Consider the following 60,948-nt stretch of genomic DNA (forward strand, 5'->3'; position numbering starts at 1 on the left):
GGTGGGAAGGGAAGGGGTGGCAACCAACAAACCAAGATAGAAAGCAAGGACATTGGTGGGCTTGTCCAGCTTTAATTAAAAGGCTCAGGGTGGTGGGAGGAGGGGATGGTGCATATTTTTGTAAACAAGGTAAGAAACCAACCAGATAAGGAAACAAAGACTAGACCCCAGACCACGAGAGGGTTAAAGTGGATGGTTCAAAAAGGATGGAAGGTGTTTCTGCTGCTCAGCCCTAGAGTTTTATTTGTTTGATTTGTCCACAGTTAAACCTCCTACTCATAAAACTGGAGGCCTCCGATGCTAAGGCAGGGTTTTAGGGCTCTTCCAGCCTAATGAGCTTTATAGAGCTCCTCCCCTCCTCCAGTTCCTGCTCTTACCCCCTTGCAACTGGAAAGGAAAGGGGAAGTGAGGGAAGTCTCTCATAGATGGTGATGGTGACTAAGAAATTTCAGGGTGTACCATGGGGTCTGTTCTTCACAGTGGGAGGTAGAAGTGATCAGTAAAGCTCTCTTTTATTAGAGACCTACAAAAAATGAGAGAATTTTACATACACACACACACACATATATATATATATGTATGTACAACTCTCTTTTCTTTTACAAAACAGCATCAGAGGAGAAAATGTGGCAAGTAGGTCAGGCACAGGGTCAGAGCCTCTGTGATAAAGCACAGATACCAGAGGACAAGGATCAAAATTTCACAGTCAAAACAGGGTAACCCCACTATTTAGTAGTCCTGCTGAAACAGGTCTCTTTCCAGTCTCCTCTGGACATGGCCACAATTGGGGCCTAGGTTAGGGTGGAGTAGGTGCTGTGGATGGGAGGAGGGGAGTAGGGATCAAGCATAGGAGGGCAAGGACACTCCAAGCCCTCATCCCCAGCCCTCTTTCCCACAGTTAGCAGCAGCACCACTTCCTTAAGGACCAGTCCTCTGCAGTTAGATAACTGGGAAATGTTCTTGGTTCCCAAGTTTGGAGATGAACCCTTCCCCAGAAAGACACAGAATGGGACAAGGGGGCTAGACAGGTAGGGACTGGAAAGGAATAGAGTTCTTCTAGGAGGGCCCCAGGGGAAAACAAAAGCAGGCCCAGCTCAGCAGCCAATTAGCTTCTTGAGGAAAGCCTCCAGCTGGTCTTCATCTTTGATGCCCACAAACTTGTCCACCACGTCCCCATTCTTGATGGCCAGCACAGTTGGCACAGCAGAAACCTGAAAGGGGTGGGAACAAGGGGGATAAAGGAGATGACATTATTTCAAGGCTAGAGAATGCGGGCTAATTTCTAGTCTGAGAGTTCTATAGGGTGGACAGTGCTGGGGCAATATTCAAGGTTATCACCAAAGTTGGAACAAAATGACGTCCCTTCCTTTGGGAAGTGCCACTTGGGCAAGAAAGTCCCAGAGCTCTGGGGTTTCCCCAATGGAAAAATACTTTCCATTCAAGCTCCCAGGATTTACCCTTCCCCCTGAAAAAACACATACTGACTCATCACCCAGTGGTTTGGCCGAAGGCATAGCACAGAGGAAAATAACTGCCACTACAAAGACCAGCTGCAGGATGGGGGAATGGGAAGAGAGAATGTAGACAGGGGCTGAGAGAACTTGGAGCAGTGCTTGACTGAACTTTCTTGCTGTCCCAGAGGCAGAGAGAAAAAGACAGTATGATGTGAGATCAAATGAACAGAAGGTATAGCTCATTACTGTGAACCAAAACAGAGACACTAGAATTCAAATCTGGTTGAGGAATCCATGGAAAAGTCTTCTGAAATCCTGGGTTCTAAAGAGAAGGGAGGAAAAGGAAGGCTCAGCTACGCACCTTGGCAATGGAGAGGAAAGGCGATATAGAAATGACTTAGAAAAAGAGGCCCAGATGACCCAGGCAAGGTTTTCATTAAGACAACAGACAGCTACCTTGGTGGCAGTGTGGTCCAGAGTAGTGCACATGGCGGAGGAAGCCTGACTGAGGTCACTTACTTCTACATGACCCTATGTCAGTCCCTGCACCAACCTGAGCTTCAGCTGACTCATCTGTAAAAATGGGGACAATATTGTCACATCTTACCTCACTAGGTTGTTACGATGTTCCAATGAAATAATGCTTCTAAAGCTCTTTGTCAGAGGTGACAGGCTATACATTCACAAGCTATTATTGTTAGATCCGCAAACTAGTGACAAGAGGCATGATGCCTGCCTCTCAGAGTCTGAATGCTGAAGAACAAAAGCCCCAACATGAACATCTATTCTTTCCCATAGATGTAGTGGGAACCAAGTAAGCACAAGAGTTAAATGCCTCAGGAGTCAGACGATCAGGTGAATGCTGCCCTTCAAAACCACCTGCCAGATCAGTGGTTTTTAATCTCTGAAGTGTCCTGGGCCCTTGGGCAGTCAGGCTGGGGAAAAGGCCCGTGGACTCCTGCTCAGAATCCTGGTTTTAGGGGCACAAAATAAAATATAGAGGCACACAAAGAAAACCAGTGATACTGAACTAGTTATGAAAATATTTTCAAAACAGGTTCATGGAGCCCTGGTAAAGAACTCATCTGTGAGCTGCTAGAGGGCAGGAACTATGTGGAATTTTTGTATACACCCAGTGTCTAGTACAATGCCGCCTTTCACATAGTGGACGTTTTAATGTTTGTTGAATGAATGAGAGTTTGCTGCGAGGAGGATCTGTGATCACTTCATTAGGTGTCATAGCTCAAGAGTGTGTGGACTCCTCCAAGGCAGCCGATGAACTGCATGCTATAATCAGCTGGATTCACTTTCCCCAACAAACCTGGCTGTGTGATATCTAGCAATCCCCCAAAAGGAAAAGACTGGAACCCAACTGAGGGGATTCCAAAGAATGCATTTCAGGCCCAGAAGCGTTCCTTACAGAGGAATCTCAGAGATGATCTTGGCCAACCTAGACGAGTGCCCAACCTGAAAAACGATAACCATGGTAGGATGAGGGAAAACACTCTCATTCTATGCCTAAATTCTGGCACATTTATTCAACATCACCTCAGTGTCACTGTGATTTTATCAAAACCCATAGTACAAGGTATATTTGGTCAGCAAGGTTTTCAGATTTTTCAGACTTCAGTGAACTAAAGCCCCATGATATGTTTGTGAGTTACCTGAATAACTGCCTGACTGTTGGGCAGAAAGACATTCCCAGCAATGATTGCTCAGGAGAGGCTGAGGCCTTGAGCCTACTCTTTGGCTGCATCAACTTTTGCCTAATCCTTTCAAACATGGCACATTAACTGGAAGCAATCATGAAATGCAGGAGGCAGCTGAGATTGTCCAAGTCTCCCAGGAGGGAGGAGCTGGGGGGCCACAAAGGCTCTGAAGGCCCAGGCTGGTGTTGGCGATTGTACCTTCAACCCCACCCCTTTGCAGTTTCCATTCTAGGCTTCATGGAGCTCTCCTGAGCATATGATTGGGTAGGTGGGCACTTAAAGTGCCAAGAAGCCTGCACGTGCCCCAGCCCTCTTCCCTGCACAACCAATGACCAAAAAAGGCTGTAGATGCTGATCCAGGGAGATTTGTGTGTCAGGCTTGGTTCTTAAGGGCCTGGCCTCCATGGGTTGCTCTTGGGCGCTCTCTTGTGGTAGTCTGAGGCAGCCAGTGACCTCTCCCCAGCTGCTCCTGGAGCAGGGATCATAAGGACTGAAGACCCTTGGGCATCCCCTCCAATGAGGAGATCCTGTGATTTAGTCACACAAGTGAGGATGCTGACCACCTGCAGGGTATCCAAAAGATGACCATACACTCTATGGATAAAGCAGGGGCCTTGGGGGCAGGGGCCAAGGTCCTGGGAATGGCCTGCACTTTAAGTCATGACATGATCTCAGTTTCCTCCATGTAAAATAGGGAGGCTTGGCTAACTGGAGCTATGATTCTACGTTCTAAGGCCCCAGGAACATGAGACTGGTCCCTGGAAGAGGCCACTTAGTATGACCTTACATTGTACAGTTAGTAACCAGCAGAAATAGGAACCAAATTGAGGCCCTCCTGCCTCCAAATCGAGGGCTCTTTCCATTTCTGATAATCTACATTCGAATCCAGGTCTTGCACTAATCATTTCCCTGCTCACTGGTGTCTCAAGGGAAAAATGATTAGATACAAATCCATCAATCTGTTCTTTCACTCAGGTGGGAAAGCTCTTGCCCTAAATGCCTGCTGGGGATGCCAGCAGAACCTTCCCTGGGCATTGAGATCACTTAAAACAGACCATGGCTTGACTAACTGCAGGAACAGAGGAGCCCATGGAGCCTGGAGGAAGATGGGAGTCCAAATGCCAGCTTCTCCCATCTGCTTACAGTGACCCTGGCCCAGTTAATTTGCCTGAGACTCAGTTTCCTCATCCAAGCAATCAAAACCACTCTCAGACTGCTTCCTTCACAGTTGACATGCATCATGGGATAGCATATTTGCTCTATAAACTACAAAGGGATGAGATTTCAGTCATTAGTACTCTATACTTAGCCCCTAACGAGGCTCCCTCACACTAGGTTCAGGACAGACAGCTCTACTGATGCCTTGCAGGGCTCATCCACCCATTTCAAGAGGCCTCTAATACAGACCCAAGCGGAGAGCCGAATTAGCACAAGAACACAGAGGTGCCATCTGACTGAAAGCAAGGTCTGAGATCAACATGGCATCCCTGCTGAGGAAGGAGTGGGAAGTGGAACACAAAGAAATATCATGTCTTTTCCAAATGAACAGCTCCATGCATTTATCAACACCCTTGGAACAGGAAGGTTCTTAGGATTTACTACAACTGAAACAAGGTCAGTTCCTGCAATGCCACCTCCATTCTCTCTCACAATTGAGACTCTCTGCTGGGAAGAGAGAAGCCAGCGATGGGGAGCACTTCTCCACTGCCTTTTACAAAGCAGTCACAGCCCCCTCATCCCTGGGTGGGCCCCATCCCTCTGTTCCGGGTGGTCCCAATGCTTCTTCTGCAGGCGTGGGCTCTGCTCTGGGTGAGGGGCAGACCAGGGAGATCCACCCAATCCCTGCACATCAGTTTCACGTTCCCTAAGCCCAGAGCAAGCAGAGAAACAGAGGCTTCATGGTGTAATGGAGAGAGGACTAAGAGAAACCTGGCATCAAGTTCTGGGGTGACCCTGGGTTAAGGCCTTTACCTCCCTGAAGCCTCAAGTTTCCAATCCCTGTGCTCTCTCCATTGCAAGATTGTGATGACAAATGTTCTTGTGACTCTTAAGGGGCTTGATGAGTATAAGCCAGGTAGATCTGTCTTCCACATGGAGGAGGAGCACAGGCTCTCTGAGGTCACAATACAAATTTCAGGAAAAGCTGCGATGAGCCAGCCTCGTGAGGAGAAGGTTGAGAAGTCCTGTCTTAGCACCCACTGGCTGCATGAGCCTGGGCAGTCCCTAACACTCCCAGTCAGTGCTGAGCTGCCAGCTGGCCTTGGTGAAGGTAGTCTACACCCCCAGTGCTCCCTACATGGACATCACGAGTCCTGAACACACACCAAAAAGGGGGGGGGGGGGGAGAGGAGAGATGGACGGAGAGAGTTCTCTTTTCCGATGATTTATGATGAGAAAACAAGTCTGGGCTCTGGATCAACCTTGAAAGCCAATCCTAAGTAGTTAATCTATGTTGGGTATGAGGAAGGGTTTGAACAGCTTGAAGGTGAGAAGATTTGGGAATGATCAGGAGCCTAATTCTGCCTGCAGCGTGGGCTCTCTTTGCTCCCATCTCCGCCTGGCCAGCAGCCACAACAAAGTCCTGCTGAGATGGGGGGAGAGGGCAAAGGGCAGGACAACAGGAATAATAAAGAGAAAAGAAGTTGTTGCTTTATTCAGGGAAAATCCGAGAAAGGAACTGGTTCTGGAAGTAAGAAACACTTGAGAGATGTGGGCTGAGTGTAAGTCAGGACATCCTGGAGCCTGGGGGGGCATGCTGAAACACAAGGCAAAGAATGTACACACATTCCAAAGCTCAGAGGGGGTCTCCCTCCCCCCTCTGGGGAATCTGCTGAGGATTGTGAAATCTCAAGTTGGGCAGCTGGCCAAGGCTACATCCACCGTGGGGGCAGGGGAGTGGGCTTGGGTCTCAGAGAACAGATGAATGTTTCTGAGGATATGGGGGGAGGGGAGGAATCTAGGAGGGTCTGAGGAAATGCACCTAAATTCCAGAAATGTAGGGAACCGTTTAACATGCTAATCATGCATCTCAGCCTGGCCTCAGAGGGCAGAACCAGGAGCAGTGGGCAGTTATGGGGAAGGCAAATGTAATTCAGCTGAACGCAAACCTTCCTAATGACCATGGGATCAGGAAGAAGCTGGGGTGACCAACTGTCAGAGATGCGGTCTCAGAGCTAGGCAGGCCTAGACTCTCCTTAGGCAAGTGGCTTCAGCTGTAATGTCTGCAACCCTCTAAGAGTATAAATCTCAGAGAAGGTGCAAGCCTACACTGGTAGAGGTCATTTCCTTATGGAAGGATTCTCTATCTCAGTGAAATCACAGATCTAGTCCCTATTTCTTCCAATGCCCAAATTCCATGATTTTCAGAAAACTTTAGTCTGTGAACTGAGATTCACCTTCTCATTTGACCAGAAAGAGGGGGTAGATAGAAGATACAAGCAGGGAGGGGGAAAGGAATCAAGAATCATCCTTCTTCCTGATGTAGGATCTCAGCCATCTGCCCTCAACAAACTACCAGGCTGAAGCTCAGGGACTCAGATCCTCTGGCTTGCTGCTGCCCCCTGGACTGATCACTGCCCCAGGCCTACCTAGAGTCACTCTGCAGCCCAGGGGAGACACATAGACGATCACAGGGCAGCTCCCCCAGGACTCTAAGGCTCCTTGGCTGTGCAGGGGACAATGGTCATCAGAATCTTGGCTGCTGGGGGGTGAGGGGATTTGGGGAGATCTGTTTCTGGGATCAATGAATGCTCTTTACAATATGATACAAGATTTTGTTCAGAGAAGCAGTAGGAGTGAGTGGTGTGACTGCTCTTCATTCCAACCCTTCCAAGAGAGCACTGAAACACCTCAGAAGGGCATCCTCCTGCAGGAAGGTCATGACAGAGGGACAAGTCAGAAGATCTCAGACTTCGGCGAGCTCATCCACTCCTGCCCTTCTCAGAGAAGCTTTAGGTCTTCGAAAGGGTCAGAAAGGGTTGGTACAGTGGCCCTGATGCCTAAATCAAGAATACTGGGAACATCAAAGACCCTAACTGGGCAGGGATGTGTGGGGAGGGGGATGAAACTACAGACTGCCCAACCCCATCCCGTGGCTCAGGGAGCAGGAAGGGCTCTGTGTATTTGGGTTCCAGGGTTGCTCCTAGCACCCGTTCCATACCTCATACTCAATGGCGAGGTCTGTGTTGTCATCAATGTCCACCTTGGCCATCAGCACCTTCCCCTCCTGCTTTGCCACCATTTTCTCTAACCGGGGTCCCAAGATCTTGCAGGGGCCACACCACCTCAAGAAAGGGAGGAAAGGAAGCATCTCTGTCAGACATGGCTGGTCTCTCTCTCTTTGCTTCCGGTGCTCCAAGGGAGGGTTCTGTGGGGACCAGGGGCAAGCAGGGTAACTAGGATGTGATGGGGATGAAAAACCAAAAATTATGCATAAAACCTTTAAAAAAGAGGTGTCTAAAGTGAGATAAGGAAAATCCAGCAACTCAAGTCTCAGCTTCAAAGACTTCTCAGGGAGAATGTTTGTCCTCTTGGGAAGTAGCATCAAAACTGGGAGCCCTGGCTAAATATTACCAGGATAGGTGCCCAAGCTGACTATCGGAAGGTGACCACACAGCCTTGGCCTTGGCCTCTGATTGTCAATGAACAGGGCTCCCCAAGAGATGGCTTCACCTTACTTAGTTTACCTCCAACACCAAAAGGGAGACTGGGTTCAGTCAATGAGCCCAAAGGCAACACCAGAGGCACAAAAAAGGAAGGGATGCTGTGATCCAGGGGCTTTAAATTCACTATCCCTGGCAGCAGCCTGGGAGCAAGGTCTTGTTACTAAGCACAACACTTTCTTAGGGGGAATTGCTTATCACAAATCACTGTCACATCACAAAACACTCACCAATCCCTCAGATTCAGGGATTTCAATCAAAGAACCCTTAGAGCCCAATCTAGAAAATATTATCTCCTTGGACAAATGAGGAAGAGAGTGAGAGAGAACAAAACATTAAGAGAACAAGTCAAGTGTTTGGCAGAGATGGAGATCTCGGGAGGCGTCCCAGGTTCTAAATCGTGAGCACCTCCAATTCTCACACTTTACTCACTAAGAGGGGTCTAAAGAACTCCCCTTATATGGCCCCAAGGATTATAAAGACATTAGACCAGGCTTCCAAGAGAGGCCAGGGGTGCTTTAAAATCTAAAAACAACAAGTGAACACACAACCAACATCTTGCTGAGGACATCTCCATCCAGAGTCAAATCAGTGGGAAGGCACTGATAAATTTTCATAGGCCTTTCCCAGTTCTGAAGAGCAGGAACTTAAATATATGGGAGGCTTATCTGTAAGGTTATTAAACCGTTTGGAAACTCAGGAGGCCAAATGCTGCCCTCTAATGGTACTTTGGACACACTTTAAAAAAAAACAAACCCATTTATTCAAACAGAGTAATTCTGAAAAGTATTCCAGAGGAGGAGCCCTGGAAACATGGTAGAGTTCATGGGACAGTGAACTTAGCACTTAAAGAACCTACCCTCTGCATATGCCTGATACTCACTGTGCATGGAAATCCACAACTACCGGGGTCTCACTGTTGACAACTCTGTCCTGAAAGTCAGGCCCATCCTGGACATTAAAGGTGATGTTGGAGATCTTGGTGGTGGAGAATGTCCGGACCAAAGTGGGCACAGTGGCAGGTCTACTGGGGCTGCCCTGAACTAGAAAGTCAGGAGGAAGAGGTGCCCAGCGACACTGAGGAACCTTCCTGGAGAAGACAGGGGCCAAGAATCTCCTGAGGACCATACGCTGAGCCATCTGCAAGAAGGAAAAATGGAGAACAGGGATTTGTGAAGGCAGTCAACTGAGGCAAAACCAAAGCTGCCAAGAACTACAAAGGGAAACAGAGAGTAAGCCTCCCAGAAGGGTCCAAATACAAGGCAGGGGGATGCCCAAAAAGAAGAGGGAAAGGGAAAAAAGGGTGATCAGCAGAAGAGCACATGAAGGGATAAGCAGAAGGAAGAGTGAAATCAGAAGGCAAAGGAAAACAAAGTGCAAAGAACTAAGACATAGGAGGAAGGTGTGATCTGGGCTGAAGTTCTAGCTTTAGGGTGACTTTGGGCAAACTTTCCTTATCTGTAGAATGCGGGGGCCAGAAGGATTTCTGGGAAAGGAGATGGAGGAGAGGGAGAGCTCAACTCCAAAAGCCCAGAGATTTGCCAGTGGCTCCTGTGTGTCAGCTCTGCTGGGCCTAGATACAAAGAGACAACACACCCAGCAGCTTCCTTGGAGGAGCTTAGTCTGCTGGGAGGGTGCAAGAGTCAACAATAAATGGCAGAGAAGGCAAACATCCTATCTGGACAGAGGAGAAATGTACACAAAGTGCTCTAGAACAGTATGAGGAGATCCTGAGATGCCGGAGCTGGAAAGGGCCTTCAGGGATCGTCTATTCCAACCTCCTTTTGTACGGCCAAGGGCACTGAAGCCCAGATGGGGAAAAGACATGACCTGAGGCAGATAATCACCAGATCCACAAGTATTTATTAAGTACTCACTACATGTCAGACCTCACTAGGGGAGAAGAACAGGAAGATGTGCAAGGAATTTACATTCTAAGGGGGAACACAAGTAACAGAAAAACACACACAGGACAGAAACAAAGTTAATAGAAACAAATATATAGAGTAGTTAAATACAGAGTAAGGTGGGGAGGAGGGCACCAGCAGCTGAGAGAGGAGGAAAGGCTTCCTGCAGAAGATGCTGCTTGAACTTGGTCCTCAAAGGAGAGGGAGGCTGAGGTGGGGAGAAAAGGAAAGCATGCATTCTAGGCAGGCCCATGCAAAGGCAGGGAAGGAGATGTGACAGAGAGAAGGCCAAGCCAAGGGCGCTGGCAAGTCTATAGTACTTTAAGGTTCTTTACATAAAACACCTAATGTGTTACCTCATTTGATCCTCACAATAACCCTGGGAGGGAGGTGCTCTAATTATCACTCTCATTCTACAGTTAAGCAAACTGAGGTAAACAGAGGCAAACAGAGGTAAGTGATGGCCAGTATCACACAGCTAATTAGTGTTTTCCCAACTCCAATCCTGCACTACCCACAATAACAAATGAGACAGGAAAGATAGGCTGGGACCAAGTTTCACTGGGATTTAGAAGCTAAAGGGTTTATATTCTCTCTTAGAGGCAATAAAGATCCCAGAGGGCTGAGGAGGGAATCATGGTCAGAATGACGCTTAAGAAAAGTTACTTTGGCAGCTGTGTGTAGGATGAACTGGAGAGGTGAGACCGGAGGCAGGCAGACCAGTTAGAAGTCTGCAGGCCAGAGGTGATGAAGGCTTGAATTAAGGGGTGTGAGAAGGGGTCAGATGGGAGACATTTCAGAGGCTAAAATAGCTAGATATGGCCCTCAGTCACACAAGTTACAGGAGATTTGAACACAAATCTTCTATCTCCAACACAAGGAGAGCTTGAGAACCATGTGTAAATCCTGGCTCTTCCTTCTGAGGCAAGTCATTTAGTGGATGGAGGGATGGGCTAGGAAAGCTGAAGCTGAAGATTCCATCAGGTTTCTAAGGTCCCTTGACCTCTAACTGTATGAAGGCACCCCTATAGGGCAGGTGAAACTAACCAAGGGCTGGTGAACTTTTTAAAAATTTTAATTCTATAACTATTGCAATAAAATTGGTTTCCTTGGTAATCCTAAGTACCTTATTTAAAAACACAATTCTGAGAAGAGGTCTGTAGGCCAAAGAGTCCAGAACAAAAAGAATTAAGAACTCCTGTTATGCAAGATCAGATCAAATGAGATAATATGGAAAGTTGTGTGCCAACCTTAAAGGGCCGTATAAATGCAAACTATTACAATTACTATAGGAGCGAAAACTTGATTGAGGTCACACGGTTCCACCCTCTCTTTTTTACAGATGTGGAAACTGAGGCCCAAAGAGACATGACTTGGCCAGATACAGGGCATTTACTACATGCAAATCACCCATAAGGATGCTTTCATTCTACTGGGGGGGACCATGGTCAACAGGCAGGAAATTTGAGGAGGTGAACACTGTGTGGTGATGGAACCAGGCTAGGAAAGGCTTCTTGTGTTAGGGGGCTCCTAAGGAAGGGTTCTAAGGGGCAGAGATCAGGAAGTAAAGCGTGAAGGTTTGGGGGGACGGCTTAGGCAAAAGCACGGAGGGAGGAGATGGGCATTTGGCCGCAAATATAGAGCACGGAAGAGAGTAAGGGTCACTGCAGTCCGGGGGCTATTTTTTAAACAACAAACGTTTAAGGGCTGATTGACTGGCCACCCCCGGGGTCCAGCTCAGGGCCCGGCACGTGGAAGGCACGGAAGCGAAGCCTGCAGGTTACCGGGAGTGCAAGCAGGGGCCGGACCAGGCACGGCCTTGAATGCCGAGCTCAGGAGTTTGCACCCGGGTCCGGAGGGCGGGTAGGGGAATCACGGCAGGCGCGTGAGCAGGGACAGCGTGACCCTGAGGACCGGGGAACCAGAGTTCCGGGGCGGAACGTGGGGCCCGGGGAGGGGAGGGGGCCGCCAGGGCGGGCGGACCCGGGAGGAAGCTGGCCGCCGCCCGCCGCCCGCCGCCCAACCCGGGGCTTCCCCACGCGCGCCTCCTACCTCCCTGCGGCGCGAGCGCGACCACGAGCTAGAGCGAGCGGACGCCCCCGGGCCGCCCTACCCTCCAGTCTGCCTCCGCCTCCGCCCCCAGCGGCCCGGCCCGGCCTGGCCCTGCCCGCCCGTCAAGGGCACGGCGAACGTCACTTCCGTTCCGGGGTCGGGCTTGCGTCACTTCCTGCAGCTGCCTCCCGCTTTCCCCAGAGAGGGGAGGGGAAAGGAGGACGGCGCGAAAGGAGGGGGCGGGGCAAGGCGCCGCATGCGCACCACGTAGGAAGTGGCGCTAGCCGTTAGAGACGGAAGTGGGTGGAGCTAGCGAGCGAGGGTACGTTAACGCCCCGCGGGCGTGACCAGCCGCCGGCTCCTCCCTGGTGCCCCGGGTCATTCTGGGTGGTCCCAGTCTTCCCATCTGTCACGTGATGGGGTGGTCTTGATGTCACGGTCCTCTTCTAGAACGAAGAACTAACTCGCAGGAGGGGGTGGGGCCGGCTTGGCCCTTGACGGCACCCTCTCCCTCCCTGAGCCTTAGTTTCCCCATCTGCAAAATGGGACGGTGAGTCTCCAGCGCCCCAGGGGGCGCATCTACCCCAGACCCCCCACCCCAGGAAAACCTGGGGCTTAGAGTTGGCCATTAAAGCCCCCCAGCTTGCCCCCGTCCCAGTCAGTGCCCTCTGGTCTTGAGCCACCCCGCTGACGTCAACCAATTAATCAATAGCCATTGATTAAGCCAGGCACTGTGCTGAGCTCTGGGGCTACAAAAAAGGGGCCAAAGAGAGCCCCCGCCCGGCAGGAGCTCCCAGTCTACTGGGGAGGGGGGGGGAGAAAACTAGCGAACAAATCAGTATAAACACGCTACAGACAGGATCCATGTGAGATGATGCATAGAAGGAAAGCCCTGGACGAAGAGCCTGAGGAAGGCTCCGTTTAAGCAGGTGGGACTTTAGCTGGGACTTGAAGGTAAGCCAGAGAGATCAGCAGTTGGAAGGGAGGAGGGAAGAGGCCCAGCCATGGGGCACCGCCAGAGAAAATTCCAGGAGCTGAGTGAGCAAGTGCCAACTGTCACGTAGGGCACTCCCATCTCCCCTCTCGGAGCCTTTGCCCAGGCTGTTGTTCCTACCTGGAACATTCTCTGCCTCCTAGAATCTCTGGACTCCTTCCAGACTCAGCTCCAATCCTACCTCTTCAGGAGGTCTTTCTTGATCTCTTCAGAAAACTTGTGCAGGCTTTTCAACCTGGGGTCTGTGACCCTGGCTTTTAAAAAGATATTTTGGCAAATATTTTTAATATAATTAGTTTATGTTAAAATTCTAGGTATTTTATCCATTTAAAACTATTATTCTGAGAAGGGGGTCTTATAGGCTTTATCAGACTGTGGAAGGAGTCCCTGACATAGAAAAGGGGAAAAATTACAACCGTTTATTGAATGCCTACTATGTGCTGGGAACATATCACTTTGTTTGATCCTTACAACCCTAGGAGGTAGAGGCTATTATTATCTATATTTTACAGGTGAGGCAGACAGAAGTTAAATGACTCCTCTAGAGTCATACATCTCTCTAAAGACAGATTGGAACTCTATCCAATGAACCACCTAGTTGCCTCATAAACCCTCACACACGCACAAAAGTAACCTCAGTGCTAGTGCCTAAGGTTGCTTTATATCTGCTGTTTGTGTTATTTGATAGATGTCTGTGTGGCGCATATATGTGTGTGTGTGTGTGTGTGTGTGTGTGTGTGTGTGTGTGTGTGTGTGTGTGTGTGTGTGTGTGTGTCTCTCCTGTTACAGTGTTAACACTTTCATGGCACAGATACTTTTGTCTTCATACTTATGTCTCTCCTGTTACAGTGTTAACACTTTGATGGCAGAGATATTTTTGTCTTCATACTTATATGTCTCTCCTGTTACAGTGTTAACACTTTGATGGCAGAGATACTTTGGTCTTCATACTTATGTGTCTCTCCTGTTACAGTGTTAACACTGATGGCAGAGATACTTTTGTCTTCATAATCCCAGGTCTAGTCCCTAGGGTTTAGTAAATGCCTGATTTATAGGATTAATTGAGCCTTAGCTTCATATCCCTATCGTCATGAGTGAATTAAGAATAACTGAGGGAAATAAATTCTGAGCTGTGCAATGTATCTGCAAGGCATATAGCTGCAGAACAAACTGGGTCCAAGGTCTCTCAGTAGGCAGAAGGACTTTGAATATTAACCTTGCACAGATTTTTACATATTCAAAAAAACCAATAGGATACAGAACAGGACATCAGATTAGATAATCTGATTTCCTATTGGAGGAAAGATTAGGGACTTTCTGAGTTAGGAGGGGGAGAGAGAACAAGTGGAATTACCAGAAATCAAAAGATTTACAGGAAAATAACAACATGGAAATTGTTCACAAAATGGAATCAGTGCTCCCAAGATGGAGTCCCTTTGTTTTTCATACCACCTGTGTACTTCCCTTATGCAAAGTGGAGATAAAGATACTAGTAGTGCCTGCTTTACAGGCTGGTAGTGAGGGTCAAGTGGGTAAGGAGAGAAGATGGGGTTTTCTGACTCTTAAAACTAGTATCTTTTCTAATATTTGAAGGGTTATCACTGGCACACAAGAGGTGGTCCCATAGGATTATAGATTTAGGGTTAGAGGAGATCACAGGCTTACAGCTGGCAGGGACGTAGGTCATCTAGTGCCAATTCTTAATTGTGCCAGTCAGGCAATAGAGTTCAGATAGGGAAAGGTCCCCCTGCTGTTTAAGCAACAGCAGAGCTAGCATTTAAACTCAGGTTCTCTGACAACCCAAGCTCAACGTGTTTTCAAATATTTGGAGGGCTGCTACATGTGAGAAGGGTTAGGGATTCTGCTTGATGCTTCCTAGATAATGATAAGCTCCTTGAGTGCAGGGACTGTCTAATCTCTGTCTTTTTATGCTATACTACTTAATTGATTGACCTTAGACAGTAGGGCTGGGAGTAATGGGGAGGTACAATAGTGGGAGATAGGCTAGCTTTGGTTATGCAATTCTAGTCCCCAAGCCCATTGGCATGGGACTTTCTTAGGCATGGAGATCAGCTCTGCCCTATCCTTATTCACCAGTGAGGAGTGAGGCCTAGGCCAATGGGCTTTGGGTCTAAGGTTACATTCAGATAGAAGGAAAAGTTTCCTAACATATAGAACTGTCCAGAAGGAGAACGTGCTGCCTTGAGACATAACGAGTTTTCCCATCAGTGAGAGAAGTTTGAACAAAAGCAGGATGATGACTTCCTTTTTTGTGATAAGGGGAATTTTCTGTTCAAGGTTGGATTAAATCACTCATGGATTCCATGACATGCTGTGTCAGTGTTATTGTTATTATTTGTGATCTTGGTTCTGACTCTCCACTTGCTCATCAATTGAAGGAGTATCCTTAGTAGAGCAGGAGGAAATGTTGTTGGCCTTCTCCAAGAGGATGATGACAACAGAAGGTTGATGTGTTGATTTTCGAGTGAATTGGATTTAAGTGAGAAGGAGCCTATGGACTTGGTGTAGTACACTTGGGTTGAATCTCACTTCTTCCATCCACTGTCCCTAGGCCACTGCAGACCTTTGAGTGAGTGAAAGTTGTAAAATATAAAGAAGTGGCCCTACCTGCAGGTCTGTCTGATTCTGGCCATCTCACATTGTTCTTTGTTCTCAGATACTCTCTTTGTTCTCTGTTACTCTCAACTGTCTGCCCCTCCCAAAACCAATAGCCCAACTCCTTTGAGATGCCAGCAGCAGAGCTGCAGCTGCCTACAAATCCTCAGGCTCAGGACAAGTGAGGGGAATGCTTGGAATGAATCCACATTCACCAGGCAGCCAGTGTTCCATGCCAAGGGCTCAGCACAATGAACTTCCTTGTCACAGGCAGGATGAAGATGGGGGTGGGTAGTGAGGAGGATTGTACTTCTATCCCCTCTGCAGTCCTGGTTTCCTCAACTGACCTCACATTTCAGCCTTTGATTCCTCCTTGTGCCAAAGTCAACCCATGCTCTAAAGAGGTCACCAAGGGGCAAGGAGCTCCAGGGGCACCACAGGACAAGGAAGCTTCTGATGAATACATCCTGCAGTGCAGCTGTGGCTGCCAAAGAGCTGACGCTAGCTAATAGGAGTTCTCAAGTCCCACCTGCTTTCATTTCTGCTTCTTTGTTTTAATCAAAGTTCTTTTCAAGAAGTGTGTATTAGTCTCATTCAGCATTTGTGCAGAATTTTGCAGAGCCAAATTATGTTTCCTCCTTAGAATGTCAAAGTTGTGCCAGGATTGCTATCATCATTTCACAACTAGGATTACATCTGAAGGCAAGGGCACTGGGGAGCTAGTCCAATATTTACCCTCTGATGTTTAGTATCAGAATTTAGTACTAGTTTGAGAACTGCCTTTTAGATTTAATCTTCTTGTTTCCATCCTTTTTACTGCCCTGGAACAAACCAGCCTAGCCTCATACCTATAGCCATCCCTGTGGGAAACAATTCATAAGATCTAATTGGACAATCTGTTCCCAGCATATTGGAGTAGCAAGGGGACTGTATGCAAGAATTTTATTACAAGAAGGCACCAGGATTGCTTAAGGGGGACAGGCATATGGAGCTTGAAAAAACCTCATGTGCAAGTTGGACTAGAATCATAGATTCCCAAACTTATTTGACCTATTGCATCCTTCAAAAAAAATTATTCAACATCCCCCTGGGGTTAGGTTAGGTTAACCCTTATTTTTATTCAATGCCCCTTAATTGCACTCATGGATACTCCCACCCCCTCTGTATCATTCCAGCATCCCCCACGGGGTGGTTTCGCCCACTTTGGGACCCTATAGATTATATAATCTATGATTTATAAGGTCTCTTCCAGCTCTAAATCCTGTCTATGACCAAACAGTTAAGTTCCCACTCTGTGCAAGGCATTGCTCTGGCTACTGGGACACAGTTCTTCAAATGGGCACTCAGACTCACTAGCTGGGTCCCCAGAGGCCAACAATTACCCACCACCACCATCACCACGGTTCTAGGGATGAGCTTAAACTGCTGAGGTTTCTAATATTATTGTTAGTGAGCCCCCATCTGTGAGCTCTCCACTGTTTATCAGCCATACTGAGATGATTTTTTATTAAGGATATTTACAAAACTGGTAAAGTTTAGTAAAGTTTATAGTAAGCTATAAAGTTTACTATATATTGGGTATAGCAAGATATAGCAAGGATAATTCTTACAAAAACATCTCCCGACCTGGGGCATACTCTCTCAGTGCACAGTTAAGGTCTGTGGGCACAAGAGGTTCAAACTTTAGCACATGTGACCAAATGACAAATTCACAGTTCTTGATTATTGAAGTCCTCCTCTTCTTTCCTGGAATCCTCATGAATTTCCCTGTAGGTATTCCTCTGTGACTGGCTTTGCTATATCTTTTAGTTCTTGATATAGATGCTACCATCAGATGTTGCTGTTTGAAAGATACTGCTATTGCTCTTTTTGTGGTGGCCAAGAACTGGGAATTGAGGGGATATCCATCAATTGGGAAATGGCTGAACAAATTATGGTAAATGAATGTAATGAACTACTACTGTGCTGTAAGAAATGACAAACAGGCAGACTTCAGAAATACCTAGGTAGATGTATATGAACTGATGCAGAGTGAAGTGAGCAGAACCAGGAGAACATTATACACAGTAACAGCCACAGTATGTAAGAACTGTTTTTGATAGACTTAGCCCTTCACAGCATTGCAAGGACCTAAAACAAAGGATTCATGATGCAAAATGCCATCCACATCCAGAGAAAGAACTATGGAGTCAGAGCACAGAATGAAGCAGACTGTTTTCTCTTTTATTATGTTTGGTTTTATTTAATTTTACTCATGCTTTCTCCCATTCATTTTAATTCTTCTATACAACATGACTAATATAAAAATGTGTTTAATAAGCGTATATGTGTAGAATCCATATAAGATTGCATGTTGTCTTGAAGAGGGAGAAAATTTAAAACTTATGGAAGTGATTGCTGAAAATTGAAAACAAATAAATAAATTTGTGGGGGGGGAGGGGGAAGAAGAAAGACACTGCTGCTAATAGAAACTCCAGATCTTACTACCTTTGGAAGTTTACAAGGCCTATGAGTGGAGAAAAACTTGATCCCTCCCTTCCCCCAAAGCATTTCCCTCTTGTGAGTCCTTTACCTTGTTTTATTCATTACTAACCTGACCAGCTGCTGGAATGCATTATTTCAAACTGATTTCCTTTGTTAAACATAGTCTTAGATGAGTATGTAATGTAGCTAATTACAAGGTGTGTGTGTGTGTGTGTGTGTGTGTGTGTGTATGTGTGTGTGTGTATGTGTGTGTGTGTGTATGTGTGAAAGAGAGAGAGAGAGAGAGAAAGAGAGAGAGAATCATTTATCTAATGGTCAAAGCATTATGCTTTTTCAAAATTGATGAAATATTTGTTCATAACTTTGATTGATAATTCAGTGAATAAATCTGGGTTTTTTTGTGTGTGTTTACATTATTTGGAATAAGGGTAAAAACCTAACCCTTAGACAAAGATGAAATTTGTTAGCCTATGTCTGGAAAAAACCTACTCCTTATTTGCAGAAATGAGACATAAACAGTTATGATAAGTAAAGTAAAAAGTGTAAAGAGACTTACAAAGTACATGAAAAATATGATAAAGATGAGATGGTTAGGGTGGAGGGTGAGCAGAGAACAGAATGGAGAAGGCTTTATGGAAGAGGTGGGATTGAAGCTGAACCTTTGAAAGACATGAATTTTCAAAAAGATGCCAAAATGTGTCCTTTAAACTTGAATGAAATTGGTTTGATCTTAGGAAAGTTGGATATGGGAAAAATAAGATCAATTGCCAATTCCTCCCTCTAAGAATGCCTTAACTAATGGAATAATGCTCCAGGGGTGTTGAAGGGGGTGGGGGAGACACTGATTTGGAATCAGAGACTCTGGATTCAAATTCTTACTCCATGATTCTCAGAATCTAACCTCTGTGAACATGGTTCCATTTTTTTCAATTTGAAAAATGAAGGGATTGGACCTTCCATGACTTCTAAGGTCTTTTCTGACTCTAAATCTTGAAAGTGAGGCTGATGACTTTGCACAGCCCTCCCTCACTTAAATCCAATTCACTGGCATGTCATGGCATCACCTCCCTGATGTCGTGGTCCTCTTTGAGAAGGAAGGACAAACAGCAACAGATCTCTGAGCCTATGAGTATATGTGTGTGTGTTTGGGGGTCTCTCTGTGTATTCCAATAGCACCATAATAGCCTTAAAAAACCCAACAATGAAATAAGCTCTGCTCAGGTAGAAACGGGGGACACCATGTTATAAAATTTTGATCTAGTATTTTTATCCAGTATGCTGACTCGAAAATGTCCTGCAGTAGAATTTTTGGCAAAAAGTCATCTCAAGTTGGTTTGATCTAGTCTGTTAAAATTGGGAAGGTCCTTCTGCTTTATTTTTGGCTCTACTGTGATTCCTAATACCCTTATTCCTTCATTTGTAAATGGGAAGGGATCACATTTTTCTGTTGCTCCCCTTTTGGATCCCCAGAGGTAGTTGGACAGATGTGGAAACAAAAGATAGGGGCACAGTTATATTTCATGTTAGGAAACTGGATTTCTTCAACTGCATGGTTCTTTAGACCTTTTCTACCATTAGCACTTTTGACTTCAAGACATACAGGAAATGCTGTGGATTTGAAGTTTTGAATATTTCATGTGTACTTTGAGAATGTCATTAATTTTGCCATTTGCTTTGGTATGACATTGTAAATTAGCTCATTGAATTTGGAATTAGGGACCAAGGTTCAAATCCTGCATCTGTAACTTGCTTAGCCCATAGTAAGCACTTAATAAAGTTGTGTTGAATGAATGAATGAATGCTACTTACCATTGCTAAGGCCCTAGATGACTTTGATATCAGTTTCCTCATCTCTAAGATATGGAGTTTGGACAAAAGGAGAAGCAGGGCAGTAATGTCCAGAAAATTAGAATCTTAGCTTAGGTCTTAGAATCAGGAAGACTTATGTTCTGCCTCTGCTACACCTCTCAGCAAGCCACACAAGTCACAAATGAAAAACTGGATAAATTTTCCTCTCTATTCTCTAGGCAACTCTCTAAGGGTAGAAGCTGCAGGATAGGTGGTGATTCCCAGGAGTTCTCTATATGAAGTCCTATCCCTAAATCCTTGAACAAGATAACCTCTAAGGTCCTGTCCAGTTGGGGATCCTTGGAACCTGTGCTCCTGGTTGAGGATCTAGTCCTGCATCAATGACTTCAACAGCTGCTCCTGACTGTAAATAGACTGCAATGGGGACACCTTTCTTCCACAGAGAGACTGAGAAGGATTAAAGAGAGTAAGAGGGAGACACAACATGGTCAATTGTCTGTACCATCTTGGATTGGAAATTTGTTAGCTTCCATTTCTCTCTCTCTCTCTCTCTCTCTCTCTCCTCCCTCCTTTCTTCCTTGCTTTAATTTTTTTTGGGTTCCTGTTTTGGAGGGATCTTTAGAACCTATTCTCCATGAAAGGACAGTTCCTGTAATACCTCATTCTTAAATGACTTCTCAACAGAATAAGGAATTTCTTTTGCCACTACTAAAATTTCTTATCAGTGGGTATAGTAGCTACTCAGCTTCATTTACAATCTACATGTGAGCAGTATTTGCCAAAATTGGTCTGCTGCCTTCTCCTCCCATCTCTGGAGGGCGGTCCCAGGGTTGCTCATAGGTTGGTTCCCCATAGAATATCAGGGCCAAGTAAAGAACAGGTGAGATACCATTCCTTATAAACTATGGCATTTCTACATTGTCATTGTCTGGAAGGTTTACTGAGCAATGGGACTCTGGAGACATGAGTTCTAGAACCGGTTTTTCTGTTGACTTACTTTTGCCAAGCCATTTCACTTGTCTTGGTTTCTTAATCTGTAAAGTGATTGGATTAACATTTCACTTTACCTATCTAACAAACTTGTTAGGAAGACCACATTTATTTAATTTCATTCAACAAATATGTATTGTTCAGAGTGAGAACTTCAATGTTTATTGAATGGAATGGAGTCCATACAATATGCAAGGCTCAGTTAAAGATATTGTGTATATGTGTGTTTGCATGTGTGTGTGTACTGTATATATAATAGTGCATGTAAATACATAAGAGCAGGGGAAAGTGAGGCAATGGTCTACTGTTCTTTCCCTTCCCCCTGAACTTGCCCAGTCTCTGTGGTTTGCATAGAACACATGAAGGTGTTAAAGTGAAGGGGTGAGGTTGAGAGCTAATTCCTTGCCATAGCTTCACCCAGCTTTGGAGTTTAGTTAAGTAGATTCCTGGAGAATGGTTTCCTGAGATTGGGGATATGGTAAGAATTAAACATTTTGTGACAGCTATTCAGATAGCTTAGACAAGAAATCTGAAGGAAGTGTAACAGAGGAGCACAGGTGCCCGATGTGTATCAGCAAACAGGTAACCCCTGAAACTGTGACCCCTCTCTCAAGGGAAAAGAAGCTGCTTCCCCGGCAGATGGAAGGACACAACAGAAGCAGCAGCAGCAGAGAAACCAGCTGATAATGACAGTGCAGTTCAGTGAACAGAGCAGCAGAGGGCGCCAGCTCATTAGTACTGGGAAGTTTCCCTTATGCCTGCACTGAGTGCACCAGCAGCTTTGCAGCAAAGGAGGTGTAGATTGCCCTAGCCACACAGAATCTCTGGTCATGCATGTTTCCTATATGTTTGCACCTTCATATGTGTACCCTGTATATAGTTCCCCCTCAACCCCCTACCCCTGTGATGTGGAAGAGAAACACCCTTTGTGTATGAGGGAAAATCTTTCTGTTTACTTATTTTTTAATATATTGTTTAATGAAATGTCTTTTGTTTTGCACTAATGTGTCCTTAGGTTGGCTGGTAAAAAAGAAACCCATTGGTGGGGGCTCACAAGCTAAGGACTTGAGCAGATGTTGATCCACATGTACAATATGTTTTGAACTTGGGCTAGTGTTCAGAAGACCCATGTATGAAGAGGCTCTGTTTTAAATACCTTCATTAATCTTGTCTGTAGTTCAGTCATTACTAGTGCTGTTCAGACATTACTTGTCTATAGTTCAGTCATTTACTAAGTTGAATTATATGCAAGGACTTTGGTCAAAGCATGTTGGGGATAAAAAATGAATAAAATAATTGCTGTTCTCTACATGTTCACACCCTAATACAGAGGAAATATGAATGGACGCAAGTATCATTGCCTCTTTAGAAAGTGCAAGGAGACAGATTTGGACTTAATGTCAAGAAAATCTTCCAACCCTGACTGGTGCCTGAAAGTGCCTCTGGAGATGGCAGGTACTGCCTCTTCAAGAGGATACTGGACAAATACTCTTTGGTTATGTTACAGTGGACATGTCTTCCTTTCATGTGTAGGTTGGGTTGGATGACCAGTAGGGTCCAGTCTAGTTCTCAAATTCTGTGATCCTATGAAGTAGCCACAATACTGTATTAGGCAGTAAGTGCCACTGTCGGGTATTCTGAGCAGGGAGGAATCACTTTCAACTGGGGGGAAGCAGGAAAGTCTTCCAGGTGGCATTTGATTCTTGTCTTGAAGGATAGATAGGATTTTAAGGGGTGAAAACAGCAGAAAACGGAAATGCATGATCATTCAATTATTATATTAGACAATAAATGCAAAAGTCAATGTAGCAAGAAATAGAATCTAGGAAAGTATTTTATTATTTCCATTATGTCTATCTCTCAGTCTCACACACAAAGGCTTCTAACACCTCTGTCTTACCTCCCACAAATTACCCAATTATTGAAATGGAAAGCCTCTTATTCCTAGGAGTTTGGCAAAGTGTCTCCTTTGTATTTAGAAAACACTATTTAAAAATATATGTTTTGGATGGTGTTCACTCAAAATGAATGAGTGCATTTTGCTCACTCTACTGAGTAACCAATGTTGCTTGAATAAAGACATTTCCTAAGCGTGGCACGAATTGTACCAAGACTTGGGTGAAGTGCAGCATTTGAAAAGCTTATTTGGGTGTTGCTGCAAGCTCTGAGAAGATTGCCTCAGAATGGGGAATGATGGGTGAAGATGCAGGGGGCCAACTCTGGGTTTAACATGGAGAAGGGCTTTCTGGATGCTTTGGGATATTCAGGGGTAGTTTGGAGAAGGTAGTGGACTTCCCTGCAGTCTTTGAGCAGGATGGGCTGACCACTTTTCAGGTATGTGTAGAAGAGATTTATAATTAGATATATCTCTAGACTGGTCTTTGAAATCTCTTCCATTTAGGAGATTCCATTTCTTTCTATGCCCCTCCACCCCAACTCATGATGGACACACAGTTGCTCCTCCTGAGTTTGTCCATCATGCTGCCTTGGAAACCATGGAAGCTTAAGAGTTGGAAAGGAATGTCTTGGTTATCCTCTATATGACTGAGGATCCCCCCTCCACAAGTTATTCAACCTTGGCTTAAAGACCTCCATGGAGGGAGAAGGGGGAACTTTACTGTTTTCCAAAGCAGCCAATCCCATTTCTTTGGAGTTTGGAAACATTTCTTATATTGAACTAAAATCTACTTCTGTGCAATTTCTATCTATTTCTGGCATGTGGGTAGAACCCCGGACTTGGAGTTAGGAAAAATTGGGTTAGAATGCTGCCTCAGACACTTATGACCCTGAATAAGTCACTGAAAAAAGCCTCTGAGCCTTAATTTTTTCACCTGTAACATGGAAAAAAGAAGAACTCACTTCCTAGGACTGCTAAGAGATTCAAACAAGTTTATATATATAAAGTGCTCTCTAAACCTGTGAGCTCCTAATTATTATAGCTCCTAATTCTGTCCTTGGAGACAATCAGAACAGATCTAATGCAGGGGCTGTCAACCTTTCTTGTGTCCTAGACCCCTTGGATAGTCAGTCTAGTGCCATCTACGAATCCCTTCTCAGAATCACGTTTTTAAATACATAAAATAAAGTAGATAAGATTACAAAGGAAGCCAATTATGGTGAAATACAGTTGTCAACATACTTAAAAAACCAAAGAAGTTATCAGACCCCAGGAGAGCTCATCTAATCCTCCTCTATATGAATGCTGTACAGATTCTGAAAGACAGCTATTCAGTGCTCCCCCACCCCAATCTCCTCCTGGATAAACATCTCTAGTTCTTTAAATGCATTCTTGTAAGAAACCTTTTGCCATTCTCATAAACTGAGACCCAGTTTTGGAGGGAATCAGATGAGAGCTTAAGGAATCAATATGTTATTCTCTAGCCAAGAGGGTAATGATGGTTGTGGGGTAGAGGAATGTCATCATCAGAGCTTTGCTTTACCAAAATATCTGGATCAGGTGATCTGTAGGTCTGCAGGCTGGAGGGTCATGGTGGGAATTTTGAGGTGGGCAGAAGACCTGGGAGGCTTCAGTCTGCAGGTGTAATAGCTGTGACTGGGAGCAGTTGACATGGATTTTTACTAAGCTCCTTTCTCAGACTGTTAAAATAATGTTGAAATATTTTAATGACTATGATATTCATGAGAAGTGGTATGGTGTAATGGATAGAGAGCTAGCCGCTGAGTCAGGAAGATCTGGCTTCAGTTGCTGCCTCTGATACTTCCTGGCTGGGTGACCCTGGGCTGGTTATTTCACCTCCTCAGTGTCCCCAAGCCACCCTCTAAGACTTGGTTGCAGAGTGGGTTCCCATTTGCTTCTATAAAGGCAATCACTCTCCAGGTTTCCAATACCAATGAATTCAGAGCTCTGATTTTTTTTTTCAAAAACTCACATTTGAAATAGTCTTTTCTCAGAGATGTCCACACAGTGTCTCATGTGATGCTCCCAGCAGCCTGTGAGGTAGATAGGGTATTATCTCCATTTTACAGGTGAGGATAGATATTGAATCTTCTCAGGATAGTCCAGCCTCCCTTTTGAGGCCACAGGAATGCTAATAAAGCCTAGTTCTGATTAGCCCCTCTCTCTGCTTGAAAACCAATGTAGAGCTACTTTGTTCATACTGCTGGTGAATACAATAGTGGAGACCCAGACCTCCTGGCATCGAGGCCAATCTGTTTACCATTTTTCCACATCATCTCAACTGTGGTATTCCTACAAGGAAGTTTAGAATATCAACCCTTAATGAGAATACACTGACTCTCTGTGTGTAAGTCAGTAAGGTCAGTTAGGTCAGTAAGAAGATCAGCTGTTGTTCAGGGGGGTATGGCTACTGGTCCCCGTGATGAAGTCTAGTTAACATGATGAAGGTGCATTCCTATCCCTGACTGGACTAGACCTGGAATTTCCTCAGGCTCCATTTTGGCTGCTTTACCCTTGACTGTGGAACTAGCGTTTCCAACTGATGGAGGAGAGTAGATGGCTTTGGGAGCAGTGGGTACATTGGGAAGGATCTTGGACTTGGCATCATGAGACCCAAGATCACATCCCAGCTCTGTTCTTACTCCCCGTGAAACCTTGGGAAAGTAATGTCCCCTTTCTGGGCCTTAGTTTCCTCAACTGTAAAATGATGGGATGGGACTAGATGGTTTCTGAGGCTTACCCTTCCTAGAATCCCATGATACAACTACTGCAGTGTTGACAGGAAGCTTGTATCCTGAGTACTGCTGAGGTCACAGAGGACTCTGCTGAGAAGGCACCATGATCAAGGGCATATCTGGGTCAAAAGCATTCTGAAATGACCAAAGTCATCTTTTCTAAGTAGGCTGATTGGAAATTTGGGCATGGTCCATTTGAAGTGGGGAACTTCACTGTGGGAATTGTTTTCTTAAGGAACTCTTGTCAAGTGTGGTTTTTATAACATAACAGCTTCTCAAGCTGTGAGGTCATGTTTTTAGAGTACTGAATTCTGATCATTTTGGGGGGCAGTGGATAGAGCACTGCACTTGGAATCAGGAAGACTCATCTTCCTGATTTCCAATCTGACCTCAGACATTTAATAGCTCTGTGACCCTGGGCAAGTCACTTCATCCTGTTTTCCTCAATTTCCTCATCTGAAAAATGAGCTGGAGAAGAAAATGGCAAACTACTCCAGTATCTCTGCCAAGAAAACCCCAAATGGTGTCACAAAGAGTCAGACACAACTGAAATGATCCCAAAACAAAAATTCTGATCATGTCACTGCCATTCTCAAAAACTGATAATATCTTCCTATTGTCTGAATTCCTGGCTCTTTGTGATCAGATTCCATTTGACCTTTCCAGACCTTTTTAATAGCTAACATAACATGACATGACATGACATGACATGACATGACATGACATAACACCACATCACAACATAACATAACATAACATTTCATGCTGTTTCCTCTCATACTCTTTACCATTCACTGCCCCCAGAGCCTCCCATGCTGTCCATTCTCTGGGTCTGGCTGATGTCACTTTTTCTAGTGGGAATGTCCTCCTACCCCAGAGGTACACTGGAGTCAGTTCTAACCACTTATGAGAACTGATTGTTAAAATTTCAGTGTGAGCATTTGTATCTTGGAAAGTGGCAAAGGCTGTGAATCAGAACTTGTTTGTTTTGTTGATTATTTAGACTTGAGAGAGATGGAGAAAAAGGTTATAATGAAGAGTAAATTAAAAGTATGGGTACTTTTTTTCATAGATCTGGTTGTTAAACATTTACCACCATCCCCCTTTCTCATCTCTTTTCCCTATCTCTGCCTGTTGAAATTCTACACATCTTTCAAGGTTTTAGTTAACTGCCACTTCCCAGATTTTCACAGCCTCACTTTTGTGCTTGGTCATCTCATAAACTTACCATGTGTAAAGGTGCATTATATATGACACATGCCCACAGATACATTTAAAGCATAAGTATTCTATTTTATTCATGAACATGTCTTAGCCCCACTGGACTGCAAACTCCGAGGGTTTCTTTGAAGTCAGGGATCATATCTTGTCCATCTTTGTTTCTCCTCCATTACCTAGAACATATTGGGGACTTAATGAACACTCAATTAAGTTACATTTTCTACCTCTCCCTGTGGAGGCAAGATCGGGCCCGTTTCTGGAGCTCTGGCCTGTTTTTCTAAGTTGGCAAAATGAACTGAAGTGGATGTATTTGAAGGCTCTCCTTCCCCTGCAGTGAGAACGTGGGTCTTCTCTGGGTTGATTTGCATGAGTGGCGTTGTAGTTGATTTTGAAATAGCATGGGGTCGGTGTGATGAGTGATCTAGCAGACAACATCTCCAAATGAGTGATGAAGCAGGCGCTACTGTACACCTTAATTCTGGAGCTGCCTCCAGGAGGAGGCACATCAGTTTTACATTGAGATGGGGAAGGAACGAGACTACAGTAAATGTGGACATCTGTTGCACGTTATTTTTGTTTCTGGGTAAAGGGATTGGCGCTGTGATTTACTTAGATTAAATACTTGGACTGAAGTGTCTCATATATTTCCCCATCAACTTCACGATGCAGCAGATTTAGTTTCAGTCTGGGATGCCAGATTGAATTAAATGCTTTTTTAAAGCCTGAAATCTGACAAAAATCTTTCCCTCGTCAGCTCTTTTAGCCTATTTTTTTAATGAGCATCTGCAGAATAATGGTGTGGTCTATGGTTTATTTTCTAGAAAGGAATCCAATTTGGCTTTTGAGGATGATGTCATAATTGGTCAGATAATATATTATGCTTTAAGTGAGGATAATGCTGAATGACTACACATAGTACTGCAAACTTGGAAGGAGCTCCTGTGCCACAGGATGGGCTCATGCATCAGTTGATGGAGTGGGCTAACCCCTCTTCTCTAGGGCACCTTTTATCTCATCAGAGCTTTGTACTTTGGCATTTTCTTTGACCTCTTCTTGAGACCACACTCTTTCCTGGGTTGGAGGATCTGAACCACTCCTTCATTTCCTTTACTTTGTCCTTACAGAAAGAAAGACACAACCCATGGTGGTGTGGAAGGATCTGAATGAACTCCTTGTCTCTTGGAAGGTCTGGTGGAGAGTAATGAACTGACTAGATTCTTCTAGATGAAATTTCATCTTCCAGAAGCAGTCCAAATGTGGTGGGTTTTGGACATGTGCCTGTAAGTAGGCACACTCATTTCCCATGAGTTTATCCATAGGAAGGCTTTGGAGACAGGTTTTGTTTACAGAATGGTGATGCCAGGGGACATTGTATACAGCAACAGCAATACTGTACGATGATCAACTGTGAATAACTTAGTTATTCTCAACATTATGAAGATCCAAGACAATTCTGAAGGCTTTAGGATGAAAAAATGCTAATCTACCTCCAGAGAAAGACCTGATGAAGATTGGAGTACACTTTTTTAAACTTTTTTTTCCTTGGTTTGGTTTTGTTTTGGTCTATGTTTTTCTTTACAACATGACTAATGTGGAAATATCTTTTGCACGACCAAACATGTATAACTAATATCAAATTGCTTGCCTTCTCAATGAAGAAGGAGAGGAGGGAAGGAGGGAGAGAATTTGGAATAACAAATGTCAAAAATTGTTTTTATATGTAATTAAAAATATTGTTCAAAAGGATTGTGCTTCCAGGATACATATGGACAGCTAGGGAAGGTGCTGGCATGCCAGTTTTCTCCTCATAATCCTATAGTATGAGTGTGGGCTCAATGTTTCGCTATGTGGTGCTCAACCCCCACCCCCATACGCATACTCTGTTCTAAGCTTGCTTCCTCCTCACAGACCTAATTATTTTTCTCCCCATATGGACCAATCATTTTTTATGAGCTCCCTAGAAAAGACACCAGGGTCTACTCAGTATAATTTGATTCTCATCACTGGTTGACTTAAAAAAAATAGTAGTGGAGCTTGGTCCAGTTGAAAACAGAGAACCTGGAAAGAAGTGTCTTAGGCCCCAAATGGAGTGATGAAAATTTGTAACAGAAAAGCAAAGATATAGATGGCTGAGAATCATAGAGATATCGCTGTACATAATGGCACATATGGTCTTCAAGTGAATTACATTTATTTTTGAAAAATTATGGAGGAACAGGTAGGCAAGTATGACAAAAATCAAGACTAGGCAAAGTAAAGGTGATGGTAAATGAGGCAGTTCTATGTGTGAAATTGAAAAATTAGTAACAAAGCAGAATGCTATAAAAAGATAGCTAATCACTGCAGAAAATGGAATCATGGTTTATTAAAAGCGAATCAATCTGGTGGGAATGCTGATTGGATTAGCAGATGAAGAACAACAGCAGATGTCATCCTTAGACAACAATAAATCAGTGGTGATGACAGCAGTTTGGACTCTTACCAACTAGGCTTATTTCAAACTGCCTTTGATGAAAGCATATATTCCCGCTCAACTGGGTGAGAGCCAGGGGTGCAGTAGGATTGAGGGTCAAGTTGAGCCTTATATATGAACAGAGGAACCAGAAGAAGCTGTGTGGTCAGCAAACACATATCTTGTTTTACCTTAGAATTCTCACTGGATGGGCACCAATTCCATTCCCTGGCAATAGGGGTGTCTTTTTTGAGACACCCCTACTAGTGAGTAGCCTGCAAAGCAGCCAGGCTCACCTTACCCTATCCGTGGTCTTTGGGTCTCTTCCTCCCTGACTGATGGGAGCTTTGAGGATTTTGCTGTGTCCAAACCAATGAAGACAGGTCTTTGCCTATATAGGATGTTAAGGAATCGTGGGTCTGGGTGGGAGCCCCAGGACATGGGACTCCAGAAGAGCCCATTTTGGCATCTGGATGTAAGGAAAGAGCTGCCCTGTGCTGCTGTACAGTAAAGAACCAGGAAGAAAATGGAATGCCATCAGTCTAATCTTGAAGAAGGAGAAAATGACTCTGTGCACATGTTGCCATGGTTGAGACAACTGCTTTGTCCTCCACCAGCCAACCTCTAGAAGGTCACTTCTGTACTCCAGCTGGAGTACTCCCTAATTCATAAATGCTTCCTAAATGTTCACTTGTGATCCAAACAAAATAGAAAAGTTTTTTTTCTTCATTTATGTAAGAATTTAAGGGGCTTGGTACAAAAGAGGGACCAGAGGATTGTGAGTCAGAAAACTTGGGACCAAATCCCTTTGTGGATCTGGTTCTCTATCTGTGAAATGGGGATACTGATCCCCACACTCCCAGCCTCAGCGACTGGAGAGCAATACAGAAATGGAATCTATGGTGCCTGGAGAAGGGAAGGGGACCCATGCACAGACTTGTTGAGGAAGTGTGGCAAAATCAACGGGAAGCAGAATGGAAGATGGACAGAAGAGGAATCCTCTCAACTTCAGCAAAAAGAGCAGCCAGATTTCTACCTCATTATCAGAAAATGTTCTGGGCTGATGAAGCAGAGCTGCACTGGGCTCTGTGCACAAATGATGGAGATAGGACTAAGGAGCTAATTACACAGTATTTTGCTAGAGGAGACAACATGATCATAGTCTATCCTTATATGAGTGGGTGGGCCGGGGAGGTGCTGTACTTGGTGCCAAGAGGGCAGAGTCAGGATTGTAGGATGAAAATGAGGAGAAACACTTGTGTGTGGTTCAGGCAGGGTTTACTGGAAAGGCATTTCATACTGGGACAAACACTGAACTAGATGCAGGGCCGGGGGAGGAGACAGTCCCTGGAGAGGAAGATGAGCTGACCCACCTGAGCTCTGAGACCTAATGCCTAATCTGGCGGGACACAGTGGGGATGATACCCATGGTGAGAGCACATCACCTGCCTCAGAGGAGGCCTCTGGGGAGAACCCCACCTCCCCAAAGAAGGAGAGTGAATGGCTGAGTCAAAGGTGTTGTGATTAGATCAAACTGTGGCTCAGTGATTGTTGGATGGGAGACAGGCACAAGGTGGGAAGAAGGCTCCAAGCCTGAGGAAGTGCTCAGGCATGCTGCCCTCAATAGGGACATGCCAGATCCTGGATCCAGGCAGAGGGGGCACTGTGGCCCCACTTTCTGCCCTTCCTCATCCTCCCCATTGCTTTGGTCCTATCACTCACAAAGGTCTGAGTGGGTCTTTGGCAGTTGGAAGCCCGTGGAAGGGGCTGAGTTCCCCAGGCTTGGAAGGACCTGGGGAAGGGCCCAGCCTGAGTCTCTTTGAGGTCAGAGCTCTTCCTTAATGTCCGTGGCATGCTGGGATGGGTGAACTGGAATCCTGGTCTCTCCCAGCTTCTGATCAACTGGCGGTTCATTGATGGCGCTGTAGTCCTCCATTAGACCACTTTCAATCCCATGGCGCCTAAGTCTCTCATTTCCCACGAGCCCTTGCATGTTCATGTATCCATGCTGGCAGAAGGGGGGCAGCTTCTGGCGTGTCAGAGCAAACAGGAAACAGGACTCTGTCCAAAAATAACAGTGAGAAAGGATTTCCTTGGGTTCATGTCTTATGAACTGGTGAAAGCCCACCTTGGCAGCAGCTAACAAGCACACAGGTAAGGAAAGCCAGCTGCCTTGACTGCCTCCATAAGCATCCATATTTTACTGTGTAGGAAAGTGAAATTTAGGGTCACCCTACTAATGGCCTGATTAGATCACCAGGCTTTTCAGCCACTTGGGCTTTAAGAATAAAGAGTCTAACCACAGCTTTCTGGAGGAAAACATCCCTGAGCACAAATTCACTATAAAAGCAGCTCAGTTCCTAAAATGTGGGGCTGTGCTGTGTGTGCACTGAGGACAATGGAGGAGCTTGGCCATGGGAAGGGACCCTGTGGCTTTCCTAAGCCTGGCTTGGAGCAGTGGCTGGGGGGGGGTCACATCCCAGTCTGAACTCAGACAGCTACCACGGAGGGTGATGTGCAGCCCTGGGGCCCTGTTGTGTGGAAGGCACTGGAGCGGGTAGCAATGAAGGAAGCTGAGGAAGCAGGGGAGAGGCCTGAATACACAGCAGAGCAGCCCTACATGTCTTCCCTCAGGCCTGTTTCCAGGTTACCTGCATAGAAGCTTCGAAGGTCATTGTTCAGGCAGTTCTCCAAGAAACGCCTCAGGGGGAGGATGTGAGCAACAGGGGCAGTCCAGTCTGTAAGGAAATCCTCCACAATATGGTGGATGGCCACTGGGCGAGGCAGAGGCCAGTCCGGGGCCCGGGATGCCATCTCCTTCTCTGGGGGGAGAAACAGAGCCTGTTAACAGGCTGAGACCAGGAGCTGAGAGCCAACAGGCCTCCTCTGCTGGGCAGCACAGGCAGCTTGACCATGGCCCCTCAGTTCCTGCCTGCTGCAATTTCAACCACCTGCCAGCTGCGTGAATAGGCCAGTATCACCGGCTTAGTGCTCTCCCAATAGACACAGGAACCAAGGTGACCTGAGGTGCTGCTAGGTCTCACACCATCATGGCCTCTCTCTGAGCCAGTGTCTACTAACACAATCCCAGAACCTTAGTGTTGTGGGCATCTTGGGGATCCCCTGGTCTAACACTCAGCCACTGAGGCACTCGTGGTGTGTACAGAGAGGTGGGCTTGGAGTCAGGTACTATCTGGCTATGTGACTCTGGTCTCCTCCTCTGGACCTAAGTTTGCTTATCTGTAAAATGGGGGTGATATCTATACCATGAGACTGACAGCACCTGCTCCACAGGGCTGTTTGGGGAAGGGGAATCTAATGAATTAATGTGTGGAAAGTATGCTTTTCCTACCTCTACTCAGACATATCCGGTGTTGGGCAGCTCATGTATATGGGAGCATGCCCAGGCAGGTCTCCTCTTCTGGTAGGAATTATTAAGAAATAATATTCTGTTAGTGCCAGGTCTAAAGGCCATGTCTCCCTTGGTGTCTGGACAGTGGTGGTTCTGTAAAAGGTCCAGCTATCCTGGCTTCCCCTTGGGAGCCCCCGTTGCTGGGGAATGGGGCAGGGCCTGGCTCACCCGTGGGGAGGCAGTGATAGTAGTAGATGACTGGGTGAAGGAAGTTAGACTGCCAAGCATCCTCCACGTCCCCCACAGCCCGGTCGTAATAGAAGACATCCTTGTCCGGACCAGAGAAGTTCTTGCCATACTCCATTGTGATGACAAAGAGCCCATGTTGTGCTTCCCTTCCAGTGAGGGTCTCCAGCTCGGCCAGCATCTTGATGGGGTACTCCTCCAGGTACTCGAAGCCTGTGGCCTTCCTAGGGAAAAGGCAATGGGGAAGACCTGTCTCTGCCAGGGCAGCGGGCTGTCCAGAGGGCCTAAACGTTATGCTCTGTGTCATGATTGAAGCCAAACCCCAAGTTACATGGGAGATAGAGTCTGAAAGAACACCTACCAAAATGTAAAATTGCATATACAGGACCATTAAGCCTATGGAAAATTGGGAGGTAGGGACTGGTGACCAGAAAATATAATATATATAATAATATAACTTTATTACTTTTATGCATGGGCCATGTAATGTAATTAATAGCTGAATTAAAACATGGACTTGTCTACAAAAGAGGGTACTGTGGGTAGTGAGGTGGTGGTGATGCAGAATGGGTCATAGTAGGAAAGCAAAGATGGTGACCTCTGGCATCATCCCCTCTGAGGCGCAATCGATACTGCTGGACTGAGCAGGAAGCCAGCCCTCTCTGGGCTGCACCAGGACAGTACCAGGTTATCAGGTTATCCTAAATGGCCGCCAGGCACTGTGACTGCCACAGTTGTTGTTACAGAGTGAAGGAAATTTTGAAATACCAGGACAGATTTTCTGAGAGATGTGGGTAAAGGCAAGATGAGAAACAAAGGTTCTAGTGGATTTGGAGAAGGGTGGGTACTGATGACTTACTCCTTCAGAAGGATGATGTCTGCCAGCACACTGAACATCTGGTACAAGCCTGAGGCCTCATTCACCCGGCGGATGATGGTGTTGGTGAGTTGTGTGATGGGGTACACAGGGGAAGGCCAGGGGATGCCGTGATGGCGATGTTCTAATAATCGGTGAACTACTCGGGCTGCAATGGAGAAAGAAGGGAACCTTGTAAACCAGGGGTGGGAGGGAACCAGCTTGAACAGACTCCAGAGAGCCAGTGGTTGAATGTTCAGTGTGAGCATTGACAAGTCAGGGTTTGGTTTGTTGTGTTGTTGACTGTTGAGATATAAAGTGATGGAGAAAACGTCAATACTGCAGATTACATCTAAAACTGCACACCCCTATCATACATGAAAATATGCTCCTTGACTTTCTCACACAGGAGACCTGTAAAGGCATTGCTAGCTTTTACTGAGCATCCATTATGTGTCTTACTTGGTTCTACAAGCTGGGGTGTGCTGGGGAGGTGGAGAGAGAGCTGGCAAAAGGCCTCCCAAGCACAGTGTCATCAAAGAGCCGGCCCAGCCCAAGCCAAGCTCATCATCTTTCTTCCACACTTAGCAACCTTCCCCTTCCCCATTCTCCCTTTCCCTCAAGGCTCCCACCCTTCTTCAAGGCACCAGCTCTGATGTCTTTCCTCTGCTTTACCGTCTATGTCCAATCTGTCACTAAGTTCTATAAATTCTTCCTTTAAAATATTGAATGGGTTTTTTCTTTTTCCCCATTTCATTTAAATATAATTTTATCACTATCTTTTGTTTCCCTGTGGCCTAGATTTCCTCCTATATCCCTTTTGCCTTCTGTCTTCCAGGAAGTTACCATTTGCAATGAAAAATTTTCCAAAAAGAAAGGAAAAAGGAAAAAAGATTGTCTCTTTTTCCTTCCTAATACAGCCATTCCCCTGATCAGGCCACATGTGGCAATGCTTCCCTGCCTCCTGTGTCTGCCTTGATTCCTCCTTCACACATCCCTTGCACGCTGGGTCTCCTGAAACACTTCCCTTTGTCGCTGCATTCGCCGATCAAACAGCTGTGCTGTCCCTGCTTCCTGCTGAATCATGTTCATTCAGTCTCCATCTGTCTGTCCAAAAGCATCTCCCATCCCTTGCTGGAACCTCCCCCAGAGGCAGGCTGTGTTCATTTGTGCCCCTGGACCTTGTGTCACTCAGTCTCTCCATCTCCTGATAAACCTTCACTGCTCTTCATAGATCGGCCAGTCCTTCAAGACTCAGCTAGAGTCTCACTTGTGCTGTGAAGCCTTGTAGATAACGGGTGGTGCCCAGGACCACTCCTCATTTCAGAAGGAGGAAAGTGAGGCACAAAGAGGTGCAGGCACCTTTTCCAAGGTTGTCTAGGGAGGAATTTGAACTTAGCCTCTCTGGTTCTGAGTCCCCTCCTCCCACAGCTGGGCCAGGCTATCATGGAGGCTGCCATGTTTTACCTACCTCTCACCTGTTATATAGCCCTTGTATCAGGAGCACATAGGTTGGCACGTTTCTTTGCTATATGTTTCATCATCTCCCCTACTAGATGAAGAAACTCTTCATGAAAAGGATCATTGGATCACAAATTTTAGAGAAGGCAGCCCAGAAACCCCAGAGTCCAACCACTCCCTTTTACACATGGGGAAACTGAGGTCCGGAAAAGGGAAGGAACTTGCTCACAGTTGCACAGCTAGTGAGGGTCTAAGGGAAGGATTTGAACCCAAGTCTTCATGTATCCAGGTTCAGTGGGCTTTCTGCTACGCATGCTGCTGCTTTCTCATTTTGTAGCTAACTCGGCATGTGGCTGGACATGTGGTAGCCATCCAATAAACAGCTGTTGAAATAAATTGATTAGATTATACTGAAACACACACACACACACACACACACACACACACAGACACTCTCTCTCTCTCTCTCTCTCTCTCTCTCTCTCTCTCTCTCTCTCTCTCTCTCTCTCTCTCTCGCCTTGGGAGTTGCTCTCCTAATTGCCTTCAGAGAACAACAGCTCATGTAAGGCAAAAACGGGAAAGCGCACTGATGAATTGTAATGTCTGTGCACTTGCTGGGGCAGAGATGGGGGAGAATTGGAGCTTCCCGTTTTGGCCACATTCGGCAGTTTATAAATCACTTTCTTGTGGGAAGGCTGAGATGGGGGCAGGGCAGTTTGTTTGCTTCCCCTGCAGCGTGGGTGGCGTTGGAGCTGTGCTGGCTCCACAGCTGTCACCGCTGTGCCTTTGCTAGGACTGTATTTTGTCTGCTACCGTGTATTCTTCCTTATTGGGCTGGTTTTTTCTTCTTGCATCTCATTTTCTTTTCTCTTCTCACCGGCACCTCAGCTTAGGACCTTAGCACTTGATATCTGTATGGGTGACTGTAAGCCTTTGCTCACTGCTAGTCCAACGCTGCAACCAGATTAATCTTGCTTAAAACAAGGAAAGCAAGCTTTCCCCAGTCATCTCTGCACTCAATGACCTTCCCATTGCCTACACGATCAAAGTTAAAATGTTCTCACTCTGGCATTCAAGGCTCTGAAAAACTGAATCCTAATCAACTTTGCCAACTTTGTCTCCCGCTAGTCCCCGCTGGGAAACCTTAGCTTGAGACAGCCTAGTCCATAGTCATTGTGTGCCTCAAACATACCACGTGAACGTCTGTCTCTACACCTTTGTTCATGTGCTTTTCACCTGAAATACCCTTTTCCCCCAATCTTGTCCTAAAACACCTACTCATCTCAAAGGTGCTGCTCAGCCTGGTCCCTTCATTCTTGTTCTTTCTCTCAAACAACTCCCCTGGATTTATCTCCCTGGATCTGTGCTCTCCTGTATGAGCACACTCTGTCCAGTTCTCCAGATGATGGCCCCTGCAGGAGTCCTCAGCCTGGGACTCCTTCCACATGCTCTCATAAATTCTTCCCAGGAGGCATGGCCAGTATGCAGAGGGCCCATTCTGCTCCCCTAGGCCCTTGTCCTATGACTCTCCCACCTCCTCTTCTGGCCACACATGGCCAGGACAGGCCCCTGGATGTTGATGATGCTCTGCTCTGGGCGCTTCTTGCAGATCATCATATGTTGTTAATTTTCTTCTTTCCAGCTAAATTGTAAACTCCCTATTTCTTAAGGCTCCTCCAGAGCACATACAGGGCATTAGGCAGAACAAGTCCTCAATAATCCACAATCTCAGTTACTGTAGAAATCGAGACAGCAGGAGTTTCTTCAGCATTCCCAGTAAGCTGTCATCCAGCCTTCATGTCGATATATCTAGCTGCAGGGAACCTTATAGCTTCTAGAGGCATCTCAGTCATACATACAGATATCAAGTGATAAGGCCCTAAGCTAAGGTGTTGGTAAGAAGAGAAAAGAAGGTGATAGACCAACCATCTGCATTTTACTCAAGCCATTGCTAAGAATGCTAAGCAGTATAAGGCCAAGGCTACTGGCGTGCCGGCGGTTCTTTACTATAGAACTCAACCCAAGATGACATAAATATTAATTACTACTCTTTGGGTTCACTCAGTTCACTTCTGAGCCCATCTAACTATGCAGTCATCTACCTCACATTTCTCTGTCTTGTCCACAAGAATATCATGAGACCCGGCAAGTAAGATGAAATCTTATGTGAAATTCTCTTCTTCTATCAGTTTATAAAACATGATAAAAAGGTAATGAAGTTATCTAGCATGATCCAGTCTTGATGAATCCAGGTGGTCCTTACTGATCAGATTCCTTTTCTAAACACTCACAAATCTCCTTTAATGGTACATTCTAGAATTCTGCCAGGAATTGGAGAACAGATCACTTGTTTATACTCTGATGATGTTACCTTCTTTCTTTTTTGAAAAACAAGACCATATCTGTCCATCTCTCACCACATGGCACCTCCCCCTTTCACCATGATTTCCTAATGATTACCAAAAATGACTCAACAAGTGCATCTGCTAGATCTTTTGTTATCCTGGATAGACTTTGTCTGGGCCTGACAACCTGAATTCATGAAAGGCAGGGAGGTGTCTTATTGTCAGCTCCTCACGTATTTTTGGTTTTAATTTTCTGTTGATCAGCTCTGGTCTATTCTTGCCATTCTAAAGATAGCTCTTGGTGGAGAAGAAAGAAGTAAAATAAAATTTGAGCACTGATTTTCACTCCCCTCCCCATCATCTCTTATCATCCTCCTAATCTATCCCAGCTCAACATACTTAAAAAAGCCTGCGTTGTGCATTCACTATTGGCCTCTTATTATCTTCTGCATTCAATGCCAGCTTCTTGCTTTCTTTAGCAATTAGTGCCAGCTTCAGCTCATGCTGAACTTTAGTTCTTGTGACACTGATTTTCTAGATTTGCCTTCTTCCATCTTCTGCTCAGGTCTTCTCAAAATTGAAGTTGTTCCATGAGCCCTCTACCTCTTTCAGATGTGTTGGTCCTTTGGCACATGTCCCCTGAATGTCTGTGCCATCAGAATTTTATTCTCTTTATCCATTACATATTATAAGGTGGAGGAGCTGCTTCCTTTCAAGGTTTCCTTCATTTCTGTGCTGGCAACCACTGGTCAGTTCTTACTGGTCAGTTCCAAGATGGTGGTTCTCTAACCATGAAGTTATCATTAAGGTTAATTCAAGAATCCACCTTCCATTCTCCATGTCTAGCTGTATGGAGGGCTTCCAAACCCTGTCCCTTGAATATTCAGTCTTTGGCTCAGATTTGTGACCAGCTCCTGAAACTCATCATCCGTGTCCTCGTTCTAGTTGGGTAATCTGTACTATCCTCCCACCATCCCGTTCCTTCTGTGCCTTCTGCCTCCACTGGCCTTTACTTATGAGGTCTTCATTCAAGTCTTCCCCTTTTGGGGCAGAGATGTCTTTGTTCTTAATATGGTGTATAATGTAATTCTACCCATCCACTCCCTTCGTCTCATCTGTTCCTTTTGACTACATTTTCTGTTTCTAAAACCATATGGCTATCATGAGTCGCACCCTACCAGTTCTCAGGGATGAACTTGAATTCGTTAAATGAACTCCACTTATTTATTTATCCAAATTTAATGAACTCCATTCATTAAAGCTGCTGGCTTATCTTTTTCATTACCCATAATTTTGCTCCTGGGTATATACTGACATATGATGCCATGATTTTTTTCTTCTTTCTTTCTGCCTTCCTTTCTGGATATTGTTACCAGAGAATTGCTTGCATCTCCAGTGACAGTCTTGTTGTTTCTTTATATCTGCCCCTCTCTGTATTATCTGGCTTGGTGACTGGCCACATAAAGGCAGTTTTCTTCCTCTTCTGTTTTTGGTCTAATTTCCTTTTGATCAGATCCACACATCTCCAGGCAAATTTGCTTTCACAAGGCCTCATTAGATACATTTCATTCCTGTTCAAGAACCTATCATTCTTGCCCCTTAAACAGATCCCATAACTTAAGAAGTTGTTGCCTTCCCAAATCTCTCTTTTAAAGCAGTAGTGAGTACCTCATTTTAGGAATGTTACTGGAGAACATCCAGAGAGAGTGACTAGACTGCCCTCAAAATAATGCCACTTGAGGATGGAGGAACCAGGGAGGGATTATCCTTATGAAGAGGAGCCTTTTTGGAGAAAAGATGCCAGAAGGGCTACCAGGTGAGAGGGATTAGCCTTGTTCTGCTAGGCCTGAGCACAGAGCAGGAGCACGGGGGTCAGGAGAAGTTGCCGTAAGTGGCATGGACTGCCTCAGGAGGTAGTAGGGAAAGGAAAAGGGCAGAACTGAAGACACAGAGAAGCAAAGGAAGCAGGCATTCATTTTGATACTTTTTGAAAATAATGCAAGGCTCCAGGAAGCCTTTTTTAGCATAAAGCCCTGTAAGAATGAACAGACCATTGTTGCACCATTCACATGTATTCACATGTACACAAGTATTCCCTATATCCAAGTAACCCAAACCAATGTGTTTGGCAGTTACATCCTGCATACATTATAATCAGGCTGGAGAACCATGAAATCCCACTATAATGCTTTCTGGCTCATCACTCATTTAAAACACTTTCTCTGTTAACCACACACTCATCTAACATGGTTTTACAGGTTATCTTTCCCCAAAACCTACTAGGGAATTTAGGTAGCATGTGCATGGGGGAGTGGGGTAGGACTGGGAGGGGATGTGGGGTTGGGAGGGATGCTGAAAAACCCTCTCCAGACTACTTCCCTGACAACATTCATTTGGATGTAAAGTACATGGTCTGGAAAGTAATAGAGAAAATGATAAACCCTTCCTCGCCAAATTGGAGGAATAATGAAATGTAAAAGCTAGCATTAAGGCTACATTGGGCTCTGGATTTAAATACAGAGATGTCAGGACGTAAAGCCCTTATGGTTTTTATGGCAAAATGAATTGGCCCATGTAGAACCCCACTGTGCAATAAACCGTGCATTCAACAGCTGAACGAGAGTTCCATAGACTCACCCGGATACAGGGATTCTGTCTACGACCATCTCTAACCCTTCCCTGGCTGGTGCACTCCTGCTCAGTCTCCCATCAGGGTGGGTTTTTGTGTTTGACTTTCAGGAGGTATTTAAAATAGTTTAAAAGAATAACAATGCAATAAGGCCCCATGGAACGGACAGCTGTGCAGTGTGACCATTATAGCTCCCTTACAGCAGGATGGGTATTTCTCAGCCTGTGGAAGAGGAATAGAGGGCTGGATTTTCTCAGGTTTTTTTTTTTTTTCGATAATTTGATTACTCTCCACCTTACTCTCTTTCTCTAGGCCTTGCAGTATTCACTTATAAAATGAGAGGATTCCAAACCCCAACAAATGGCAGATTGAAGAGACATCTGTTGGCTAGAAATGAATGCTGGGGTGGGACCAGGAGCTGGGGAAAGGAAGCAGGAAGAGAGGGCAGCAAGGAGAAAGAGACTTTTTTTCAAGTTTGTAGGTTTTTAAAAAGGTGAAACATTTATGGACTGGTGAGTGGAAGGCATCGGATGCGGAGGGAGGGAGCAGGATATGTGGACGTTGGAGGACCTGGCTTTAAATCCTGCCTTGGCCTCTTACATCCTCGTGTTTTCCTCACCTACAAAATGAGAAGCTGCACTGGCTGGTCTCCAGGTGTGCCCCCTTTACCTGCCTTGATCTGGAATGTATTTTCCAGCTTGGAGCAGCCTGTGATTCCCAGCTGGTCAAGGACTTTCTCCTTCGGTTGGGTCACTGCTCCTCTGATCCCTGACCTTCTGTTTGGGGTAACAGATCTCTGGGGGATGAAGGGGAAGATGGAGGGGCTCCTAGGGTACCATTTGGTGTGAACAACTTTTTCCTTCTTTCCTTGATGTGTGAGTTTCATGTATCATCCTTATAGTCAGGGACTTTGGTCTGGCCATCAGAGTGTGGGATGTTTCTGGCACACTGGTGGTGCCAGGGGTGTCTGATCCTCAGATAGGGGTCCTGTCCTAGGCCAGGTGAATGTCTCTGATAAGGTCAGATACTTCTGTCTAAGAAAGAATAATGAGAAACCCCACCTTTCAATGTGAGTCAGCGCTGTGTGTGAGTCGGGAGCCAAGAAGGGGAGTGTGATGCTGGGCTGTGAAAGGCTACAGTTTCCAGGAGTAAGGAGGTGAGGGCCTCTCTGGCCTCTGCCTTGCACAGACCACATGTGAAACATTTAGTTCTGGGGATCACAACTGGGAAGACCCCAGAGGGAAGCAACCAAGAGAGTAACTGGCCTGGAGTCCACATCAGTGGGAAAAACTGGAGCTTGTTCAAATGCCTGGAGAAGACTCAGAGGTGACAAAGAGCGGTCAAAGGCTGTCCCCAGACAGAGGTGAGATGTGGCTTTGGGGTTCTAGAAGGCCCTCCAGAAAGCAAGGGAGGGAAATCACAAAGACACCACATCAAGAAATGCTTCCTGACAATCCTTGCCTTCCCAGAGTGGAAGGGGCTGCCTTTTGGGGTAGTAGACTCCCCCTTGTTAGGGTTATAGTATGGGGGGAAGCAAATTCCTTTAAAGTGTGATTAGATGTGGGCACCTGGGGATGCCATAGTGCATGGAGTGTGGGGGGCCCTGGATTCAGAAAGACTTCTCTTTCTGAGTTCCAGACAATTCCTAGCTGTGTGACCCTGGGCAAAACACTTAGCCCTGTTTGCCTCAGTTTCCTCATCTGTAAAATGAGCTGGAGAAGGAAATGACAAAACCACTCCAGTATCTCTGCCAAGAAAATCCCAAATGGAATCATGGAGAATCAGACACAATTAAAACAGCTGAACAACAAACCTGGATGCTGCTCAGATACTGCACACCCTGGGCATTGTCTCTACTTGAGAACCTGGAGTAATCAGACTGGGAAATCAGCTGGCCACCATGCCCAGCAAGGAAAGATCCAGACTGTGCCTGTTCAGCAGCTCCTCTGACTTACCTCCAATGTCATGCAGAGAAATTATGAACAGGAATACCAGAGGATCATTGATTTCATCCTGGAAGGGGCCAAGAGTTCATCCTGTTCAGCCCTCTCATTTTACAGATGAAGAAACTGAGGTTTGGTGACTTGTCAACGGTCTACGTGTCAGAGGCAGGATCGGGACCCCGTGTTATCTCCACTAACAGAGAAAGGGGCCACATGGACCTGAACTCAGGACATTCTGTTGTTCTGAGGCTAAAGATGGAGCTAATTGTTTTAATAAGTTGTGGCTGATAAAATCACCAGCTAGACAGAGAGAAGGAGGACAGAGAGCTGACTACAGAAAAGCTCTCACCCTAACCATTCCCCAGGGAGGTGTAGGAATGGTCAGGGAAGGATTTTGCTCCATCCCCAAGAAGAGGAAGGACTGAGCCCAGGCCTGCCAGCCAACCCCTAGCCCTGTGCCCTCCAGGGAGAAAGAGGCCTCTCTCGAAGTCCAAGTTCGTCGGCCTAGGGCTAGTAGCTAGTATTTTACCTGGTGACTTGCCAGTGCTTACCTGTGTATCGGAATCCATGGATAAAGCCTCCAGCAGATTTCCTGTAGTCCACGGAGTGGCTGGCAGTGCCTAGAACAAAGAGCCCACGGGTTCTTTTGGACTCGTAACTGGCTTTGATCAGAGGGTACTTTTTTTTCTGCCCTTTCCCTGGGGCCAGTCTGAGAGTGCTGAAAGAAGAAAGGATGGAAAATTACTTGTGTTTGGGAAGATCAAACATCCCCCAAACTGGAAGTACAGCCTGGCTTCTGAAGCCTGAGCTGGGAATGAATTGTAGGCCTCTCTGGGCCCTAGTTGTCTTATCTGTAGAAGGGAGAGGCTTCAGGGAACCAGGGCTTGTAAGACCTCAAAGCTGTATCTCTGGAAGGCTTCCGTTTGGGGTGAGCAGAGAGAATGTCCTGATCCAAAGCTCTTTCTGGAGGATACAGATGACCCTGTGGGCTGGGCACAGCCTTCCTTCCCAGGGCTGTGAACTGTGCTAGGATCAACCTTTCTCTCTCAGAAAATCTCCAGTGGGGATGGGTGGGAAGGTTCTCTAGGGGTCCCTGGCTTGGACTCACCTGCTGAAGATAGAGAAGTTGAAGGTGAAGCCCAGGCAGCGGATCACACGGTCATAGGGCATGCGCATGGCAAAATTATCCACCTCATCCTGGGGGAGGGAGATGGCCTCAGCGGTGGTGTTCTTGTTGCTTTTGTCCATGAAGACTGGCAGGGTGATGCGCAGTCTGCCCTTACTATCCTTCACAATGGCCAGGTCCTTCAAGTCAGTTTCCAGCAGGCCGTCCAAAGACTTCAGCTGGTACGTGTCCAGGAGACCATTGTTGATCGCTCTAGGGCCCAGAGAGAGACTGTGAGTCCTCGGTCATGCAGAGAGGAAAGGCCTAGCTCTTGCCCTGACTAATTCTAATTGTGAGCCTTTCCCAGGGGACCGGTGGAGGTCTGACAGCCCATCTATACCTTCTCCGGAGTCCTTCAAGATATAGATGGTCTGTGGTTTCACTGCAGTTGGGGATCCTGTCCACTAACTCTGATTGCAATTTCTCTGACATAGTGGAAGGTTTCTGAGAGCTGAGGCTAAGAAATTCACCAACATGAAGCCAGGTAAGCCTCTCCAAACTTATCTAGGCTAGTGCTCATGCTGGACATGCCACGGTCCATCACGGAGCCAATTCTCAAAGCCTTTCCAGGGAAGTATGTGCTCTACAGGCATAGCTTTCAAGTACCCATGGCCACATCCAGTCACTGAGAAACCATCAGAGGACTGAATAAAGAGAGCTGAAATCCCCAAATCTTTTTAACCCTGGCCGTTTCCCTTCTGGACTCATATGTGTACCTGTAGCCCCCAGTACAGAATCCAAAGCACAATATGTAAGGAGCAATCACTTTGAAAGTCTTTTCCCTCGCTCGTAATATTGATAGAGTCCTACTAGAGCTGCCCGCAGCCCCAACAGTCTAACTTCATTACAGGCCCACTATACCTACCTAGCACTCCCCCTCCCCCCCACCCAATGTCCTATTCTTCTTTACATATGCCTCACTGATCACTCGAACAACAGGTGTGTCCCTGAAACTCATAGTTCTCACAGAAACAGCAGGCGTGGGAACCCAGCCACTGTCTCTACCCAGCCACGACCCCTAGACCCATTCCCACCAAAACAGGTATGTTCTTATTTTCAATCACAATCAATTCATCCATCTAGCCCAAGATAGGACCACAATACCTAACTATCTATCTTGACCAGACAGGGCCACTATAGCTAGTCAATTGGAGGGTAACCACCAAACCATATATGGGACCCCTCCTCCGTTACCTAATCCCTTAAGAAACTCCTCCTGCCTTTTTAATGTTAATCATACTCCTATATTCTATGTAAATTTTTATTGTGTAATTGCATCTTTACCCTATACAAATCCTTCTTGTTTTCTCTGAACTTGCTGGTTCCTCTTGGAACTTAGCCCGCTTCATGAGAGGTTTCGACCACAGTCAGTGCCTCTACTTGGGTTAGAGGTGGTCTGACTTGGAATTCTTTGAGATAGTTTCACAACATATCATGAAACCTCAACAGTTTTTCGAGTTCCTGGGTTTAAACCTCAACAGTACCATATAGCTACTTATTCTCTGGGAGAGAGAGGGAAACGGAGGGAGGGAGAGGGAGAAGGAGAAGGAGAGGAGAGAGACAGAGAGAGAGGAGAGAAAGAGAGACAGAGAAAAGGGAGGGAAGAAGAAACAAACAGAGGATAGAGAGGAGAGAGAAAGAGCACTAGAATTCTTTATGAAGCCCCTGCATCTGGTCTTCTGCTACTCCCATCCCCCAGCCCTACCAGGTATCCTACCTCAGGTCTCCCACATAGTGGGTGGCCCAGGACAGGCGGATCCGGGAGCGGCCCACCATGTGGATGAAATTGGTGTAACCAAGGATGTTTTCAGCTGTCTCGAATGCCGAGTTCCCACGACCCAGGATCAGGATATTTTGGCCCACAAAATCCTCTGGGTCAACAGACACTGACTCATAGCCCTCCACGTATTCTGATCCTGGAAAATCAATCTCATTGGGGACAGACACACCTGTAGCCACCAAGAGCACGCTGCAGGGAGAAAAGTGAAGGTCGCCCTGGTTAGTCCCGGGGTACTGAGGATACTTCATCACATTAGTCTTTCATCTACACAGTTTACTAGTTTGCCTGCTTCTATCTATCAATCACCAATTAATCTTTATCAAACGCCCACTGTATGCCAGGTCCTCCTTTAGGGAATGGGGATACAGGTACAAAGGACAGAACAATCCCTCACTGTGAGGTGCTTGAAGCTAAGGGGTACCATAATACACAGAGTACCAGGCCTGGAGACTTGACTCCCTGAGTTCAAATTCAGCCTTGGACACTTTCTAGCTGTGGGACCCTGGGCAAGTCACTTAAGCTGGTGTGCCTCAGTTTCCTCATTGGTCAAATGAGCTGGAGAAGGAAATGGCAAACCACTCTTGTATATCTGCTAAGAAAACCTCCAATGGAGTTATGAAAAGTCAGTAGTGACTGAAAAACTACTCACCAGCTGTCTTCAACGAATGAGACAGCGGATACAGAATCAGCTTTAGATCTGGAAGGAAACCTAGAGATGACCAAGTCAAGCCTTTCCTGTTAAAGGTGAGGAAGTGGAGACCGGGGCAGGCTAAGTGACTGGTCTAAGTTACAAAGCAAATCAACAGCAGAAGTAGGAGTAGACCCAAGGCTCCTTGGGTTTCTCGCCTGGGGGTCACGAAAAGCAGAACTGGAGCTTGTCACATCCACATTCTGTGTTTCTGTTAGGACAGAGCTTTGTCCTGCAGCTCTCCAGCCATGCCTGAAAGGAATCTCTGCTCCAACATGCCCCCAAAATGGTCATCCTGCATTCACTTGGGAACCTCCTATTGGAAAGGGGTGCCTACTAGCTCCAGGGTTAACTATATTACTTCTGGACAGCACTGCTTGCTGGGAAGCCCCATAATTCCATCACTAGTAACAGTCACAAGGGTCACTCTCATGAGGGCAGAGCTCTTGTTTATTTGGGAACCTTCTCCACTCTACTGGAGACCATTCCTAGCAGAGATAAGTCAGATCTGATGTCATGACCACTTTCTGCTTTTCCTGAGCTGGGGTTAGCCCATGGTTCTCCCAGTCGCCTGATTTCTTATCTCGTGGCTTTTGTGACCCACAGAACCCTCAACACTATTGATCTGCAGCAAGAGCGCTAAGGATACCCCCTCTAGACTGAGTTTCACCAGCAACACCAGTGTGAGCATCTTCCCACCTTGCATGGATCTCAAGCATGCTATGGAAGGACCCATTTCTCCTGCCTAGCAGAACGCTAGAGTGCCCGGGTCACTTAGGCTCGTCCAGCACCTGGCCAGAGCGGAAGGCAGGCTTTCTTCAGGATGCCATGCTCTGGCTACTTGGCTGGACGGGACACCGTGCTCCGTACCTGAGGTCCGGCCATAGTTACCTGCACTGGTAGCCTTGGCCCTTCTGATCAGTGAGAATGAAGAAGTGACCGTTCCAGGCGCGCCGGTTCTTGCTGAGTGTGACGTGGACGATGGCCGTGTTGTAGCGCACCCGGAGCCTCAGGCGGTCAGCAAAGTCCCCCAGGTAGCGCACCATGTCATCTGCGTGGGGGAAGTAAGCTTTGGAGTAGTGTCTGAAGAGCAGGCGCTGGTCGTGGCTCAGCAGGGAGTTCCAGTCGTGGCGAAGGTTGAACTCGCTGTTGACCTTGCCTGTGTAGCGCTTGTTGATGCTGATGAGCTTTCGGTGGCGGGGGTAGCGGGTGAAGAAGCTGCCCGGCGCCCCTGCCTGCTCGAACACCACGTAGTCCCTGCCAGCCTGCCCCAGGAGGTGTGCCATCTGCAGACCTGCGGGGCCGGCACCCAGGACGCAGTAGTCCCATCGAGGGAAGAGGGATGCCCCGGAGCAGGGCCTCAGGGTCAGGGCTGAGTGCAAGATCAAGGTCAGGAGCAGCCCCTGGGCGCCTTTGTGCGGGGTCATGACTGAGGAGGGGGCGAGCGAAGGGGGGTCCCACAGTCTCTCTGCGCTGTCCCAGTGGGGAGTCAGCGGCCAGCTCAAGGGACCAGCCTCCCCATCACCGCCTTCCTGTTGCCATGACAACCGCTAGGGATGCTGCTTCTCTGGGCAGAGAGGAGGTAAGCCTTCCTCCTCTCCTCAGGTTGGGGTGGGAGTCATGCTGCCCTCTTGGGCTGCCCCTGGTGGGGAGGGCTATCCCTCCTCCCCCAGCGCAGGGAGGGGTGGGGGCAGGATGGGGACCCTCCCAAAGGGGCGTGGTCTACTCAGGCCCCTCCTCGGTCACGTGCCCCCTCCCTTCCCTGCCCTCGCCTTTCCAGGTCCCAGAGCGAGCTCGAGGAGTTGCGGCTCGCGAGGCCGCCGCGCAGTCAATGAGAGGGAGGCTGGCGCGGGCGGGGGAGGAGCAGCGCCCTAGGCCCCGCCCCCTGAGGCAGGGGGCGTGGCGTCACGTGACCGCGAGGCACGCTGGGACTGTGCTGCGGCTGCGTGCAGCACCTGCTGGTCCCTTAGCGTCCTGCGTCACGTGTCAAGGGGCCCGCCGAGATTTAAAGGGGCAGAGAACGAAATGGTTTTTCCTCCCCCTCCCTCACCCCATGGGGGCGTCTTGGAAGCTGCCGGAAGGGGCAGGGTACAGATAGTGAGCTCCCAGTCCCCGGCGGTCTTCAAGAAGCTGCCTGGAACGTGGGTGCGGTTTAATTGTGAAGGGCTGCTGGGAAAGAAAATTGCCAAGAGTCTGATGACCTGGATTCAAGTCCAGCCGTTCGGGGTTGTTCCTCCTCTCCAGCGGGCGGGGACACTGACTTCATTTTGCCCGGATTAATTCAAGGTGCGTGCGGCGGCACCGGCGGAAGCACCGGGGGAGGCCTGGCCTCTGGCCAGCAGGCAGCGACCAGCCAGGGCGGAAGCGATGGGAGCCACCTCTGGTTCTTCGGCTGGGGAGGCTGGAGGACAAGGGCTCCTGCCGCTGCCTCCCCTGCCCCAGGCATCTCCCGGGCGCCAAAGCTTGATTTGACAGACTTGGAAGTTTCTAACCCTCCTCTGGAGAAAGCGTCTGTGGCTCTTTGAGCATCTTTGGCTTCCTTTGTAACCCGGTGTGTTTTGTTTTAGGCATTGAAACGCCATATTCTGAGAAAGGTCTTGCCAGGGTCAGAGGACCCCACCACACGCTGGCTGAGACCTCCAGGATTAGACAGCAGAGGCAGTACTTGAACTCAGTTTCCTCTGCCCACGCACAGCCATCTGTTCCCGTAGACTTTGTTCACGGGCACCGGCTCATGTGTGGCCAGCTTGGGTCAGAGCTGGGAGGGGGCGGATAAAACACACAAGCAGATAACTGAGTATTTTATCCTGATTTTACTCAGGGAAAAAAAAAAACAAACCAGGCTCAGACCTAGTGAGTGGCAGAACTGGGCCCAGGGCCTGGATGAGGCAAAGATGGGGATGGAGACAAGGTGGAGAATCAGTAGAGGCCACTGTATCACTCAGGAGACTGGCCATGTCCTTCCTCTGTCATGGCCCATGTCACACGGCAGGGTCCCACGTCCTTGTCTTCCCTCTCTGGCCACAGCCCACAGCTCCTTTCTGCTCTCAATCATCAGGAACCTCTTTGAACCAAGGCTGTCCTTTGGATTGCCATCTGTCACTGGGTCTGGCCTTTCCAGCAAAGCAGAACCTGCCACACAGACATGGCACCCTACTGGCTTGGCCTCTAGGAGCCCACGGTTGCTTCTGAGTACCAGAATGGCTCCTGCCTTTCAGGTGTCAGTTTGGCTGGTAGGGGTCCCTGCCACCCAGGTTGATGGTTAGCAGACAGACTCTTTGGTCATGACCTAATCCTCAGATGACACACACCAGGGCCTCAGGAAGCCAAGCCTGCCAGGCAGGATTCACTTTCCTGGGATATGGCCGGAGAAGGGAGGGTCACCTTTCCTACCTGAATGAGTGAGCAGAAAGGGACGTGATTGGGGAACCTCCTGATGGCTGTTCTAGGTTTTCTAGGCCACAGAATAAAAAACAAAGAAGCCAGGGTAGGTACAGGGGGTCTGTCTAGACTTTTCCCTAAGGAAGACAGCCAGATCCTTGGAGGCCGGAGCAAAACCAGCCAAGATGAGTGTTCTAATCACAGACTCTTGGTTCTTCAAGGAAAGCACAAAGTAGAGAGGGAAGGAGGGGAGAAGGTTGGCTCGTACCGTCTCCCCCAACCATGCTTCAGAGCCTGGGCACTGGTGGGAATGAGCTGCCCCTGCCTGGAAGATGCCTTGTCAGCTGTTCCACTTGGACCCAGGGTGTAATTAGGAGCAGCCCAAAGGAAGGTGAAGAGAAGCCATGGGCTCCTGAGGGCCTCAACAGTACTGGGACACCAGCCAGCCAGCCTCCCTCTGTATATGACAGATGACTGGTTGGACCCCATTTCATTGCAATCAGTTTGATAGGATTCCATGGGAGTGGTGGTTCTAAGTTGTGATAGCAGACCCCAGAGCTGGGAAATACATGTTCTCAGTTCACTTGCTTAATCAGAGGAAGCTAACTAGATCGGACCTCTACCTTGTTGACCAAGTCCAGCCTGACAGAGGTGACTCAATGACACAGATGACAACTGCCCTTGTTGCCCCTCTGTCCTAGTCATCCCTCTATTGCCCAACATGGGAGATGACCGTAAGCACCTGGCGGCCAGCCTCTCCACTGGCCCAGGGATGAGCTCATCAGGAGCTCCTGAAAGGTCAAGCCAGGTTTGTCAAGGTCCTGCTCCTTAGCCTTTTTGTCAACCCAGGTTAATCTATTTCTGGTCTGTCTGGATATCAGGCACCATAAAACTAAGGTCCTGGAGGAAAAGAACATCTTAGATGGTGAGGAAAAGAACATCTTAGATGGTGAGGAAAATCTGGGGTCCGCTGCCTTCAAGGGAATGAGCTGTCTCAGTGCTGGACAATCTGAGGTACAGGTATAGACAGGCTTGTTTCTGGCTGCCCGGAAAGCAGGCCAATATGCAATTTCTGCCCCCCTCTCCACCCCCCAGTAACATCTGCTGCTGCAGCTGTCCTGAGTGCTTTAGCTCACAAGAACCCTGGGTCTAAGGGGCTGGGGAAGCTGCGCCCCATCTGGGATTCTCCGCTGGGTAGTGCTTTACACTCATAGAGACAGTCAGAGCTGAACACTTTGTACAACTAAAAGGACTATATGAAGGTCACCCATTCCACAGACAAGGAAACTGAGGCCTGGCCTGAGAGACCCAGTGAATGCTCCAAAGCCCCACAATCATCAGGTGTCACAGGAGCAGTCACACTTAGGCCTCACTGTTCCAAGCCTAGTGAACATTCCCTCCCTCACATCAGGGCTGGGGGGAGGACCCTGTCTCCACTAGAGGCCTCATGTCAACAGGGAGGGAACTGAGCACTCAAGGCTTTCCCCTGGGAACAGGCTGGGGAGCCTTCACATACTATCGCCCTGTGGGTGCTGAGAACCAGCCTGGCTTAAGGTGGGGAAGGCAGGGTATGAGTTCAGTCCTAGAAGCCCCTCTCCTAGCCCCTCCCACCTTTCCCTTATCTGCCTGTGAAGCTCTCCCTTAAACCCATGGCATTCCCTGCTGGCCTCTAATGACTGCTTTTGGGGCAAATCAGTCTCCTGGTCAGTGACTATGCCAAGCACCCAGAGCAAATACATCAATTAGGCTTTTCCTTTATTTCACCCATTAAACCTCAGTTTGTGTGGACAAGGTCAATCCCCATGGTATCCTCTGATCCCTTCCAGGCAGAAGAGGGAAGATATGCAGGGTCGTGTGCAGCCCACTCATGCTTCTTCCTCTGAAAGAGAGGGAGGGAGCAGGGTCATAAGTGCCTGCAAAAGGTCAGCCTTTTCCTTACTTCCTGAAAATCTCAAGCGACCCCACTGTGTCCTCTCACCAGGCCGGCCCATTTTCTTTTAGTTACTTGCTGGGTGGTCAGCAACTGAGAGCTGACAAAGGCTTTTGTTTCAAGAGGTACTGACTGGAGCCTTAACACACCCAGGGTTTGCCTACCCAGCCTCTCCCCCCTACCCCGCCTCTCCCCCCTACCCCCCTGCAGTGTCTGAAATGGGACTGGAATCTGAGTCTTCCTCCACACTGGCCCAGAGCTACTCCAGCCACGCCAGGGGCTCTCAGAGGACCCTAAGGATGTGTCTTGTCTAGGCAGCCTGCAGGTGGCCACACAGGCAGTAGCCTAGGGCCCAGGTTCAGCTTCAAGATTCTCTCAGCACCACTTTCCCCTCAAGGGCCCCAAATCGGAGTCCCAGCTCTGCAACCAATGAGCCCTGAGACCTCGAGCAACTGTCTTCAGCTGGAGAACAGAGGTGTCCCCAGCACACCACCTTGCCCTGTCATACTAGAAATGGGAGCTATTCGAAGCAAAGGTTGGGAGGGCTGTAGGTGCCTTTGCTCTAGATGGCCCTCCCAGCCTGTCCCAGGATTCCTTGGGGCAAGAGGCACCCCCTGCCTCCATATCACCCCCACAAGGTCCGTGGAAGCCTGGCAGGGGCCGAGGCTGCTCACCTTCCTCCTCCTCCTCCTCGTCTTCATTCTCATCATCCTCATCGGAGCTGAAGGTGCCATCAGGCAGGCTGTAGACACGGATCACCTGTTTGTTGGGGTCCTTGAGGATCAGGTACTTGCCCTCCTCCAGCTTCATGCAGATGTCGATCACGCAGCGCAGGATGCCCCAAGCATTCTCCACGCTCAGGTTGATCTGGCTGGCAAACTCATTGGGCTTGAACTGTTGGGTGCCCAGGATGACGTGACGAGCCGAATCTTTGACGTGGTAGCGGGACACGTACCTGTGGACAGATGGGGGAGGTGTGATAATGTCACCACAGCCAGGAGCTCCATGGCAGCCTTCGCTGAGGGGAACCCACGCCCTGCAGCTCCAGTCTCACCCGAGCTTGAGGTACTCAGACCCTGCCAGCAGGGCGCAGCAGGTCCAGCGTGCCAGTTTGTAACTGTTGTTCTTCAGCTCTGTGGCAATGACCGCCCCACGCTGAGAGTCCAGCTTCTGTCGCCAGTCCACGCCATTGCAGTGCTGCCAAGGGAAAGGGGAGCCCCCAGGAGGTGTCAGCGTCCTAGGGCTCCCTCCCCCCATGCCACTCTCACTGCCCCACAGAGAACGGGAAGGTGCAAGGGACCCAGTGAAGAAAAGCTATCAGGCGTGCTGACCACAGCCCAGCCCATCGCCCACCAGGGCCCAAGCACCTGCCACACACACAGTCTGGGCAGGGCAGAGGGAAGGCCTCCTGCTGCCACAGCCATGGGCTACAGAAGGCACAGCACATGTGCTATGGGTGTACACAGAGTATCACCTAATGGGGAGAAGCCAGGAGCAAGGAGGAAAGCCTCATGGACAGGGTGGGCAGGGGAGCAGATGTGCTCAGGGGACCAAGGCTAGTCAGCAGGATCTTTTCCAGTAGCAGTGATGAAGCCCTCCCTGAAGTGAGGTTTGGGGTTACTTTCTGGAACGTGATGGAGGGAGACGACGCAGAGCTAGAGGGACACAGAATGGGACCATTGGATGGCAGGAGGACTGAATGAGAAAATGGTGAGGGATGGTCGTTAATAAGACTGAGCAGCATGGGGGAAGGGCAAGATGGAATTAGGAAAGGTGACCCTAAAGATCACAGGGGGCAGTGGAGGGAGGTTGAAGTTACATTGGCCTATGGGGTGGGGTGAACTGTCATATACCCCCATGAGGGGAAGAGAAGACAGAGGAAAAATCTGAAAGGATCAGGTGGTCAGGAGATCACTGGAGGATGAGCTTTGGGGCTGAATCAGCAAGGAGGCAGGATGTGCATCAACCACATGGACTCAGACTAGTGCCCTCAGAGGACTGACCTCACTGATTAAGAAAGGGGCACAGGATGATGGACAAAGTCCCTCCACCTCTGCCTAGATGGGACAGGGGCAGCTACAAATGAGTGAGACCACTCACAGAAAAAGCTCCTTCTGGAGAAAATACTCCCAACTTATAGCCTATCTCTCCCTGTCTACTCCTGTTCCCTACACAAGGGGAGGGAAGGTTAGAAGCATTTCCAACATTCACAGACTGAGTGCAAGGTGCTTTGATCACAGAGGTGCCCCAATCCTATGCACTGTGTGGGTAAGTAACTCTTGTCCTGCCCTTGTTAGCTTCCCTCTCTGATCAGGCCAGGCCTTCCACAACTTGGCTTCTAGTCTCATCTTTCCACCCAAATGCAACAGCCTTTTCCCAGTCCTTCTGGGGAAGAATCCCAGCCTTGCTCTTGCCTGCTGACTATAGATACACTGCAGGCTGTCTTGGGCTTTCTTCTCCTCTGTCTGCTTTCTCACTTGGGGGTCTCACTAGACCCCTGGGGTTTAATGATCATCTTTTCAGATTCCCAGACTTATCCAGTCCCACAGCACCAGCTGTAGGTGGACACTTCAAACTGGATATCCTGCAGGCATTTTGAATCCTACACCTCCAAAACAGAACTCATTTTTCCTCTCAAAACAGCTGGCAATGCAGTGGACAGAGCACTGGACCTCAAGTCTGGAAGTCCTGAGTTCAAATTAGGCCTCAGGCTCTAGCTATGTGACTGTGGGCAAGTCCTTTGACCTATTTCCTCACTATAAAATAGGGATAATCTCATCTAACCTCACAGGGTTCATCAAATGAGAGAATAGTTGCAAAAAACCTAGCACATGGCCTGGGCTACATAAAGGCTCAGTCCCTTCTCTTTCCCCGAGCTGTCCTCTTTGGCATGCCCCCTTTCACTGTTGAGAGCAGCCCCATTCTTCCAGAGGCCAATCTTGTGTTCCTCACCCTGCATATCCCATCAGCTGCTAAGTCCTAGGGCCTCTTTTCCTACGCCACCTGTCCCATACAGATGCTTCTCTCCTCTCAGCTGCAACCCTGCCCCCACTCCCCAAGTAACGCTCCTCTAGATTCTTCTGGGTGGATCTGTGCTTCCCAGCCAGGCCATGAGCCAGACATCACACATACTGCTCTACCTACTCTGACTACTCTCAAGAGGCTTTCTTGGGTATGCCTGGCCCCAGGCCTCCCCAAGGTTACCTCTCCCCTATCCCGGATTCACCTTGTCTGCTCTGATCTATCCATGTGGTCCCCCTATTAGATGAGAGCTCCTTGTGGGTATAAGGCAAGATGGCCTTTTTAAATATCCTCAGAACTCAGCATGGTCATCAGTCTTAGCAAGGGATGGACAGGGAACTGCAGAAGCAAGGGGTCTGCTACATTCTGCTTCTCATCCTGGTCTTATTGGGCTGTTCTAGGACAGTTCTATGAGAATGTCCAGGGAAGAAAAACACACCTGCTTCAGCTTTTGTTACGTCCCTCCAAGCAACAAGTGAGGGGGCGGCAGACTAGCCCTTTCCTGCAGATACCCAATGAGGTCTGGCAGTGGCTAACCTGCCAACCTGCCTACCCTGTAACCTAGAGCCAAGAGGAGAAGCCAAGGCAGCTGCTGGAGGGTGGCAGCTGCTGCCTGGGACCAAGACAGGGAGGAAGCACTTCTTAGAATGAGACTTCCTAGATGGGCATGATCAGGCCAGTAACAAAGGTGGAAGAAAGGAAACCAAGGCATGGAAGGGGAGGCCACCAGGCTGAAGATACAAGGCTTTGGACTAAGCTACTATGGGAGCAAAATAAAGACTGAAGCTCAAACACACCTACTCTATGTAGATGGTGGCAAGAACAAAGAAAAGCATGGGCAGTGAATGGCTACTGCCCATTGTCCACCACGTGGACATGAAGTGTGGAGCCACGGGAGAGAAAGGCCACAACTGGCAGAGAATTCCGGGTCACTCTGCAGGGAATGAAGAGGGAAAGGGGCTGGGGAAGCACTCACCCTGGAATCCCACTCATTGAGGGTCTTGATGTTGATGAAGGACACCTCTCCATTGGCGCCTGTCATCACGCCATCATGCTCACAGCGGACAATGAGGTCAATGTCATCACCGAGCTTCCACCTGCGGTACCTGGGAGGAGGAGGTTAGACTCAGTAGGCCGGCCTGGCCGCAGCGGGTCACAACATGTGCCCCAAACAAAGACACAGCCTACCGGTATGCCACCGAGGCAATCTCATTCTTGTCCATGTCATCCTCCACAAAGGGATTTGGGTTGGGAAACTTATATCTTTCCTTTCCCTGCACAGAATTCAGAAGAGGTAATGAGTGCAGACTAAGAATGGAGGCAGAGCAGCAAGGAGGAGATGCACCCCAACCCTGGCACGGAGGCCAGACCCAGCCTGGTACCTCCCAGGGAAGCCCTGGTCCCCTTAAGAAAAGGCTCAGTGGGTATGATTTCTTGACTTCCTCACCATTCTCAGGCACTGCTGGGAGAAATTGTGATTGATGTAGGTTGCCTCCATGGCAAGGTTCCGGGGTGAGTTGAAGGAGTTGCCTTCATCCTGAGGGGGCTCGTTGGCAGTTTCACTCACAGTCAGGAGGTCTACAAGGAAAGGGGAGGGTGAGAGGGTCTGAGCAGGTAGACAGGCACCTGCCTCTCCACTGAGAGCAGGGCACTTTCTGCAGGGCAGAAGCCCTGGCTGTGCAGGGCACTGCACAAGCTCTTTGCTGACCCCTCCAAGGTCATGTAGGTCACTGAAGGTAACAGAGGCTCAGGGTGACAGATGACAACTCTAAACTAACCAAAGGGATCCTTCTGTACCCACATCCTCTAGGAAAACTCACCAAAGTCCGAGTTGTCCCTTTTGTCAAAGAAGAGCTTGGACCCAACCCTCTGGACGACAATATCCCAGGAATAGACAGAGCGTGTGCAGCTCATCAGCGTGGCCAGGATGGCATCCGTGGCAAACACGTTGCCCTGAGTCTTTGCCAGCTGCCGAGAAAACAGGAATTACCAACCACCCACCAAGGCAGGAGCAGTTGTGGGGAGGGCGTGCAAACAAACTTGACCAGACATTTAAATCTAGCCCCTCCTACATGCACGAGGGCCAGAGCTTGCTGGGGCCTGGTTGCCCCTACTCTGGCTGGGGAGCTTGAGAAGGAACAGGAGGAGAGATAAGGAGGCTGAGAGGCAGACACAAAGGGAAGCACCTTGCGGATGACGGGGTCATCTGTTGTGGTGACGGTGTGGAAAATGCGCTTGATGCTACGCAGAGGCTTCTCATTCCTCGTGGTGATCCGGTCAAAGGCTTTGTCATAATATTCCAGGACCCCACAGCACTCACTACAGGTGTGACATGGCGAGTCAGAGATGGTGGTAAACAGGCCGGAGGGCCAGCCCCCACTCAGGGCTCTGGGGAGCACACCCATTGTGGAGGGAAGGGGCCACTCACATGTCCTGCGGCTCTGACACCTCCAAGTAACGCATCTTCATTAACTGAGGAAAATCCATTTCTTCTTTCACCTCCCAGTCACTCCTCACCTCAACGGAAGAATCCCGAGGCTTCTATGGAGGCAAGTCATGCGAGAGAAAAAGGAGTACGTATACACCTAGGCAAGTGCCTCCCAGGCCAAGCAAAGCCTGAGTGACCCTGTGGTGAGACAAGAAATGGGTGCCCCACTCCCAGTTCAGGGATGGCTCCTACCTGGGATTTTTGGTCCCATTTCTGCCTTACTCCAAACTGCTTCTGAAACTTTTTTTGCAGACGTATGCGGTCTCTGAAAAGCCAAGGAAAAGGCAAGTTTAGCAGGAGGAGGTGTCCCTGGGGTCAGCATGCTCCTCAAAGAATGGATGCCCAGTCTCTCTGGCAAAGCTCTCAGAGTCCTGATGCTTCCCCTGCATCTGTCATTGGGATAACCATTAGAGAGCTGAGGTCAGAGCTGCCCTGGGGATGAGGAAAGTGCAGCAGTGCCTGGGCAGGGTCAGACTCTTCTTCTTGGGGGCATCACACACAATTTCTTCCCTGCTTCTCTAGGGCAATGGTAGGAGAACAGCCCCTAGGATGACCACAGGGGCAACAGTGAGCTGGCCAGCCCAGAACAAAATGAAGGCCCAGCCTGGGGGAGCAGGTACCCTCTAGCTTCTGCTCTGGCCAACAGGATCCAGCATGGGGAGAAAGGGTCTTACCTCTCTTTCTGTTTGGCGCTCTTGGGCAAGGTCTGCAGGCTGAACTGCAACATGTTCCGACGGTCCTTGTCCCTCCGAAGATTCCGCTGAGGACCAGAGGAGAGAAGATGGTCATATTAGACAAGGTCTGGGATGGGGTGGGGGGGACGATGACACATAATACTGTGATGGCCTAGGGATACTAACTCCATGTACAAATGCCACAGCACTCAAAGCAAGCCTGGCACCTGGGGGTGCAGGTGGGAAATATCTGTAATTAGGAGTTGACCACCCCCCACCTCTCCGCACCCTAAGCAACTTTACTGGGTCTTATTTGAGTCTCTTCTTTGGCCACTTTAAAGGGGCTTATGCAATGTACCAGGACCATCTGGTCAACAAAAGCCACCAAGAGTAATTAACTGGATGAAAAGGAACAAATGCAGCCCAACTTCCAGAGGAGGCATCCGCAGACGGCAGACAAGCACTATGAAGCTGTCAAGGCTTTCCCAATGCTATTCACCCTAATTCATGGCTGTTCTTGGGGAATATAGGGACAGAATGCTGTTCCAATGACTGAAGACTCAATGACAATTTCATTAGTCCCCATACACAAGTCAAATTGTACATAAAAAGGGGCAAAGTATGGCTGAAAGTGTAAAAATGTCTCTACCATAAAAGCATTCAGATTAACTCCAACTGTGAGGGACCACTTTCACAGAAGCATGTTGCTGAAACCATGATCCACCCCCCTCTGCCTCCCTCCCAGAGGGTGGGGTCTGGGCAGTCCCCACCCTTGCTTGCGTCTCCACCTATCTACAGGCTATGCATTACAACTTCTTACATCCAACCCACTCCTTTGACCCATCTGTGATGGGATGTTCTTGCTACCTGCCACTCTGCTTGGACTCAATCTGTGACTTCAGGGGTAGAGGAGCTCTCAGGTGAGGACACTCCCTCCACTAGCGTAGGCCAGCAAATGTCTCACAACTCAGCTTGCCCAGAGTCACAGAGACTGGCCACTAAGTAAATCAAATACTTATAGACTCCAGAATAAAATCCTTTTTAGTCCTACCTGCAAGGAGCCCGAGAAAGCCCTGAAATGGTAAGCAACTGCCAATGGGCCACTTTTCCCCAAGGAAAGCCTGACTTCAGTAAATGAATGGACCCCAAGCCCCATAAGCCAGGATCTTCAGTAATGCTTGGACCCAATGGCAGGACCCCCAAGATGGTTTGGTCCTAACCTGGGCAAACCTCATCCTATTCCTTTGGTAAGCCGTCTTCTGGGTCCGGGCTGTGTCTACGAGTTGGAAGCTGGTCTCATCCTCCTCATGGAAATAAGCGTATTGACTTCCACCCCCAAACTGGGAGGAATACTTATCTGAAGAGACAACACAGCAAATACTGACTTAGAGCTTCAGGCCCCTCATCTAACGTCTTCTGATGAAGAGACAGACCCGGGGAAGGCAGGACAAAGGGTCATGCAGTGGAACAAATCCTTTTCACATGCTATTTTCCCGAGTTCCCACTTCAGAAAGTCAGTTCAGCAACACTTACTCGTGTACCTCTTATCCTGGTAGGTGGCCCCTGTCCAGTCTGCAACCTAATCAGGATGACAAGGAGGAAGAGAAAACGCACAGGTCAGTGGGTCAAGCCACTGCTGCCTCAGAAATCCCCAGCCAGGGACCAACAGAGCACTCTGGCTAACAAAAGACCAGCCACGGTGCCTTGGGAAGCATCTTGTCTGTCACAATGACTTTCAGAAGGTCATGGCCTGTCTCAGCAGGCATCATCACAAGGAATACGGGTGACCTGGGCTTTTGAGAGAATGAAAACTCCAGCATGTGCTGCCAGCTAGCCTCAGCAGGCTTCACAGATTGGAATCCCTGCAACCTTGAAGTTACCTTTCCCAGCCGATCTCCTTTACTGAAGGGCTGATAGGGCATGTCCCGAAATTGTTCGGGGACTGCACAGGGACCCCAGCCTGAGGGGTTGTCCTGGATCACAGGAGTCATGAATTTTGCCATCTTCTAAAACCTTGAAAAGACAAGCAGATCATTATGGCCAAACCAGGAGATGCTCAAAGGGAAAAGAGCTTTTCCCCACCTCTCAAGTCTGGCTGAACAAACCCAGCCACATATACTCCCATAGGGAGTCACCTCCCCTGTATTCCCTGATTTCAACAACCATTAAAACCAGCAGCACAGGGATTATTATCATCTGATTTTTACAGCCAAAGAAGCCAAGCTTTGAGAAATGACATCTAGGGTCCAACCCACAGCCTAAGAACAAGGATCCTTTCCTGAAGACATCGGTTGCCATTGTTTCAGACTCTCTGTGACCCCATTTGGGATTTTCTCAAAACCACACTAGAGGGATTTCTCATTTTTTTTCTCTAGCTTGTTTGACAGATGAGGAAACTGAGGCAAGCAGGGTGAAGTGACTTGCCCAGAGTCACACAGCTAGGAGGGGTATGAGGCTGCATTTGAATTCAGGTCTCCCTGACTCTGGGTTTAGCTTTGCTGATAAATAACAACGTATCTTTGAGGTGCATTTTTATTTAGGCAATAGGAAACTGGAGGGTGTTAGCATATGCGGACATGGCATGCAAACCTGGACGCTTCCCAGCTAAAGTTGCACCACTGATACATTGTAACACTGCAAATCTTATCATTGTTGTAACACAATTGTCACACTTCTTCACTGACCCAAAGGAGGAGAGGAAGCCCCCCCCAGCACGAGAGGGCCCCCGCCACTGCCCTGGCCCAGGAGCCGGGTCTCTACGGCTGCTGGTAGGCCCAGAGTAAGGGGCTGCACCAAGAACGGACCCTTCCTCCAAGGCGGGGTGGGCCCCAGGGCGGGAAACCCAGTAGTGCCCCAGCTATTTACACGGGGCTTTCCCTCGGGCCGGGGCGTGGTTCTCAGGACCCCCCTCTGCCCCGTGGGTGGGCACGGGTACATAAGTGAAGACCAAGCAGGGGAGGGTCGGGTCACTGCCCGCCTACGGAACCTCAGTCTTCCCGGCTGTAAAGTGGGGCGGGGGCACGGCGCCCGCGGATTTAACAGAAGCTGGTGGCCTGGGATCTCGAAGCACTGCAGGATTAACTCCCGCAATCAGGGCCGGGCCCAGAGACAGCTCTTAAGGTAAGAAGGCCAAGCCCTTCCCACGCCAACTCCCGTACAGGTGGGGAAACTGAGCCCGCAAAGACTACCCGGCGACCAGACCTGAGGCCTGGTCGGGGCCGCTGGCTCCGGGGAGCGCGGGCATCGGGCTCCGCACGTGCCGGGGCTCTCCCGGGCCCCCCGGCCCCGAGGCCGACGCCGCTCACCTGCTCAGGCCCCGGCGGGTCCCGATGGCGACGGATGATTCCAGGCGCAGTACCGGCGCCACCAGCCACTTTCCATGGACCGACCAGGAAGGGACCCGGGGTGCGCGCGCAGCTCCCGGCGCCGTAAAGCGGCGCAGTGCGTCCGGCCTTGTCGTAAAACACTGAGAGAACGCGCCCCTTCGCTCTCTTCGGGTGGGGGAGGTGGAGGGCGGGGCGGAGCCGTACAGCCGTAAAGGGAAGCGGAACCCGGAAATGAGTCCTTGTCTTAAAAGGAGAAAAAGGGAGGCGTGCACACGTTACGTAAACTCCACGTCCGGCGAGGGGGCGGGATCAAGTTTTCGCTTGGAACGTGGCGTGGAGGTGATGATGATTACTATCTTCTCTCTCAGTATCCCATAATACCCCGCGGAAAACTACGACGCGCTAATCTGCCCCTCTGTATCCCATAGTGCCTCGCGTGGCGGGCGGCTCTTTTCTCATGCTCCTCTGTATCCCGCAATGCCCCGCGGCGGCCTCAGTTCTCTGACCCTAGGGGTTATCAAGGCCGGCCAGATAGGGGCGGGGGCGGTGGGGGTTGCCCTTCTCGCTGCCCTTGGTCAGCTGTTGCCTCCACTGCGGTTCATCCTGGCCCTTCTGCCACTTTGTGGATGTTATGATAATTACAACTCCAGCTAGCGTTAAT

The 60,948-nt window shown here is 48.1% G+C and overlaps 3 protein-coding genes and 1 long non-coding RNA gene across 4 annotated transcripts; 1 reads left to right on the forward strand and 3 right to left on the reverse strand.

Moving 5' to 3' along the window:
• Positions 1-493: 493 nt before the first annotated feature.
• On the reverse strand, positions 494-12,069 carry TXN2 (thioredoxin 2). The gene is made up of 4 exons (XM_072655935.1): positions 11,784-12,069; positions 8,708-8,964; positions 7,323-7,446; positions 494-1,211 (listed from the first exon to the last, which is right to left on the reverse strand). Exons 2-4 carry the CDS (start codon positions 8,962-8,964, stop codon positions 1,095-1,097), a joined length of 498 nt encoding a protein of 165 aa, XP_072512036.1. The 5' UTR covers positions 11,784-12,069; the 3' UTR covers positions 494-1,094.
• Positions 12,070-12,191: 122 nt separating this feature from the next.
• On the forward strand, positions 12,192-28,296 carry LOC140534658 (uncharacterized). Its single transcript, XR_011977413.1, has 2 exons — positions 12,192-12,333; positions 27,675-28,296. It is a non-coding gene; the product is annotated as an uncharacterized lncRNA (long non-coding RNA).
• A 428-nt stretch (positions 28,297-28,724) lies between these two features.
• FOXRED2 (FAD dependent oxidoreductase domain containing 2) lies at positions 28,725-47,294 on the reverse strand. Its single transcript, XM_072655933.1, has 8 exons — positions 46,359-47,294; positions 44,717-44,968; positions 42,943-43,212; positions 42,386-42,552; positions 33,460-33,625; positions 32,583-32,824; positions 31,654-31,824; positions 28,725-31,063 (listed from the first exon to the last, which is right to left on the reverse strand). The coding sequence occupies exons 1-8, from the start codon at positions 46,892-46,894 to the stop codon at positions 30,828-30,830; spliced, it is 2,040 nt and encodes a 679-aa protein (XP_072512034.1). The 5' UTR covers positions 46,895-47,294; the 3' UTR covers positions 28,725-30,827.
• A 3,292-nt stretch (positions 47,295-50,586) lies between these two features.
• EIF3D (eukaryotic translation initiation factor 3 subunit D) lies at positions 50,587-60,538 on the reverse strand. Its single transcript, XM_072655934.1, has 15 exons — positions 60,267-60,538; positions 58,842-58,974; positions 58,495-58,540; positions 58,182-58,318; positions 56,962-57,047; positions 56,480-56,552; positions 56,228-56,340; positions 55,986-56,118; positions 55,620-55,767; positions 55,247-55,377; positions 54,988-55,073; positions 54,776-54,905; positions 51,833-51,975; positions 51,453-51,733; positions 50,587-50,727 (listed from the first exon to the last, which is right to left on the reverse strand). The coding sequence occupies exons 2-15, from the start codon at positions 58,962-58,964 to the stop codon at positions 50,714-50,716; spliced, it is 1,644 nt and encodes a 547-aa protein (XP_072512035.1). The 5' UTR covers positions 58,965-58,974; positions 60,267-60,538; the 3' UTR covers positions 50,587-50,713.
• Positions 60,539-60,948: the final 410 nt, after the last annotated feature.

Source organism: Notamacropus eugenii, chromosome 3 (assembly GCF_028372415.1).
Source record: "Notamacropus eugenii isolate mMacEug1 chromosome 3, mMacEug1.pri_v2, whole genome shotgun sequence".
Lineage (NCBI taxonomy): Eukaryota > Metazoa > Chordata > Mammalia > Diprotodontia > Macropodidae > Notamacropus > Notamacropus eugenii.

Coding starts and splice junctions, on each gene's coding strand:
- TXN2 (XM_072655935.1), bottom strand. CDS start 8,964: ATGGCTCAGCGTATGGTCCTCAGGAGATTCTTGGCCCCTGTCTTCTCC. Junction 7,447..8,707: donor GTTGTGGATTTCCATGCACA/GTGAGTATCAGG, acceptor CCCTTTCTTGAG/GTGGTGTGGCCCCTGCAAGA. Junction 1,212..7,322: donor ACCTCGCCATTGAGTATGAG/GTATGGAACGGG, acceptor CACCCCTTTCAG/GTTTCTGCTGTGCCAACTGT.
- FOXRED2 (XM_072655933.1), bottom strand. CDS start 46,894: ATGACCCCGCACAAAGGCGCCCAGGGGCTGCTCCTGACCTTGATCTTG. Junction 32,825..33,459: donor GACATCATCCTTCTGAAGGA/GTAAGTCATCAG, acceptor CCTTTTCCCTAG/GAAGGCCACAGGCTTCGAGT. Junction 31,064..31,653: donor CCTTCGAAGCTTCTATGCAG/GTAACCTGGAAA, acceptor ATTTTTGGACAG/AGTCCTGTTTCCTGTTTGCT.
- EIF3D (XM_072655934.1), bottom strand. CDS start 58,964: ATGGCAAAATTCATGACTCCTGTGATCCAGGACAACCCCTCAGGCTGG. Junction 57,048..58,181: donor ATAGGATGAGGTTTGCCCAG/GTTAGGACCAAA, acceptor TCTGGTCCTCAG/CGGAATCTTCGGAGGGACAA. Junction 56,341..56,479: donor AATGGGACCAAAAATCCCAG/GTAGGAGCCATC, acceptor TTGCCTCCATAG/AAGCCTCGGGATTCTTCCGT.